Source organism: Melanotaenia boesemani, chromosome 5 (assembly GCF_017639745.1).
Source record: "Melanotaenia boesemani isolate fMelBoe1 chromosome 5, fMelBoe1.pri, whole genome shotgun sequence".
Taxonomy (NCBI): Eukaryota; Metazoa; Chordata; class Actinopteri; order Atheriniformes; family Melanotaeniidae; genus Melanotaenia; species Melanotaenia boesemani.
In genome coordinates, this window is record NC_055686.1 from 5,465,072 (window position 1) to 5,537,160 (window position 72,089).

Genomic DNA, 72,089 nt, shown 5'->3' on the forward strand with positions numbered 1-72,089 from the left:
GACCTGAAAGATGAAAGCGTCTTTCTTTAGGTACCATCTAACACCAAGGCTTCACTGAAGTGGTGTTGCATCAGAATCCAAATTTACTTAGTTGAGACCCTTGGCAAGGTCATCTGGAGGAAATGCACCAAGAATCTCAGAGCTGTTGGATGCGACCTTGTGCAGGTTAAGGTTGGACATGACAAGAATTTTCTGTGCTATAGTTACAGCAGAACAATGGCCTCATTTGCTGTAGGTTTTTATAGCAGTCCATCATCAACATAATTTCTTGATTAAGTATTGTATGTCTGATCCATATTCCTCATGAGTTGCAGCACGCTGCAGACCATATATGGCGCCTGATGGAGAGGGGCTATTGCCGAATACATTAACTTTCATACGATAGGACAGAAACAGCAGTATCATTGTCCTTATGCCAGAGGAAGCGCAGGAAGTCTCAATGGTTCTCTCTCACAACAAAACTGTGAAACATTTGTTCTGTTTCTGCAATGACTTCAACAACTTCTCGTCTGAACCTCAGCAGAACTCCTAACAAGCTGTTATTGAGGTCAGGTTCTGAGAGGAGGGTGTCATTGAGAAAGACACCTTGGTAATTAGTACTTAAGTTGAAAACCACTCCAATCTGACCTGGTCCTTGGTTGTACTAAAGATTGTGCTAACGAGAGTGCACACATTGGTTGAAAGCATTTCAGTGGTGGGGAAGACTGTGCTCAGACCTGGAGCTATAATTTTCGTTCATGCAAACAAGGTTTGGACATGGAATGAAACAAGAAGGATATTTATTTTTAAACACACATGCCCTAAGCATTAACAGCCGGAAGCCTGTGGACATCACCCAAACACACCACACCTATGATGACCATTCCAAATCCAGGTTTATCGCATACGGTGCATCATGATGACCATTTCACTGCTCCTGAACTTTGTGTACCCGGAGTATGTCACGACCCAATAAAAGGAGGATTTTGGCTTCAGGGTCCAGTGGTGGTATGGCATGGGTGATATATTTGAGATGCGGTAATGTAATGCCACATCAGGTGTTGATACCTCAGCTCGGTCACTTGAAATGTTGTTCACTCAACTAGTGTAGGCAGTGCAACTGCTGCAGTGACATCCATGTTGTCCATTTCATGTTGTAAAGTGTTCAAATTGGCTTCTATGCAGACTTTTTTGATCATTATTGAAACTCAGTTTTTGCATAATCACCCCGTGCATGTGCAGCTTCTACTTTTCCATGAGCTGCAGCTCTGCTGGCTGACAAACTACTAGACTTTGATAAAGTGACTCACCTAGACTCCAGAGCGAGTAGCCATGTTGTTGCTTCAGTTTCTTGCTTTTCCTCCGTCTTATAATGCTGCAGAGAGCCAGGCATGGACAGTGATGAAGGTGATGTGTGACTGAAGAGCCCTTTCCTTTAATATTTCTGTGCTTTTACTGTTTTGTTCTTATTGTGTTCAGCTTGACAGCTAACAGCTTCAATGAACATCAGACGTAAAGAGAGAGATTTCAAAGGTTTTACTCAGTCCAATGTACATTTTCTTGTAAAACTAAAAACAAACAAATGCAAGTTAAAAGTTTTTTTTTTTTTTTTTTTGCCATTTTACTAAATATCAGTATATGAACAAACTTGCTGTCATCAATATTAGATATGGTAAATGGTAATGGTATTTATATTGCACCTTTACCCAAAGTACTTTACAATATACATCGCAGTTACATCTTTGCACACTCATTCACACCCTGACGGTTGGAGCTGCCATGCAAGGTGCTCACCATGACCCATTGGGAGCAATTAGGGGTTCAGTGTCTTGCTCATGGACACCTCAATATAAGCTCGACAGGCGAGGATTGAACCGGCAACCCTTGGGCCACAAGACGACCACTCTACCCAGCTGCTGGGAATTATAATAGACAATAAACTATCCCGGGATAACCACATTCAAAGAGTGGTCTCTAAAATGGGTAGCAGTTTGTCTGTTATCAAAAGATGCTCAGAATATCTAACTAAGCAAACAATCCCATATGTCATTCAAACTCTAGTTTTGTCTCATCTGGATTATTGTTCTGTGGTTTGGGCAAATACATCCTTAAACAATATCAGAAAATTACAGTTGGTACAAAACAAAGCAGCCCGTGTTGCTCTGAAATGTGGTTTTATGACAAATGTTGCTAAAATCGACTCTCCTGGTTATGGGTGAAGAATAGATGGTTATATTCACTGATTAATTTTCTAAATAATTATATTATGACAAAAACACCATCTATGTTTTACCAGAAACTTCCATTTAGCAAAAACACACATAATTACTCGACAAGGCACGCAGTAGGACTGTGTTTCACTCTACCAAAATGTAAAACCAGTTTAAGCCAACGTACAGGGATGTTTAGAGCCATGCATGAGTGGAACTCACTACCACAAAATATTACACAACAATGCAATGCTTATTTTTTAAAAAGCAACTGAAAATATACTATAAAAATAATCAGATTTAAATTGAATACTGTGTGAGTGTATTTTAGTATGATAGTATATAAGATAAGTATGACTACATTGTAAATTAATGTATAAATTATGACAATGTCTGGGAATTAATATTGTATTAGTCGGAAAAGTAAGCTGATCAAAATGTTATTTTAAAATTTAATTTGTAATCTGTGATAAGTGTGAATTGTGTACTTTTTCTACTGTAAACTGACCCCAGGAAGAATAGCTGATGCAGATTGCTGCTGACGCTAATGCTCAATAAACATAAACATAAACATAAACCCACTGAGCCATGCCGCCCCATTTCATAAATCCTCGATCTACAATAATTGCAGCAATTACACTTTAGCTTCAGAAATGATGTAAACCACATTAACAAGAAAAACACACAACAGACAAAATAAACGTGTTTGCAACTTAAGCATAAGAGACTTATAAGATCAATCTACTCAATACTCACAAGCAATGTTTCTTCAAGGCAAAAACGTTTTAAGAAGGCATGTACACAGCTGAACAGCATGCTCTGTGGATCAGCATGAAGTACTTCCTGTTCCAAAATCGTACTTCCTGTTCCAAAATCGTACTTCCTGTTCCAAAATCCCTGAACTTCCTTTCAAAATAAGAACTCAGAGGTGTCTACTAGTAGCGACCACTAGATCAGGGGTAGCCAACGTCGGTCCTCGAGGGCACCAATCCGGCAGGTTTTCCAGATTTCCGTGCTCCAACACACCTGACTTAAACTAACAAGTCATTGTGGAGATCCTTATAGGCTGTTGGATCCATTTAATTTGAGTCAGGTGTGCTGGAGCAGGGAAATCTGGAAAACCAGCTGGATTGGTGCCCTCGAGGACCAACGTTGGCTACCCCTGCACTAGATAGTGTTTCAAAACAAACATGTCATGACACTTTACTAAAATAAAGATAGTATAATATATGTATAAAATATAAGGAAATGAGGGCATTGCTTAAGACATCATCATAGTCCTGTATTGTGTACATCACACAATTTAAGTTTGATAAAAAAAAAAACTACCAACTTCTCGCTGCAATTATCTAGCATGATTTGGTTCATGAACTAATTTTTTGTTGATTGCCAAGGAGCTTCTGTCACTGCTCCTCTAGCAGAGGGTTTACAATGAAGTTCAACATGACCAAACATTTGCTGAGTTATGGCTTCATAAAAAATACATTTCTTCAGTTAGTGCATTCACTTGCACTAGTCTGAGAGATTAAATCATCTATTTCAGTGTCTATTTTCTTTCTTTTCTTTTTTTTTCTTTCTTTCTTTCTTTTTTTTTTTTACAATCATATTTATATTTAAAGCAATAAATCAAATCATTTATGTCTGTCTGAATGGTTAAAGCAGGTCTCTGTTTTGTGATAGAGACATTAATTCTTTTGGACACATTTGATGATTTTATTAATTTTTAATCATATTATATAACTAATCTGACCTGTTATGTAATTTTTATCAATTCCAAAAAATATTAAATGACAAACGGGCATCTGCGGTTTAATATCTTGACATTGTGACACGTGAACACTCAGATAAAATCATGGACCTTCCAGCTGGAAGACGACCTCTCTACCAGCTAAGCAACAGCTTTAATACTAATTCAGAGCCTCTGTTTTATGTTGATTTGATAGTTTTCTTGAGAAAAGTATTTTAAATGAGGCTTTTATTGTCAGAACAATACTTGTTTTTATTGACAAAGTGTACTACACCCATTGTTGCTCTCTGGCCTCTCCTCTATGTGACAAAGAACATTTGCCTGTTCTGATTTATTGCACAAGTCCTCGTGCAAGCATGCAAATCACCTTCACAGTATGCCACCCTGACACACATACATCATTTATCACCCTGAACATACATTATGTGTCATTATATACATGGAACAAACACCACTGAACAGCCCTCTGCCAGATTTAGGACGCTGGAGCCGGACGATACAAACACTGCTGTCCATGTGGGTGTTTTCCGGTAAGTTAACCATTTACAGTTCAAATTTAATATTCTGTGATGTAAAATTTTCATCCTCAGAGGATGAATCAATCGCAGGTCTTATTATTTTTAATAAAATATTCAATAATTGGATAAATCAATTACACATATGAATCAATCACATATTGTATTATTACTTTTCAATTAAATATTTCATCACCATTATATATTGAAAAAATGTGACATTGTAGTACACTGGACATTCTTGCTTTCCATGAATGGGATTTCAAACATTGTTAATCCATCATCCATGTCATTCAACAGTGAGTAACTGTAATTTGGTACAAATATAAACATGTGTCACAGACTAGGTGGGTGTGAGGCAATTTTCTATACCAGCATTTTTTTCCACATATGAAGAAAAATGGACCCACTGCTCAGCGATATTAATTTCTGTTCACCTGGTTTCTGTTGGCTAACTACACCACCTGCCCCTGATATCAGTAGTCCCTTGGTTTCTTTTCATCTTTGCCAAATCTTTATTTTTGTTTGTTTTGTTTTCACTAGTGCTGGGCAACGATTACAATTTTTAATCGCGATTAATCACATTGTTATGCTCAAAATGTGTCTTTCCTTTAAAAAAAAGGCCTACAGCTATAAAAAGAAAATACAGTAAGTTTTGGTTTACAAACACAACATCAGGGGTCTCCAACCTGCAACTCTGGAGCCACAAGTGTCTCTCTGGACCTTCCACAATGTCTCTAAATACGTGGCTAATATATATATATTTAATCTAACTTTCTTGTCATTAGTTTGGAAACCAGGGACTTTTTTTCACTTTACACAATTTTCTACAAATATCTACATCCTTTAAAAGAAAGTCTGTCTATCCTCTTTTTATAAAGGTTTATGTTCTTCTTTATTTTAAAACCTAAAAACTGAAATAAAACGTGGTTCTTCAAAAATAAACATCCTATGGTGGCTCTTCATTAAAAATATATATTAACTTGCCGTTTTATTTAGCTGGCTGAACGAAAATGGCTCTTTGGATTGGAAAGGCTGCAGACCCCTGCACTAAACACATAAACAGGTTTAGCAGCAGTTTTCTCTTTAAACACCAACAGGTAAAATATTTCTCCATATATATTTATAAAATGAAATATTTATGACAAAGAAGGATGAAATGTTCAGGATTTACTAAATAAAAGGTAACAAGTCAGCAGGATGAATTTAAAGCTGTGAAGCTGCTTCCTTCTAAACACAGAAGGAACAATATGTGATGAATATCAGCATCAGGTGAACAGACAGAAAGCAGGATTAGAATCTCACAGCTTCTAGATGGTGAGGAGAGAGAAATATTCACAATATGCACAATAACTTCCATCCATGTACCATCACTGCTTCATTATCCAGATTTCTGGCCTATAAATTCTCTAACCTTTCATTCTTAGCTTGAGTGTTTAGCTTCACCTCTGAAGAATATGCAAAATATGTAAACACAGATGATGTCTCACCGACGGCATGAACACGAACAAACAGCTCCTCTACTGAAAGCTCACATCTCACAGACTCCACAGCTGGAAGTTTCATTTCGCTATGACCACCGAACCAGAGACAGAAGAAGACCCGATTTATGCTTTACCAGAATCAGAATCAGAAAGCCTTTATTGTCATTGTAAACCACAGCATACAACGAGATTAAGGGGTGCTACTCTTTACGGTGTTTGCATCATAATAAAAAGATATGACCAAGATTCACCGAACCAGAGGCAGAAGAAGACCTGATTTATGCTTCACGTTCGTAAAAGTCAGAAATCAAAATAAATAAATAAAAATAAAGTTTTTTATTGTCCTTTGGGAGAAGTTTCCCATCCAAAAGTCACAGTGTTCTGCCCATCTGCATGGGTTTTGACAGAAAAAGTTCTTCTTTACTAAGTTCCAGACAAAAAAACGTCTCTTCATTTTAATAAACCCGCTCTCTCCTGATTACATCAGACGCACCGCTGCAGCAGAGAAGGGAGACAGCGACGCCATGTTTCTGTGGTCAAAGCCGGTGGCCAGCAAAAAAAAACTAAAAAAAACTTAACATTAAAAAAATGACAGGCGTTAATGAATTGTTGCATCAACGCGTAATTAACGTGTTAACATGCCCTGCCCTAGTTTTCACCGGTGTCATCTTTGTGTTTCTAGTTCATTTTAGTCGGCTTCTAAGTTTTCGTTTCTCGCCTTTACTAGTATTGTTTTATTTATGTAGTTAACCTGCTCACGCAGCACCTTTTGTGGTTTTCTGCAATGAACCATCAATTCTTACACCTACTTGTCTCCTGGTTAAATAACTAAAAAGAAGAATAAAAGTTTAATGCACTAAAAGTTAGAAATAAAAGACTATTCTAAACTGTTTATTGCTGTTGGGAATGTCTCAAAAACGTTCAATGTTCTGTTACTTGAAAGGAAAGGAGGGGGTTTCAGTAATGTCCCAGGCTTTCTGCTGATGACTCCCATACAACTAGTCCCGATCGTGACCTGACCACTGTTGCTCCAGGAAAGAACAGAAAGACTCTAAGACACACCCCATGTAGAGTCACTGGCCCACTCACGTAATCACAAAGGTAAATCAACATTCCTTTCTACTCATCTATTCATGCATTGCTCCTTTCCCTTCTGGGTTTGATTTGCGGTACACTCTGAGGTCAGCTGGCCCTCCAGCATCCCCGGCTGTTGTTTCCTGAACCCAGGTCCTTCTTCATCCACCTGCCACAACCAATGCCCTCAACTCTGCAGTCTGTTCACCTGGCAGTCCAGTCATCTGTCCATCCATCCCTTCCTTCTTTGCCAGCGCTTTTTGTCCATGGCATCACCAGAGGAGTTACTATTGCTATCTATTTCCACTCGTCTGTCTTCTTTCCCCTAATGCCATATCTGTCTTTCATGTGTCCTGATCACCTGCCAGCCAAGACTTTAGAAGAGAAGGGACGAGCGTTACCTGCTCAGACTTGCCCCTGTTTATATGCACAACTGGAAACAATTAAAACCTACAGATAACTTTATATAAATGAATAAAGTTTTAATATAAACAACGGGACAAATTTGAATAAGCAATTCTGGTATAGCCATGTTTCCACACCTGGACTTCCTGACAACTGAGAGAGAGAAAGAGATTAAAGCTTCTAATTGATTTAGTCCCCAGTCCGGACCAAGCAGGAGGCAACAGCGGAAAGGAAAAATTCCATTTTACTAGATTAAACTGTAGTGTAATATTTTGGTAAAAGGAAAGGGTGACATTCTTCATAATACTACTGTGTGTGAGTGTAGTGAAACACAACCACAGAACCTTTAATCAGGACAGTAATTGACTTTTTTCAAGATCATAAATTCATATCAGAGCCGAAAAATCTCCTTACAGTGCAACAGCAGGTTTGTTATGAACACAAACCGGGCCCTAAGATACCTGGTCCTTTGTGGAAACAAAGAGAGGTGAAGTGGTTGTGTTGTACATCCACCAGGACCTGATCATACAGAACTGGAAATGAGACAAAGAAAGGTCCTGATAACATGAGCATGCTGGAAGTTGGAGACTGGGCACAACAATCACAGGTAATGAGCACTTGGGCTGGACACTACAAATTTTAAATTTGATCTGATACCAAGTATTGTTGATATCGATACTTGTTGCTTGAAATTCGATTTTACCTTTAATTATTGGTCATTATAATTAACATAATCAAACACAGTATAACAATTATTGTAAAATAAAAATAAAAATTAAAGTAAATGGCAGAACTGAACATCTTAAATTTAAGCTTTATTTTTAACTTGTAAACAACATAAAATAACATCAACAATGTAACAAAATAATGAAATAACACAACTGTTTGAGAAAAATAAAGTCAACAGTGCAAATTAGCTAAACAAAAGCAAAACCTAATTGGTTGTCTCTCATTATTTTCTTTGGCTTATTTCCCCCAAATCACTGTAAGGAAAAATATCAATTTCATCACGCTGGTATCAATCCATAACAATACATGCCTTGGTATAGATAATTTCGATATTTGGACTGATCCATCCAGCCCTAATGAACACAGACAAGTTTAGAGAATAGGCATGTACGAAGTTGTAATATAATCACACACAAAGTGAGGGGATGACCATATGCTCAGCCCCATGCTGATCACTTCGCTAAAATAAGATGTTAGCTAGCGAGAGACTTAAACCCTGCCAGATTGAATTGGATGTCTGTCAGATGTGATAACAAAGTAGGACTCCCCAAAGAATGTAATGAGTTGCAGCTGGTAAATGAGGGGCATTAAATGAGCACCTATGTAAACGATCATATAGTTTAATGTGCCTGACCAAAAGTGCCTGTGTACTAGGGATTATGAAACCCAACTGCACCTCACTCTATGGCCACTGAAGAATACATTGTGTAGCAAATAACCAAATCTTTGCCTTTTGGCTCAACTCCTTCTTCTCCATGACAGACTGCTGTCACTATAGAGAGTTTGTTGTTTGAGGTCATAAGGAGATCTTTGATATAGTTCCCCAGTGCTGTTTCTGTACTACGATGTGCTCTGTTTCCTGAATGAAAGTAAAGTAGATTAGGGCATAGTTGAAGTGCACTAAGTGCTTCTGTTACCACGGAAACTTTGTGAAAAATAAAGGGATTAAAACTTAATCAAAATGCAACTGTGACTTAAGTGTTACTTCTGTTAAATATTAGTTTATAATGACCTTTATGTTGAACCTGCTTCACAGCAAAGGTTGTAGATCTTCACCTGACATCTTCTCTTCTCCTCAGGTCTTCATCTACCCACCATACCATCACAATGTCAGTTAACTACTCCTCTCCCTTTAACTTCTCCCTGGATTCGGTTCACTCTCTCTGTTTCAAATCCACAATTGGTGATTCAATCATCTACGCCCTTTCTGCCACCAGACTCATCCTCCTGATTCCCATTTCCATCTTTGTCCTCCACCTGGGCATCCAACAGTGGCGGCAGCATCATTCCTTTAAAACAGGAAACCACTCAGACATCTTGACCTACAACCTGGCTGTCAATGAACTGATATGGAGTTTGGGGACAATTTTATCCTTTTTGGGGGTCTTCTCTGATGTTGAAAATAAAATTGCAATGGTGTTTATTTTTTACACCATCATCTTTTATGCAGAGACCAGCTCTCACATCCTAACCTGTGTGGATCGCTACCTAGCTGTCGTTCATCCAGTAAAGTATCGTAAATTACGAAACACCCGTGGAGTCACCATCAGAAACACCAGCATACTTTGTGTTTTGCTGATCTCTTTATTATTGACCTGTATTTCACATTTCTATGTCCCTAATTTATCCTTAATCATGTTGTTCAGTTTTTCTGTTGCCTCATTGGTCATTGTGTCTTTCTGCAGCCTTTCTGTTCTGTATGTGCTCTTTCGTCCAGGCCCGGGGGCAGGAGGCGGGAGTAGGGGCCATATTGACCAATCAAAACAGAGGGCATTCTTTACTGTTATGGCCATAATGGGGGTCCTGTGCTTGTTTTTCTTGGGATTTCTTGTTTCTGCTGCACTGATGGCGTCAGAAGTAGTGTGCCCAGGTGTCTCCTATGTGGTGCAGACTTCTATGATGTGGTTAAGTCTGCCCAGTAGTTTGGTTTTACCACTGCTTTATCTGCACAAGACAGGAGAATTGCCATGTGGACACCAGAATGATAGGTAAAGAGATCAATTTTTAAATGATCCATTTGACTGGCTGGTGCCATGTGAAGTAACAAGACTTCTAAGATTATCTGGGTCAAGTTTGCTGTCTATCCCAAGTTCAAACTAAACAAAGAGAATCTGTTTTTAGCTTTTCTGTTTCTCATATCTGCAACAAACTACCAGAAAACCTGAATTCTGTCCGAAACCTTTGTTCTTTAAATTCAGGTATAAGAACTCTTTCATTTGCTGCCGCTATTAAATAAGGTAGATAGTTTTTCTTTTCATTTCTTATTGAATATATTTTCCGACATGTAAATTGATGATGATGGACAATTCTGTTTTTAGTTTAGTGAACTATGTTCATTGTTGTTCCCTGACCACTCCTACATGTAGATAGAACATTTGCCTGTTCTGGTTTCTTGCACTTGCAGTATTCATGCAAGCATGCAAATCACTTTCACCACCTGTCAACCTGGGACACGTTCATCATTTATCATTCTGAAACACACATTAAACCTCATTATACGTGGACCAGAAACCACTGAACAGAAGTCTGCCAGTTTCAGGACACTGGACCCTAACGAAACAAACACTGCTGCCCAGGTGAGTGTTTGCTAGTAACTTAACAATTTACTGTTCAAACTGTATGTCCTGGGATGAAAAATTTTGATCCTCAGAGGATGAATCACTCACATATATTATCATTATTTGAAATTAAATATTTGAACAATATTGGATAAAAAAGATAGCTATTATATATATGTTAAAGATTGATATTTTCCTCCAGTAAATAAATATAACGAGTAGAAATTATACAGGAAGACCATGGATGACTAAAGGCCTACAAAATGCCTGCAAAAAAAAAACCTTTTATATAGAGAGAATTCATTAAAAATGGAACTTTTAAAACAATGTAAATATGAAAGGTTAAAAAAACAAGCTAACCAATATAATTAGAACTTGTCAAAAAAGAATATTACAATATTACAAGAAATTAGAACACAATAAAAACAACAGAAAGATATATGGACCATATTAAAGAGGATAATTAAAAAAATAAAATTGAAATGAAACAAGGAACACTTATCCAAAATATTTTAAAGATAAACAAATTAGTATAAACGATATGAATGAAGTAGCCAACAGATTTAATGAGTATCTTGTAAATGCTGGACCAGACCTAGAAAAGGCCATAAAGACTGGTGGGGCAATAGTAGAAGCTGTAGATCATGTTGAATAAAATGATAGCTCCATGTACCTAAAAGCAGTGGATAAAAATTAAAGTTATGAAATTCTCAATAGGTTTAAGAATAAAACTAGTGCAGACTGCGATGGTGTTGACATGGTAACAGTGAAGAGTGTGATTGATGGTATAATAAAACCAGTACTGCATGTCTTCAATTTGTCTTTTCAGAGCCAAGTTTTTCCCTTTTAAAAAAAATCAGGCGATTAACACCACGACACCAATTACCTACCCATTTCAGTACTTTCCCAGTTCTTTAAAATATTGGAAAAACTATTCCTACAGTGATTCGACAGTTTGAAGAGAAACATAAACTGCTGAGCGACAGTCAGAATGGCTTTAGAAATAATACATCAGCATCACTGATTGAGATGGTGGAAGAAAAAACTAAATATATTGATACAGACAGATAAAATTAATATTTAATTAATATAAATTAATATTAAAAAATCATAGATTAAATTAAATTTCTATATGTGATCTTAGACCACACAATCTGCTGGAAACCACATTAATTATGTTCGGGGTAAGTTGGCACGGAGCATTGCTGTTGGGAAAAACAGGGCACATACTAAACCTGAAAGCTCTGTATACCTTGTAATTTTACGATGCATGAGTTACTGTGAACTCATGGTGTGGAGGTGTGCAGAAATACATACAAAACTAATATACAAACAATAAATACAAGCAGAAAAAGGTCACCAGACTGATAAAACTCTTTTTGAAAATACAAGCTCTAAAATTTACAGATTTGATTCAGTTTAAAACAGCACAAATAATATTCAGAGCCAGAAATAATTTACTTCCAAATAATATTGACAATTTGTTTTCAGCAAGAGAAGGAGATTAGGATTTAGGAGGGAAGCTGAATTTAAAAACTTAACAGAACAGCTTAAAGTGTGTGTTTCAGTGTCAGGTGTGAAATTATGGAACAGATTTACAGATCAATTAAAGGAAAATACAAACATATACCAGTTTAAGAGAAGGTACAAAATGCAAATATTAAATAAATATAAGCTTGAAGCTTGAAGAACACTACTTTAACAAAGGACGGTGATGGTGGTGTGACAGTGTTTGAAGACAGAAATATTGTGGAGTTGTGTTTCATTTATTTATGTTTTCTTGGGAGGAGGGAGGGGAGCGTGTACATTTTTTTTTTATTGTAAAGTAGGAAATTTGAGTTGAGCTGGGGTGTGGGGCTGGCCTCTGGCGGTGGCCGTCTGGGCGGGCCGGGTCCCCCCGGGTGGCGTGCTGGCCCTTGGCCTGTGGGGGTGGGGGGTGTCCCTGCGCTCCTGGGCCCGGGCCCTCTGCCCCGGCTGTCCCGGGCGGCTGGTGCCCGGGGGGGTCGGGGACTGCTGGCCTCGGCCTGCCGGGGCCGGTGCCCTGTGTCCGCGGGGCGGCTCCTGCTGGGGTCTCCTGCTGCTGCCTTCCTGGGCGGGCGAGTGGTCGTCTCTGTGGACCGGTCGGGATCTGTTGCCTGCGGGGGGGCTGGTGGCCTGGGTCTCGGGACCGCTGGCCTGACTCTGGCCTCTGTTCAAGTGAGGTGGCATCTGCATGATCACTCTGCATGGTCACTCCTTCCTGAACGTCTCCACACAGTCTTTGCGTCGCCATGTGGCCGAGTTCTCCAGCACATCCACACAGGTTTCTCTGCGCGTGTTTTTGAATACAGCAGTTTCACTTATATCTATTATCATATTTTTTTTTGTCTTTTTTTTTATTATTTCTGTTCTTCTTATTATTATTATTACTCTTACTCTTATTATTATTACTACTACTATTATTATTATTACTATTATTGTGATTATTATTATTGTTACTATTATCAACTAGTTGTGTAATGACCTACTGGCCAGGATGATCTTAGCTATATATGTTGTAAGTAGTATGGATTACATGGTCTTCTGTATGATGTTTCAAGTCCCCACCCGCACTCCCCACACCCTTTCTGTCCCTCTCTCTCCCCTCCCTCTTCTCTCTACTTTCTTTTCTATCTCTCTCTCTCTCTGTCCCCTCCGGTCGAGTCCAGCATTAAGAGTCTGATTTATTAAAGTTTTTCATGTCATCAAGAGGGACTTTATACATGTAGTATAAATCCCTGCTTGATAGAGTAAAATTGCCCAGCACCAGACAGCAGCCAGACAATCATTCTGTTTGCAACGATGCTGGACAAGACAGGTTAAAAAAAAAAAAAAAAAAAAAAAAAAAAAAAAGAAAAAAAGGAAATTTGAGTTGTGCAATAGAGATGGAGTGTTACAGTGTATTGTAGATTGGGGTAGGGCTATATTGTACTTCTGTATCTCATTTTCAGACATGAAATGTTAAGATGTAAATATTGTACATGAAAGAACATGTTTGAAATAAACTTCAAAATTAAATGAAAGATCCCTAAATTGTTGTACACTAGGCATTCTTGTTTTCTTTACTTGGGATTTTCAGAACAGTGAGTAACCATAATTTGTTACAAAGATAAAAATGTTTTAAGAGAGCCAAACATTTCCTGACAACTGAGAGAGAAATAGATTGAATCTTCTCTTTGATTCAGTCCCCAGTCCTGAAGAAGCAAGAGGCACAGTCAAGAGGAAAACTTCCATTTAACCTGATAAAACTTCCACTAGATTCAAGGTCCAAAGTCTACAACCTCCATTTTATCTGTATTAAGAAGCAATATATTTGGTTATCCAGGACTTCATGGGTTTTTTAAGACATGTTTGCAATCTCGCCAAATGATGGTTTCATCAGTCTTCATGGTTATCTATAGCCGATTATCATCTGCATAGCAGTGGAAGCCTCTTCAAAGTGAAAAGTGTTGGCCCAAGCACAGAACCCTGAGGAACTCCATGACTTACTGTACTTTGTGAGGAAAACGTATCGTCTGTATCAGTGGTGTCCAAAGTTGGTCCTTGAAGACATCTGTCTCACAGGTTTTGGATGTTTCCTAGTGCAGCACACTTGAATTAGATAAATGACAAGTTTATGAGGTGAGCCATTTAATTTGAATCATGTATATTGGATCAGGGAGATGTCTAAGATCTGCAGGATTGCAGCCCTCAGGGACCAGGGACCTTATTTATAAAACTGTGTATAGCAAAGCAAACAGTCATTTGGTGGCAAAGGTGGCGTACGTAGGGCAAAAAGGAAATGCGGCACACAAAAACTTTCAGATTTATAAAAGTGTGCACACATATGTCCCACGCCTGTTTCCATTTATATATCAGAATCAACTCTAAAGCTGGCGTACGTGAATGAGCGCCTTGCCCCGCCCACATGGTGGTTATAAAAGGTCAGGTGAACGCCTATAATAAATATTCATCATATCATTTTCTATGATGGCTCGGGAGGGAAAAAGAGGGACGAAGCGGATTTTTTCGGAATGTTAGACTGCGATCCTGATGGACCATGCTGAAAAACGTAAAAAGGTTTTATTTGGTTGGGATGGCATGGGCATTACTTGTGTCTGAAAGGCAGTGGCGGGCAGCAGGTGGCAGATCACTGTATGCTGGTAATTTTGTCCTTTGTTTGAATTTATAAAATAAATATGTACAGATACATCTGAGATTGGTAGCAGTTTATTTAATGTTAAAAAATATTTCTTCTTGTTCCTGAGTGTTCCAACTGGGTCGACGATGCTGCAGCTGCGGTTGGAGATGATGAAGCTAGAGACTCCACCCAGCACCGCAGCAGCTGTTTCCCCAGGGGAAGTCCTGCAGGTGCAGGGGGACACAATCAACACTATTTATAATGAGGCCAAGGGGTTGGAAAAAAAAGACCATCTGGACATAAATTGGGACAAAACTAAAAGCATTATTTGAAAAAATAAAAGAGTTAAAAAGAACTCCATCTCTTGCATGTGTCACAAGCATTGCATCACTTCTAGACCTCCAGCCTCCAGTCTGTGTCCCACTCTGCTGAGTCTTAGAATGAATGACCAAAGCTACTGTTCACATGTTCTTTTACTGACTGGTACATGTTGGGATGACATCTTCAGAGAGATGTTGGCGAGACATCATAATGTAGTGCGATTCCGTTATTTCATTAGCCGCCTGAAGCCCTTGTTTAACAACGGAATACGGGCACATTTCCTTGCAGATGAAACAATCGCCTCAGTTCTTTTGGACCCAGGCCAATGTGCCACATTACTGGTGAGCAACCTGTTGAATTACAGATGATTTGGACGTTTAGAGAATGAAAGTGCTTTGGTCAATGAAAGCAGATTTAATTTGCAATTTCCCTCTGGGATGATTTTTTATTTTATTTTATTTTTATTTTTCATTTCATTCTCACTTGGTAATCTTATTTTAACTTTAGTGCAGTGAACAGCGCCGATTACATCAAAGAAACCTTGCATTGCTGCAAACTGTATTGTTTTGTTCGCCTGTTCTGTCAGATTTGGTGCAGAAGCCTGGGTCAGAGTTGCAGAGGAGGTAGGAACATTCTCTCGCTAAGTTTGGATTTTATAAATCCCAAAAGTTTACTATAGTCAGCGTAGGCCAGTTCTTGTACCTACGCCAGCTTTATAAATGATGCCCCAGAACTGAACACCCCTGGTCTATATGAACAAACTAGAATCTGACTTAAACCAGCCTTTAATCTAAACAACATGTTCAAGTTTCTGTAAGAAGAAATTGTGATCAACAGTGCAGAATCCAACAATGATATATAAGAGACAAGTACGGATAGTTTGTTTGAGGTCATGAAGAGATCTTTGGTAACGTTCCCCAGTGCTGTTTCTGTACTACGATGTGCTCTGCTTCCTGAATTAAAGTGAAGTAGATTAGGACATAGTTGAGGTGCACTAAGTGCTGCTGTTACCATGGAAACTATGTTAAAAATAAAGGGATTAAAACTTAATCAAAATGCAACTGTGACTTAAGTGTTGCTTCTGTTCAATATTAGTATATAATGAGCTTTATATGTTGAACCTGCTTCACAGCAAAGGTTGTAGATCTTCGCCTAACTTAATAAAGCTGTAACATTTCAGATTTCTTCTCTTCTCCTCAGGTCTTCTTCTACCCACCATACCATCACAATGTCAATTAACTACTCCTCTCCCTTCAACTCTTCTCTGGATTCGGTACACGCTCTCTGTTTCAACTCCACAATTAGTGATTCAATCCTCAGCAGCCTTTCTGTCACCAGACTCATCCTCCTGATCCCCATTTCCATCTTTGTCCTCCACCTGGGCATCCAACAGTGGCGGCAGCATCATTCCTTTAAAATAGCGAGCCACTCTGACATCTTCACCTACAACCTGGCTGTCATGGAGCTGATATGGAGTTTGGGGACAATTTTATCCTTTTCAGGGCTCTTCTCTGATTTTGTTAATCTAATTACCATGCAGTATTTTCTTTACGCTATCATGTTTTTCGCAGAGTCTGGCTTTCACGTCCTAACCTGTGTAGATCGCTACCTAGCCGTTGTTCATCCAGTAAAGTATCGAGAATTCAGAACTACCCATCACCATCTGCTGATGTTCATCATCAGAAACATCAGCATATTTTGTGTTTGGCTGACGTCGTTATTATTGACCTGTATTTCATATATGTATTTCTCTACTTTATCCATTATCATGTTGTTCAGTTTTTTGGTTGCCTCCATGGTTGTTGTCTCTTTCTGCAGTCTTTCTGTTCTCTTTGCACTCTTTCGTCCAGGCCCGGGGGCAGAAGGTGGGAACAGGGGCCATGTTGACCAATCAAAACAAAGGGCGTTCTTTACTGTTATAGCCATTATGGGGGCCCTGTGCTTGTTCTTCTTGGCCTTCCTTGTTTCCGCTACACTGATGGTGTCACAAGTGTTGTGCTCAAGCGTAAATTATGTGGTGTATTCTTCTCTGATGTGGTTTAGTCTGCCCAGCAGTTTGGTTTTACCACTGCTTTATCTGCACAAGACAGGAAAACTACCATGTGGACACCAGGGTGGTAGTTGAAGAGAACAAGTGGAGATTTGAATTTAGAAATTTTCAAATTATCTGTCACTGGCTAAAGAAGAAGTAGCATGACTTCTAAGACCATCTGGGTCAAGTTTGCTGTCCATCCCGAGAATTCACACTAAACATTTAGCTTCTCTGCTCCTAATATCTGGAACATCTATCCATCCACTGACTTTCTGTATCACTAGGGTCACCGGTAAGCTGGAGCCTATCCCAGCAATGGACCATTTTTGTACTTTATGCATATGTCACACACATGCCTGTGCACAACTAGATCCAAAAGAGGCTTTTTACATGATGTTCTTTATCCTATCAGTGCGAATCATTTGTGAAACTTGGATAAAATGTCCTATAAAGAGGCGAATCTGGAAAAGACAAAGACAAGCAAATTATTAGAGATTGCCAACAGTTAGGACAACTCTATTCAGTGGAGAAAACCAAGATGACATTAGACATCTCATACCTGCAGGATAGTGGGCCCTGAGGCCCAGGGTTGGGGACCACTGCTGTAATGGACTGGAAAGCAGATATAGAGTCCAGTACAAATGTGGTGCTTTATTTCCTGTTTAAACTTGGGCTGCTGCATTTTGAACAGCCTGCAGGTGATGAAGAGATGTTTGATCAACACCAACATACAAGGAATTTTAATAATCTTGTCAAAAGCTAATAAAGTGTGATGTAGGAGGTTTTTGTTTTAACATGTTTATCAGGGTTCCTCTTGACTGTTGTTAGTACACTGATTCTCTTTAAGAAGGTTTTTGCTTGGGTGGGCTTTGAAGTTGGTACACTTTTTTTTTCTTGAGGTTACCTTCTTTGACTAATTGGTATCAGGTTTTTGTCTAGTGTGGCATTTTAGAACTGGACGATTTTCATTTAATTGATTCATTTAAAATGAATAAAAATTGCATTTCTGTAATCAAGCACCAGTTTTTGGGTCTAAAAGCTTCGTGTTTGGTCTTGATAACATTTAGGTCTGTACACTGTATTTGTTGTGGGAAGTTGTTCCACCTTGTTTATTGTGTCCTAATTTGTTATCATTTGTTCAAACCTTCCAGTTACTAAGGTTTTAGCATTGTTATTGATTTATTCCTGTTATTTAATTACTTTTGCAGTTATGTGTACACTGATTATGCAGCTTAATTTAGCAAAGTCTTTTCTTTAGTTTATTTCAGTTAGTGGTATTCCTGCCCTTCACCTGGCTTCTGTTCCTAATTTCTTCTCACCTGCTGCTCATTTTTCATTAGTCTGTCAGTTTATTCTGCCCAGTTTTCATTGTGGCATTCCCTTCAAAAGGTTCATGTTTCATTCATGTCTTTTTGTGATGTTGCAGACTTTATTAGCTATACTGTTTGCTGTGATTTCAGTTCAGTAATTAGTTAGTTGAATAAATTACATTTTTGTCTAATTGCCTCCTGTCTATCATTCCTTTATTTTCAAAAGGGATGGTTCTTCTTTTTCTTCTTTTTTATTTTACTTTTCATTCCATCATGTATTTTTGCCTTAAGACCAAAAGAATCAGGTTGATCTAATACTTAATCCAAGTGTAATGTAGCTTTCTGTTAATTTAACCCTTTAATGTGATATGCATTATATTTTATACATGCCGTTTCTGAGACCTTTTTCATAACTTTATGGTAAAAACTTTGTTCAGATCCCTGTTGTACACAATCTAATACCCCCCTGTAGATACAATAATAATACAATAATGCATTGGAATAAATTTGACATATAACACGATAATAACTGGTAAATATACAAAAAAAGATTTTTTTTTAAACATTTTTTAAAGAGCCCAAAAAATGTGCTTTCTTTAACGTCATTATGGTGCTACAAGGATACATTAGGTGGATGCTAAAGTTCTTTTGCTGGCATATGTAAAACACCATTTGCATCTTTAAATTATTAAAAGCAAACAAAACATTCCCTGATAGTATGTTTTGCAGAATGCAAAAGACCCCACAGTGTTGTTTTTACATGTTCCTTCTCATATTCAAACGCCAACTGAAACACACCCATGTTTTAAAACAAACATGTTTAACACTTGTTTAGATGAGATATAGGTGGCTAGCACAGCTGAGGTCCAGTCTGTGGTGAGTATTGCTAAAACTTTTTTTAAAGTTAAAATTCAGTATCTATATGTACACTATCATTTTATATGATTTTTTTATGCTAGTTGTGTACAACTGGATGGATATAGAATAACAGCTACTGCTCTTCCAAACTGATAGAGTCAAGTTGAACTTATGAAAACATCTATTAACCAAGAAAAGTGAATCATTTGAAGGTCAACACCTATATATATGGTTAACTGAATAATATACACACACACACACACTGTTATTATATATATATATATATATATATATATATATATGTGTGTGTGTGTGTGTGTGTGTGTGTAGAGAGAGAGAGAGAGAGAGAGAGAGAGAAATTAAATTGGAATGTGTGTCCAAACTCAGTATATGCTTATATATTAAGATTTCACCTGAAAGTTGAATGTACCTAACTTTTTGTGAGTTGTGTATATAATTACAACGTCACCAGGAGAGTATAAATTGTAAGATTTGTATATAAGATATCACATGTTGATCAAGGTATGTAATTAAGAAATGAAAGAAAGGAGGCAAAATATTGTAACAAAGACTCTGAACTGAACATAAACATAGTTGACCATCGTTTTGAAAGTTTGGAAAGATGACACGAGTCTACAAATATAATGAATAATTTCCTGTTTCATAAAGGATGGCTTGGTGTCTCCTTTCCTTAAAGACTTAATAAAGGAAGCTCCTTATTTGGCCATCTCTTTCCTATGATCTTTCACTGAGTTTGGGAAAAAGGAAGGATTTAATCTTTTAGTTTAACAAAGGAAAGAATGAGGTTAGCTCATCCTTATCCCAGAGCCAGAAGTCAACCATTTTCTGACCAAGAACATGGACTTGAAGGTGCTAATTCTCACCCAGCTTCACTTAACTTTAAGTAGAATATAGTAATGAAAGTGTTTCCCACGGATTCTTTTACTTGTTACTCTTTTGTTCTCCTGTTTGTTGTCCTGTGCATCTTCAGATGTTCATTCATAACAAGATGTTGGAGAACTCTTCTTCTGTTATGCCTGACTACTTCTTCAACTCTTCTAATCCGCCCCTGGAATGCCTCCAGCTTCCAGAAAGCGACTCCGTCCTTAAAGCCTTCACAATCACCAACATCCTCCTCCTCTGCCCTCTGTTCACCTTTATCCTCTTTCTGGGCTTCCAGCAGTGGAGGAACCAGCGTTCAACCTCCACAACAACAACAACAATGAGCCATGCTGACGTCTTCACCTACCACATGGTTACCATGGAGATGATGGCAACGCTGACATGTGCCTGCTACTGTATCGGTGTACATATTGATCACCTAGAAATGATGAAATTTAGCATTCGGCTGTTTTCTACCACATGGTGTGTTAAAATACAGTTCCACATGTTGTCCTGTATGGAGCTGTACCTGGCTGTTGTCCACCCGGTCACCTACCTGCATCTGAAGAACTCAAATGGGGTCAGGATCAGAAACATCAGTGTGGGTTGTGTTTGGCTGCTCTGTGCTGCATTTGGAATTGTATCTTGTCTAAACCTTGAATTAGTCTTCATGATTCTGTACTTCTGCCTCGCTGCTTTGGTCTTGATTGTCGTGACTTGTTGTTGCATTTCTGTTCTCTGGACTCTGAAACGTCCTGGACCAGGTGACAGAACCAAGGAAGGGGTTGACCAGTCAAAACAGAGGGCTTTCAAGACTATCCTGACCATAATGGCAGTGCTGTGGTAGTGCTTGAGTGGAATGGTGATTTGTAATGCTTTGGAGACCTCGGTGCTGAATGAGACTAATGGTTGTATTTCAACAGCATGTGCCGTCTGGTTCACGCTGCCCAGCAGTTTGGTGTTGCCTCTGCTGTTTCTGCAGCGGGCTGGTAAACTGCCATGCTGGAAACACTGAATTAGGGTGAAGGATGGACCAGGTTAGATAGGAAGTGAGGAACTGCCATCATTAATAGGAACTAAGCCTACCCCAGTGATCTCACATCAGGATAATCTGTTAAACTCTGAAAGATTGGGGACTTGGTTGAGTTGTGGGTTGCAACATTGTTCTGGTCCAAGTTTGCTTTCACACTGCAAACAAACCGGACCTTTTAAATAACATATTCCCCATCTTGCCAGAGGCAGTGCTGCATTAAAAATTACTGAAGAAGACGAGACAAACAACATAGAAGAAAACTGGTTCATCTACTAGTTAGCACAGGACAACTTCTGTTTCCATCAGAGTAAAACATGGAGCTGCATCAAATCCTAGCGGCCTTGGGTCGATTATATTTCTATCAGAACTTTTACCAAGTTTTTCCACATCTGACTGCCAAGCATTTCTACCAGACATGTTCTTTGTACTCTTCCAATATGGATTGTGTTTACCCACAATGCCCTTTGCTTTGTAGTCCACTTCCTGTATTTGATTCACTTGAAACAGAACAAGACCTACAGAGTTCAGTTCTTTGATCTGAATCAGAGTTTCGTTGTGCACTTACATGCCCCCAAATGAAGCGGACCAGAAACATTCTTTAATGAGATACAGCTGTGGAGAGGCTGTCTGGCAGTCTCAATTAGATCCAAGTCAAAATTATCCATATCCTTCACTTTTCCATATTTTCTGCTTTCAACACGTCAATTCGTTGGATGGACGTTGTTGTTCTCTTCTCCTGTTGTCATATTGATATGGATGATTGATTTATATAAGACTAGTGTTTGAGATTCAATTAGGATGGACTGGATTTGACTGACTAATGATAATTTATAACCTTTTGTACCATAATCAGTTTGAATAAATGACCTGTTATATTTTCTCAATAAACATTTGTAACGGAATTACAGTAAAAAGCCAATTTAGTTACTGATTGTTTGCATCTTTCTTCAAAACCATTAGTAGTCGGCCACTTTATATGGTTACTTTGGATAAACCGTGTTCTACAGATGCCATTTGCCTATTACTTAATGCTAATAGTCATTAATGTTCTCTATATTGTGGCATTTATTTCTGTTCATCTTTGGTTTAGTTCAGGGGTGTCCAAAGTCTGTCCTAGAGGACTGCTGTCCTGCAGGTTTTGGATTTTTTCCAGTGCAACACACTTAAATCAGATTAATGGGTCAACATAACTGGGTGGAACTTAACAAGCTGGAGATCAGTCATTTGATTTATATCAGGTGTGTTGGAGCAGGAAACCATCTAAAACCTGCAAGACTATAGCCCTTAAGGACCAGAGCTGTTCACGCATTCATCATTCGTCATTCAGAAGTCAAACTTTAAATATATTAAATAGTAATTTATAGAAGACAGTTGGACACTAAATGTTTAGGACTTCATACTGTAGCTCTAAACTAGTTAAACTGGTAAAAATGGTAACATAAAAGATCTTCTTACGACTGTCACATGTACAACTAATTAACCCATTTTGTATGCAAATCACCATGTGTCATTGCCCGGCTGGGATTGGCTGCACTCCGTCACACCTTCCTCACCTGCTCTCTGGTTCGCTGCCCTCCAGACCAATCGCTGCTGCAAAGGCTTCCCTCCAAGGATAAAAGGACGTGGCAGCCCTTTAGTCAGGAGCTGCTGTGTTCTTGGTCTGACAGCTTGCTGACTGTTGTAGAGACTCTGGGTGTTTGTCATTTGTGTCCGACCACTTAGGACTAGTGTTGAGCCTTTAAGACTATGTACTTTAGTTTTTGTGTAATCATCGTTACTGTTAATTGTTTAAATATTTGGGCCAGTTAGATTTGTCTGCTTTGAAGGTAGTTTTATTTTATCAGTCCTGCTTCTGGTGTGTTTTGTTTGTTTTGGATTTAGTGCAGTCCGTTAGCTATTTGTTTTTTTATTTGAACCTTAATCAGTTAAACTGGCTCTTGGTTTCCACTTATGTAATCTGTTCTATTGTATTTGTTTCAGCACCACCCATCTATCCCTACTGTTTGCACATCGGACAATGAATTCTCAAATGACCACATCTTACATCTGGGCATCTTTATTTTATGTTGCGTCCCCTTTCCTTAGCTCAGCCAGGGTCATAACAGATCTTGTCTACAAAGTGTTCTAGAAATAGCAAAACAAATTGTTTATGTGACAGTTATATGCATCGATGAGGTCAGAGGCACAAACATATGCAAAACAGAATGTAATGATGTGTTTCTTAATGGCTGAAAAGTATATGCAAATGACAGAATAAATCATATACTTTTTTTTAACTCTGCATGAAGGCAGATGTTTTTCAGGGTCATTTATTTGTTATTCAGTCCAAAAAACTGGACATTTTCTGTTTAATTCAATTTGTATTCTACACAAGCTTTAAAAGATGCTTTAATTAAAAAAAAGAAAAAAAGCAGAAATTTGAATAAATTTCAGCTCTTTTAAAGACTTAAACTTGAAGTTAAATCTCTCTTGACAACAGTTTTATAGAATGTTTTTTTTTAGCAAGTTGACCAAAACATTTATTTATTTTCATTTGTAGTAGTGTGTAAATTGTGTCGTGTTGTATTTTATTATTTTAAGTCTTGTTGTAATTATTCTATTGCATTATTGTCAAATATTTATTTTATTTTGTAAAGCACTTTGGGTAGCATGAATTGTATATAAATAAAATAGAGTAAAATAAAGAACAGCATCACTCATGTCTGCATAATAAAATATTGTATGTGGGGAAATAAAAGACAAATATAAAAGAAATGTGGCACTGTTTTTTAATAATTTATAAATCAGATGGCCAATTTCATTTCATCAGATCTTAATCTTAATTCACCCTGGACCATTTTACAAAATCCCAAATAATATTGATTCCAATCCCAAACAGCAAATATGGTGCATGAATAGGAAAAATGCCGAAGAGGAAAATGCCGAAGAGGGGTGGACACCACAGCAATGGGCTACATGGAAACTTTGGTGTTGAAAGGGTTAAAAAGAAGAAAATACCCTGATATCCCAGTAACATTTTCTCTTTATTAAACATTCTTTCAACTGACAATGCAAAGCATTTCCACATGTCAGGATTTATATCAGAATCTGTATAAAGCCAAACTAAACAAATAAAAACTAAATACACCCAATGAACAAAAATGAAGATACAGGAGAATTAAAGTTCCTTAAAATTTTCTGTGAAATTGCCACAGGCTAAATGTTTTAAATATGAACAGAATAGCTGTTACACCTCTAATAAAACTGTATGTCGTCGTAACCAAAATATAACTTTCCATACACTACATAAAATGTAAAATATTAGCATAACAATAAAAATATAGAAAAAAGAAATTAACATTAGAGACCACCTGTCCTTTACTAAATTTTTATTTTATGAACAGTTACTATCTCATATCAGTGATATGAAAAACAATTTAAACAGATCAATGGGTCCAAGTGTATAGTGTACATTGCAAAGAAATGGGGTCCTAGTAATGAGCACTGCAGCACTCCAAAACTATGCAAGGCCATGACTCATAAAAAAAAAAGCCTGGTTAGATTCAAACCAGGAGCGTGGCCTGCCTGAGATCCTCATCCCTCATGAAACTGCGCCTAGTTGGTCTTTTACCATAAACAATGTTTTAAACTACAGCTGGAGGTGCACATAATGAAGAATTCACCTGCATTTCACACTGAAGCTACTTCAAGACCCACATACTCATAAAAGTACATATAGATTTAAGACTTTTTCTGTCACTACAAATGTGAGTCCAGTCTGGAAAGATTTTGGAGCAAATGTGACAAGATTCTAAAAACAAAAGCTTTCATTATAACCTGATTCTGGCTGGTTCACATAAAGATTCTTATCTACATTTAATGGTTTGCCTACAGCATGACAGTTTTCCAGCTCTGTGCAGATACAGCACAGGAAGAGTCAGACTGCTGGGCACCATCAGCCAGATACCAGAATCCACCAACACACAGAGATTTTGACCAAGATATCCTATATTTTCAAAACCAAACCAGAACAGAACCCCAACGCACCGCAACAGCAGAGTCCCTGTTATGGCTGCCATCATTTGGAAAGCCCTCTGCTTGGACTGATCAGCTCGCTCTTTCCTGCCAACCACCTCCCCCGGCCCCGGACGAATAAGAAGATAAAGAACTGACACACTGCAGTAAAACATAACCAATACACAGAAGGCCAAGATTGAGAAAGATGGAGTGATGGGAAATTGGTTTGAGTACCATGCCGATGCACCCACCCATCCAAAGCATAGCAGCCAAACACAGAGGGTACTGACGTTTCTAATTCTGACCCCAATGCTTTCTCGAAGGTGCATGTAGGTTATGGGATGAACAACAGCCACGTAGCGCTCCACACAGGTCAGGAGGTGAAACAGAGTCTGACCAGGTAGAATAATGGAGGATAGCCCCACCCCCCACATCATCACTACCTCATTATTAGTGTAGATGCCTATAGTATAGCTGGCTGACCCCAAAACTCCTGAAATCTCAACAATCATCATCTGGTAGGTGAAGAAGTCAGAGTGGCTCATTGATGTTCCTGTGGGTGTAGAGCGCTGACGATTCCACTGTTGTAAGCCCATGTAGAGGATGAGGATGAAGAGCGGTAGGAGGAGAAAGATGTTGATGCAGGAGTACAATGTGTAGATGACATTGCTGGCTTCTGATAGCTGGCAGAATAAGTATATGGAGATGAAAGGTGAGTTGTAGAAAGAGGTGGAGTTTGGAAGGACATTGGAGGTGGTAGAGTCGATGGACATGTCCTGTGTATAAAAACAAAAGTTATAGCCAGATCTGTAAGCTACATTATCATTTATGTTCTTCAGATGCTGCAAATTTTTAAGTCATGCCATATGTTGATGATGTTCATTTTTACATTTCCTCTCACAGAATCAAAGGACGCATTCACACTAACGCTGTTTGGTCTACTTTAAACGAACTCTGGTCCACTTCCACAGATAGTCCGGTCCATTTGGAGTCATGAGAACAACAGAGTTCAGTTCTTTGATCCGAACAGACACTGTTGTAGACCAAAGAGGGGAATGCGTGTCTGTTTGAAAACTGAGGGGCTCGATCTGCTTGCAATTGAACTCTGGTTTGGTGCACTGACAGCCGTTTTCGGCCCTGGCCAATCAGCGAACCAGATTTTCTTCTTATTTCATATTAGTCAGGAAGCGTATCACCCCCTAGCAAGCAGCACTTTTGGAATTCCCTAGTTCCCTGGACCATCCTGGTATGAATGCACCCTTAACGGTGGAATTATACCAGGTGCGTGTGTGTCATGTTACGGCTGCACCACGGTTTTGTTCCGACCTGCATGGAGCGGCATTCTATACAGGGAGCATGTCAGGTGCGAAGCGCCCACGAGTACAGTCCAACTAACAGGATCCCCAAGAAATCTTGTGATTCTCCACTTCTAGGACAAAAATCTCATCTATGATGACAATAAAAAAACCAAAAAAAAAAAAAAACCACTGAGATCTGTGTTAAACACGTAATGTTTTCATGGTTCAGCAGCGCAAATCAGCATGGGGGCTTTTATTTTGAAAAATACCGGAAGCTTTTACACTGCTCCCGTGTCTGATTTCCTATCTGCCCCTATCTGAACTGCAGAATTGATGCATTCTGGGTGCGTGAAGCATCAAAAATAGACCCAGCGTGTAAATTTAGCGGAGCGTTGCGACAACGAGCTTCTGGGACACTTCTGATGTGTGCTGCCCAGTATGAAACAAACCATTGACTAAAATGGCCGCGAATAGCAGCGGAGGCCACTGCACAGCAATAACATGCTGCACACGCACTCGGTATAATTCCACCTTAAGAGTCATTGGAAGGAGATCCAGCAGATCTGAGCAACCCTCCACTGAAGACCCAAATATTTTAATCAAGTCATGATCAAAATAAACCAAGCATTTGTTAAATGTTTAGTAATTATGGTGCTCGTATTTCATCCTGCTGCTCTGTAAGCACTGTACATATGTATTCAAATGTGCATATTTATGTACATAATAGTATATACTGATAATAACAATGAAATATCTATATATATAAAGAAAAACAATAAGCACCCCCGAAAATGCAGACATAGTGCGCACTGTATTGAAAGAGCAAGTGCTTCCAAATATTGAATGTTGACTGACCTTCACTTGGGATTTTCTACACTTTGTTACATTCAGTAATTACTTTAGTTCTAAAAATTAGTTCAATACTTCACTTTTTAGGCTTTTTATCTAGACAATCAGTTTTATCAGAGTTTCTTCATTAATATTAACTGTTTAAATTCAGTCGTCACATCTGAAGATGGTTAGTGAGATGATGCTGTATGAATTCTGCATCATGATCTAGAACATGATAATGCAGAACAACATATAAGCTGTGTCCCAAAACAGGGTAACGTACGTCTCAAATGAAGGCTGCTGGTGATGCATCCTTGGCGGCCTCTTTTCTCCCAGAATTCATTGTGCACAAGACAGTGGTGAATTAGCAACCAAGCTCAGAAGAGGAGGGGCTTTTTTGTGTGTGTATTTGTTTTTGTTAACTACACTTTAGTAGAAACGTGACAAAACCAAGTACATTAAAAACATGTTTGGTCAGCGGTGGCATTAAAATTAGATCATATTTGATATTCGTGGATTTTTAAGGGGTTAATGAAGTGTGTAACAACAGAGCCTCAGACAGTTTTTTTTTTTTTTTTTTTACGTTATTACTTGGTATTACCATTCACTAAAGTGTCCTATGATGGTAAAAACAGTAATTTCAGAGGTTTAGGTGATTCAACATTGTACGTCGCTGCTATGGAAAATTCTCATTGGCTAGGTGGGTTGTTCCATTTCACGAACAGTAAGCAGACTTCGAATTGTGCACTGTGTAGGACTCTGTAGTCTACGTAGTCTGCACACTCCAAAGTGCGAAGGTAACTTAATATTAAAAAATTTTAAGCGTTGGCTCGTTCTGTTGATACAATACAGTGAAAATGGGCAGATTTCAGTCACAGTCATAAGTGATTAATCATGATTAATTAATTTGTAAGCTGTGATTAATCTGATAAAAAATGTGATATGTATTCATTGGCCATTTTTTTTGACTAATGTCATGATCAACTTCAGCCAAAAATGTCTGTCCTGCTTATTTCAAACATGTTCCCCCATCATGCAAAGTGATAAGACAAAGATGCAAAACACAAAGTAAACAGCTGAACATCTGCTGCTCATCATACAGTGAGCTTTTTGATGACAATACTGCATTTATTTAAGAAAACACTAATAAAACCTCCTATTTTTTCATACAAGCCTGTTTAATGAAAATCCATCTGTTATGTAACCAAAATGTTCAATTTTCTCAACCATAAAACAAACTTACAAGAGCCAGAGGGTTTGATGAAGAGAGCAGCAGGATCCAAAGATGCTGGTCAAAAATCTGACTGATTAAAAAATAAACAACATTTAGATGCTTGAAAATATTTAATAAAAGAAATAAACCCTAACAGTTCACATGCATGTTGATTCTAAACAGATTCTTTACAATATAGTGCATTTAATTCTGTGTAATTATATAATTATAACATGTTTTTTTTTCCTTTCTTGTTAGTTTTTATCAAACTTTTTTAACACTTGCAGCTGAAACTGAGGAATCGAACTCTCTCCTATTGCTTCACATCAAGCTTTAACCAAAACCCAAAACAAATCAAATCTTCATCATATCAAAACAAATCAGACGGCCTCCACTGCTTGTTTTAAATAAATAAATAATTTTCTAAAAAAACCCGTTCGTATATGGTGAGGGTAGTGAGGTCTGCACACACAGAAATTACGATGATCATAAGTTTAAAAAGAAGTAGAAAAATGTATCACTAATGCTTAATAATCATGTATATGTGTAGCGAATAAATCTACCTGGGGAGATCAGAAGGATCTTCTTTGTGTTATCTCGTCTTCGTCTTTCCTCTCAAGTGACAATCATCAGTTTTGTGTCAGAATATGTAAAATAATACAGAAGGTGTGTCTGAATCAAGTGGAAAATAAACAGAACTGGGAGTTCTTTGCATGGAACAAAACCACCAACAATTATTTGAATCTGTGAAGTCGCAGCTTAGAGCAGGCCTTGTTCTAGTTAATAGGACAATATCTCCTCATTATGTCATTTAATTACAATAAAGAAGGTGCTTCCTGCACCACTGTTTACATTTAGGTTTCATTCATGAATTTATTTCTACTCCATGTGCTTTGTTCACAGGGGCAAATCCTCAGAAAATGTGCAACACATACATGTACATATAAACACATAAAAAAGATATACAGTCATGACTGTGACTTTGCCATGGGATTCAATAGGGAAGTGACCCCAAACTTTTGAACGGTAGTGTAATTTAAACAGTTCTGATTGGCTCCGTCCTTGTGATCATGTGATTGGCTGTCCCAGCTGTCACTCTGGTCAAAGAGCTAGCGCTAGCTAGTTCACAGAGCGGTGCTAATGGTGGTTGTGTCTTTTGCCAGAAGTCCCCATAGACCTTTTACCCTGACAGGGCACTGGCATGCTGCTGGCTCCTGAACCAATGTTGGAACCAGCCGGTGTGTTCAGACTGGAAAAAGTGGGTTTGAATCCTGGAAAATTGGTTCCCAGAGGGCACCAAAGAGTTATGTTTCTCAAACATGAACATTATTGGTCAAAGACTGATTCATTCACACACCAGACTGCTGTTTTACTTGGGCTTTACTAAAATACCAGTAAAAAAAAAAAAAAAAAAAGCCAGAGCAACACTGGCTGTCAGGGTTTAGAAAGGCTGTACTATTTGTCATGTTTTTTTTAAAAAAAAAGTAAAAATACTCACACAAACACCAGACCAAATGTTTAATGAGCTTCAGACTGTGAAGAAGGCACACTGCAACAGTTAAATAAAAATAAATAAATAAAAAGACTGGGCACGGTGTTGTATGTCTAGCCCAGACATGGGCGAACTACGGGCCCTGGTTCGTATATGGCCCGTTAGGCTTTTTAGTACGGCCCGCCAAACTTATCCAATTTTTAAAAATTCAAAATCATTCATCAATCATACATTTCATCTTGTCCCTGCAATGCCCACATTTCCCCACCAGATGGCGCACTGACCGTTGGTGGACCTTTGTTGAAGTGTAGGGTATTACTCTTTATTTCACTTTCATGTTCCCGTTGCCATTTGAGGACTTCTGTAAAAATGAGCGGACCAAAGAAAAGGAAAGTGGACAGTGAGTGCCGAGTGTTTAATAAAGAGTGGACAACAAAATATTTTTTCACTGAAGTCCGATCAACGGCTGTATGTCTGATATGCCAAGAAACTGCTGCAGTTTTCAAAGAGTACAATATCAGCCATCACTTTGCTACGAAGCATGCAAACTATGCTAGCAAGCAGTCAACACAAGAACGGGTGGCTACTGCACATAGGTTGGCGGCTAATTTACACACTTCTTCATCGACAAACTGCAATTCAAGAGTCAAGTGCCAAAGCAAGCGTTTTGCTGTCATTTAAATTGTCAAAGGCTAGCAAGCCTTTCTCTGAAGGAGAGTTTTTGAAAGAATGCATGGTAGAGACAGCAGGTCTCTTGTTTCCAGAGAGCAAAGGCAAGTTTGAAAAAATCAGTTTATCACGCAGGACAGTGACTCGCTGTGTGGAACTGATTGATGAAGATATAGTAAACGAGTTAAATAAAAAGGCGGGGACCTTTAAGTTACATTCATGAGCACTGCATTAAAGTAACAACATAAAAGACACTGCTCAGCTCCTAATTTTTATTAGAGGGATAAACGACAGTTTTGAGATAACTGAGGAGCTTTTGAGCATGGAGTCGCTGAAGGGGAAACGCGAGGATAGGACTTGTATGAACAGGTGTCCGCTGTCATCGAGAGAATGAAGCTACCTTGGAGTAAACTTGCCAATGTCACCACGGACGGATCGCCAAATTTACCTGGAAAAAAACGTCGGACTGCTGAAAAGAATCCAGGATAAAGTGAAAGAACAAAACCCTGAGCAGGATGTTATTTTCCTTCACTGCATCATTCATCAGGAGTCTCTGTGTAAGTCTGTACTGCAGCTTAATCATGTTGTGGATCCCGTTGTAAAACTTGTTAACTTCATACGAGCAAGGGGACTTAATCATTGTCAGTTCATTACGTTCTTGGAGGAAACCGATGCCGATCACCAGGACCTACTTTACCACTCTCGTGTCCACTGGTTAAGCTTGGGGAAAGTGTTTCAACGAGTGTGGGAGCTCAAAGAGGAGCTCATACAGGATTTAATCCTCAGAGTGCTGTATGAAGTTTGTTTCATATATTAAACATGCCAAGATGGATGAAAACACCTATTAGAGTTATAGCCAAAAACCATCAGGAAGTCAGCCATTTTGTTTTAAATTTGCCAATTACGGCTCTTTGCAGATTTACATTTAAGACTTTATAGCATTGCAATCAAAGCTGGTCAGTAGAGGCTTCAGACCTGTGATAATGAAAGTTATTAAATGGTTAAATTTTTGGTAATACACCAGTCTTTGGCAGCCCCTCCTGCTTTAAAGATGCTGTACAGAACTTTTGCCATTTTCCCAGCAAAGTGCCCTCTATCGTCGTCTAATTCAGCATCCGTCTTACATCCTACCTGCACTGGGAGCTCTTTAGCCAGTGAAAGAACGTCTTATCTTGTTCTGTCTCTTTTTAGCTTTTCTCTTCTTCCTCTAATAATAATGTCTTCTTGCAAAATGGTGGGTGTGTTTTTAGCTGTTTGCTGGCGTGTGAAGCGAAACTCTGCTGCAACATCATGTAGTAACGCTACATGAAAGCTAATGACTTTCATGTCATTTGAGGGCACCGGTTAACTAAAGCAAGGAAGGAATCAAAAACTACTTTCAAAGTAGATGCATAAATTCAACGTGCATGGTTATAGTCCAGCACTCCATTTCTTATCCACATCTTATCCATCCTCTGGTGGTGTCAGAAAAGAAACATTAAAATGATGTACATGTTAACCAAAGCTCAGGTCTTAGGAAGTTCATTTCGTATGTTTTATTAAAACCTCCAAGATTTGGCAAAATATTGTTGATTTACTCCTGTTCACCGTTCAGTTACTTTTGCCTTGTTTTCCGATCATGTGTTTACCTATTATGTAACTTTGTTATTGTTATAGCTTCTTCCTCTGTTAAATTCAGTTTGCTGTACTCCTTCGCTTGTTACACCAAGTTCTGCTAAAATAAATTAACTGGAAAATACTTTATTTAAAGGAAAACTTTCATGTTGTAGTCGTTGTTTCTCTTCTCTAAATAAATTAGAAATAATTCATTCATTTACAGCCTTCTTGGTCAGTTTGTTTTGCTCTTTCACACCAGACTGTCAGAAGATCTGCAGCATCTCAGTACAGACATCCAAGAACCTCTGCGTCCTCAAGAAGTAGACGACAGTGGTTTAGTTCGACCAACATGATAGATGGCCTAGTATAATCATATAATCACTACTTTATTATTATTATTATTATTATTATTGGTTTTATTATTGCAATCACTGTTAATATTGTTAATGTCGACATTAATATTAATGTCATTACTATTTAATAAATATATATTTATGATTACTGTTCAGACATATTTAACACAGTAATACGGCTTTGCATGTCAGCACTTTTATTCCTTGCTTTCTCTCTCCTCTACCCCCTTGAAACAGCCACTAGGAGGCGTTGTAGCTCCATGATAAAAATCCATTTAATTGTAACTTTATAACAGAAGCTCCTAGAGATGTCGTTTAAATCACCATTTGTTTTTCTTAACATGGGAGCTCATTTTAAACCAGTCACTATAACAAAAATCTCAAATTTAATACAGTTTAAGCATATAGTTGAAAACCGTCCTGCAAGAGAAAAGCTTTTTATTTCTTGAGATGCTTAACAGAGTCCAGCCGTTGAAAGAATGTTATCCCTGGGCTCAAATTAGGGGTGCGTCCAGGCTTATGTGATTTACATGTGTGAAACGTCCTGTAGAAAAACCTTTGAAACGGGGGGAGATGGGCTGAGTATCCATTGATCAACAAGGTTGTTAGATATCCCCCTGTGCGCAGACACCAATTTAATTGTGAGATTGTTACTCAAGGTTTCTCCTTGAAGATAGTGAAGTCTGAGATTTTCGGTCTGGTGTTCTTATCCACTTTATTGCCCACAAACCATGTATTCCTCATTACTTGGATAGCGAGTGTATGTTGAGAACCTAGCTTAAATAAACATTTTGGCCATCGGTTGGAGAAAAAGAGTTTTTCCTTTGGGTCGTAAAACTTGCAGATAAGGATGGGTGAGCGAAAACAAAGAGAAGAAAAAGGACTTCCTCTGTTGGTAACCCGAGTCTTGGGCCTTAATGCTACAATATGATCATGCACACCACTAATCTATGCACTCCCTAAAATGTGAAAATCAGCTCCTTAAAGCAACAAAAAACCATACAGTCAGTTAGTAGGAATCACTGAGAGTAGATATGGTAAAAACTTCCAAAAAGTGTCATTGTTAATTAAATAAAAATCTATAGTCCTGGACATTGCTAGATGTTAGAGCAGCTTCTTCCTACTTTCAATAGTAAATCATAACCTTATATAGAAACTTTTTGACCAACTTGAACAAAAATGCTTAGCAACAGCAATAGCATTGCCGGTTACAATATTTCCATGAGAACACACACTAATAAACATGTTGAGGGGCAGTGTGGGGTTTAGTATTTTACGTTTTGACACGTGAACACACTCCGATCAACTCATGGACATTCCACCTGGAAGACGACCACTCTACCAGCTAAGTCACGGCTGCAATAACAATTCAGCCTGTTTTCTGTTGATTTGCCAGTTTGCTCGAGAAAAGTAGTTTAAATGATGCTTTTATTGTCAGAACAATAATTGCATTGTTTTTTTTTATTGATAAAGTGGAGCATACTCATTGTTGCTCCCTGACCTCTCCTACATATGTAAAGAACATTTGCCTGTTTTGATTTATTTCATAAATCACCATCAGCCCTTATGCAAGCATGCAAATCACCTTCACTGTTTGTCATCCTGACACAGGTACATAATTTATCACCCTGAAACACACATTAAGCACCATTGTATACGTTGATCAGACACCACTGAATGATGATTAAATGTTTGAATCTGCAGTCTGCCTGATTCAGGACGCTGGAGCCGGACGATACAAACACTGCTGTCCAGGTGAGTGTTTGCTGGTAACTTAACAAGTTAAAGTTCAAATTTTAAGATAGTTATTAAGTGAAAAATTGACCCTCAGAAGGTCTTATATTATTTTTATTATTTTTAATTTAATATTAAAACAATGTTGGATATTAAAGACCCTTGAAGCTGTTGTACATTGGGTATTCCTGCTTACTTTCTATGGGATTTTCAAAACTGTCAATCCATCACTTATATCACTCAGCAGTGAGTAACCATAACTTGGTACAAATTTAAACATGCTTCAAGAGGACCAGACATTTTCTGGCAACTGAGAGAGACAAAGAGATTTAATCATCAGTTTGATTTAGTCCCCAGTCCTTAACCAAATATGTGGCAATGGAAAACTTCCATTTAACCAGATGAAACATCCATTACATCAATGGTTCAAAGACAACATCTGCACTTTTATCTGTATTTCAAAGCAAAATATCCAGTCATCTCGGGCTTTATGGTTCTTTTAAGACATATTTGCAATCTGGCCAAGTGATTGGCTTTATCTGTCTTCATGCTTAAGTAAAGCTGATTATTACCTGCGTATCAATGGAAGTCTCTTCAAAGTAAAACGTGTTGGTAGAAAGCACAGAACCCTGAGAAACTCCATGACTTAACCTACTTTGTGAGGAAAACATCATCTAAATCAGGGGTGTCCAAAGTTGGTCCTAGAAGTTCGCTATCCTGCAGGTTTTGGATGTTTCCTAGTGGAGCGTACCTGAATCAGTTTATTGACAACAAGCTTATGATGAGAGCTGTTTAATTTGAATCATTTGTGTTGGATCAGGTAGACATCTAAGGCCTGCAGGATTGCAAACCTTGAAGACAGGAGTAGAACACCCTGGATCTAAATGAACAAACTAGAATCCAATCCAACATTAATATACAAGAGACAAGTATAGACTGTTGTTTGAGGTCATGAGGACATCAATTATCACAAGTTGTAACTGTGACTTAAGTGTTTCTTCTAGTTAGTATTACTTTATAATTATCTTTATAAGATGAACCTGCTTCACAGGCTGTAGGTCTTCACCTGACTTCGAAAGCTGTAACTTTTCAGATTTCTTCTCTTCTCCTCAGGTCCTCATCTGCCCACCATCACATTACAATGTCAGTTAACTACTCCTCTCCCGTCAACTCCTCTCTGGATTCGGTACACTCTCTCTGTTTCAACTCCACACTTACTGAATCACTCCTCAGCAGCTTTTCTGCCACCAGACTCGTCCTCCTGGTCCCCATTTCTATCTTTGTCCTCCACCTGGGCATCCAACAGTGGCGGCAGCATCATTCCTTTAAAACAACGAGCCACTCCGACCTCTTCACCTACAACCTGGCTGTCATAGAGCTGATATGGAGTTTGGGAACAATGTTATCCTTTTTGGGTGTCTTCACTGATGCTGAAAATACAATTTCAGTGCTGTACTTCCTTTACATCATCATTTTTTATGTAGAGACCAGCTTTCACATGCTAACCTGTGTGGATCGCTACCTAGCTGTTGTTCATCCGATAACATATCGTAAACTACGAAATACCCGTGGAGTCACCATCAGAAACATTAGCATATTTTGTGTTTGGCTTATGTTGTTGCCATTGACCTGTATTGCACGTTTGTATGTCCAAACTTTATCCACGATTATGTTCTTTACTTTTTTGGTTGTCTCCTTGCTTGTTGTCTCTTTCTGCAGCCTTTCTGTTCTCTATGTGCTCTTTCATCCAGGTCCGGGGGCAGGAGGCAGGAACAGGGGCAATATTGACCAATCAAAACAAAGGGCGTTCTTTACTGTCGTGGCCATAATGGGGGTCCTGTGCTTTTTTTTCTTAGGGTTTCTTGTTGCCGCTATATTGAAGGTGTCACATGTTTTGTGTTCAAGTGTTTCCTTTGTGGTGTATTCTTCTATAATGTGGTTTAGTCTACCCAGCAGTTTGGTTTTACCACTGCTTTATCTGCACAAGACAGGAAAACTACCATGTGGACACCACCTTGATAGTTAAAGAGAACAAGTGCAGATTTGAATTTTGAAAATTTTCAAATAATATATCTGTCCGGCTGACACCATATGATGTAACAAGACCCCTAAGATCATCAGGGTCAAGTTTGCTGTCTGTCCCGAGTTCAAACCAGAAAAACTAAACAAAGTGTTTAGTTTTCTGGTACTAATATCTGGAAAAAAAACTACTAGAAAACCTGAATTCTGTTCCAAACCTTTGTTCTTTTAAATCAGGTCTCTTATGTGCCTCCGCTTGATGATGATGGAGATATGATGATGATGTATTTCCTGTTGACATCTGTTTGTATTAACTCACTGTATGAATTCTGTTGTCTCGTACTACACATTGGGTTTCCTTATTTCTGAAATGTGCTATATAAATACATTTAACTTATCATGCAGACCTTTTCTGATGAGGGTTTGACCGACAGTGGATAGATCCATTGAAGGTCCAGATGCATCTCTCAGATCCTTTAAGTCTTTGCATCTATTATAATATATAAAAATTATAGATAATAATTATAAGGATTACTATAATAAATATAATATACATATGAAACAAAAATAAATGAGGGCTTGCCTCAAGGCTTTTAAATAGTCGTGTATTGTGTGTCTCACAGTTTACCTTTGGATAAAATACTCGCATCTCGCTGTGATCATTTAATTTGTTTGAGTTCATGAACTATCACTTTTGTTGATTGCCAAGGAGCTTCTTTCTGTCACTGTTCTTCTAAGAGAGGGTTTATAGCAAAGTTCAACATGTCCAAGCTTTTGTTGAACAATATCCTCATTGATCTGTAGGAAACACTGCTCTGTTTTTTCCTTTTGTATTCCTGAAACATTATTTTTATAATAATGGCAATAAATAAAATCATTTATGTCTGGCTGAATGGTTAACACATTTTTTGTCATGTGATCATTTTTTTTTATTTCTGAATTTGAACAATAAAACACACAAACAAAGCAACACACACAACACCACCCTAATCAAAGACAGCTCTTCAGTTAAAGGCACAAGCAGTTAGTTGTGGCAGTGATATGTACTTAACTCAAAGCATGACATCAAATACGGAAACAATAGGGCAAATCAAAGCACGAAGGGCCAGTCCATAGCCCCCCTTCACTCATGAGGCTTTCATTAAAGGAGATCTTCCTATGGGAAAGTTTTGTCCCTACAAAAGCACACCTCTGAGGTCAGCAGGAAGATGGTTCAAGAAAAAAGTCCAGGTCTTAAAAAAGTTGTCCTCCTTCCCCTCCGTAACCGCATTCAACTTTCGTGGGGAGCGTACTGAACACCTCCCTCGAGCATCGGTCATTAGTCATTACAGCGACCACAGGTGAATGGTAAATATCTATATCCATCTAAGAAAATTCCCTCTAAGTCCAATTCTGCAAAACATGTCAAAAAAGTAGTCCCACTCGACCCGATCAAAGGCCTTCTCAGCATCAAGAGAAATGGCCAAAGCTTCCTGGTTCTTCTCAGAAGAGAACTGTAACACATTCAGGAGCCTTCTCATGTTGCTGGATGAGAAATGGCCTGGTATGAAGCCTGTCTGGTCAGAGCTGATAAGGGTTGGGAGTAAGTCCTCTGTGATGCCCACTAATGTGTGCCCACAAAGTGTTTATTTTTGTTGGAGTGATTTGAGTTTTGTATGAAATAATTCCTGTGAAATATGCTTCATTTATAGCTGGCATTCATTCATTAAGATAGATGCAGTAACACAGGTTTTCCAGTTAGCGGTGCAGGGAGACGGTGAGTCACCGGTGCTTCACAGCTGTCCTCATATGCTGAGAGATTCTGGAGGAACACCAGCCACGTCTCCTGTGCAATCATTTATACTCTTTTTCCAGGTAAGAAACCCCTCCAAACTACTGGAAGTTACTGCATCTTGCTTATAAATGCCTGGGAAGGATTTATGGAAACATATGAGTCTAGAGGTGGCTGTTAAAAGGTTTGTTTACTTGCTCCGGCACTGGTCAGCTAACTAGCAGTAGCTAGCGGCTAATGCTAGCTTCATCTATTAAACTGTTAAGCTATTGGCAACAGTAAGTTGTTGATGAACATGGGCCACACATCCAGAATTTTGGGCTTGATGTAGGTAGGTGATAATAAGGCTCCATGATTTAGTTTACCTTTGTTTCTGAACATTATTAAAGGTTAAATCTGTAATTATATGTATTGATTAAAAACTGTTAAACTGTTAGCTAATTACATGGTTATGGTTAAAAGATGAATCAGACATATAATTTAGAAAAGCTGTAAAATGCATGTCCAAAACAGTACATTACAAAGTGTGAATATAAGTGCATTTTGAGTGCAGCAGTATTAGCTTGTTTAGTCTGTTGATGCAATTGTGACAGAGGGAAATTCAACTGATTTATTGTGGAGGTTTCTAGAACCAATGTTGATGTTTTCTTTAGATTTTGCAAAACTGAATATTTCTACAGAGACAGGTACGATGTGCAGTGAAATGCTGTAATTACAAATTGGACAATTTCAACAGCAAAATAAGTTTATGTGTTTAATAAATAAGCTGAGAGATTCTAGAGGAACACTAGCCACATCTCCCGTGTGATCATTTATACTCTGTTCAGCTTATCTGCTGTCAACGGGTCTTGGGTTCCAGTACCCATTACAGTTTCGGGGGGCTCGTCCGGGATCTTTTTCCTGTGCCAGGCTGGAAGCAGGTCCAATGATACAGACACCGTGCACCTCACGGATCCCATCACTCATGCTAACTGATGATAACCCTAGCCCACCCTGTCCACATGTGGAATAAAGTGTCCAAGTCCACTAACCAATGCATCTGATAAAGAGTGAAGACTTTGCTGTGCAGAAATAAATAACCATTAAGTACAAAGAGGGGAAAATGGCTCCTGGACTGTGGAACCAATTGTAAGGAAAGGGAAACAGCCATGGCAGACGGTGAGAGGAAAACCTTAATGTGGTCCGTCAAGAAAGACCTGCTCAAACTTTCTGCAGACAAACTGTTCCAGATGCCAAGTCAGTGGGTCCAATGCCTAACTGGAGCAATTTCAACTCAAGTCAGTGGATGAAGAGGATTGTTTTGAATACATAACCAGTTTTATGTGCAGTAAGCCTTTACTAGAGCTTGCAGATGCAGGTATGGCTCATTTGCTAGAGTTGAGGGACCTTCTAGATGTTGTCATCCAAGGTCATTCATCTAAGACACAAGTGCATGCTACTGATGGCAGTGCTTCACGTTTCTTTGTCAAACCCACCAGGTTTTGATGTTGATCCTAATGAAAGTCAAGTTAAGGTTAATGTCAACCCCATAGTGACCTTTTATAATGACGTTTTTGAAGTTAGTGATGTAAATACAAACAAATGTGGAGCAACTTGAGCTAGTACTTTATGTGACACAGAAATACAGAAAATACTTCCCAGTTGTGAAGAACTTAGCAAGCAGGTTAGCCAGTACATGCCCACAATCTCCTACAGTCTGTACCCCATTCACCTGCAAAATCACAGACCTTGTCGCAGAGTAGGGAGAGAAGGGACATGCTGAAGGCATCTCTGATGCATGACAGAATGGTGTCCTTAAGAGAGCTGTCTTACTGCCATTGTAGAGAGTTTAAGACCCAGGGAGGTCAGATTGGAGATCAGGGGTCAGATATTAACTACAACAACATTTGTCACCAGATTGATGAAGGATTGAAGGAGGAATTCAGTGGTGCAGAGATTGTGAGAGCTGTACTCAAAGTTATCAAATCTGAAAATTTTAAGGACATGCTGATGAATAAGGATGGGCCTACAGTTGTGGAGCTTAAAGCCTTTCTTCACTCCCACATGGCAAACAAAGCAACATGGAGCTTTTCCAGGAGCTCATGTGCACTAAGCAAAGAGATAATGAAACATCCCAACAATTATTGTTCAGAGTTATTGGGCATAAACAAAATATCTTAATGGCCTCAAAACATGCTTACACAGACGTTACTTACAGTGCAAGCACAGTCCAAGACATTTTTCTTCATTCTGTGAATCAAGGCCTTGGCCACAAACATGATGATGTGTGCAGAAAACCTACCCACTGCTTGCAGACACTAATGTAACTGATGAAGCAATCCTAAGGCAGATAAAAAAAAAATATGTGATGAAAATGAGAGACAGAAACACTTGGGGCCAGCCACTCACCAGAGGCCCATGAATGTGCACAGTCCTCAGGTTGAGGCTAATGCTGCTCGGTATCCCACTGCAAATGAGAGCACACATCATGGAGATCCAAATCAATAAGATATTTTTTATTTTTCAGATTTTTTCAAACAAGTTGAGTGTGGAGAAGACATCAATGTGTGGGTTGAAACGCAGTTGAAGTCACCTCCTATATATACATATATATATATATATGTATATATAGGCATTATACATCCAAAAACAACTTGTTGCCTACACAGATTGCCAGAAAGAAGTACATAACGGCTTTCGTTGTCTTTTACAATGGGTGAAAGGCAGGGTGCAATACAGGAGAATAATGCTCCCCCCTGCCTTTTGAGTTGTATGATGAATGAAAAACCTGTCCCACCCTTCCTCAATTTTACATGTTATAGATCTGAATGGTGAGTTTCCTGGAGCATGGCCATCTGACATTTTTCTTTCTTGAGATAAGACAGTATTTTCTGTCATTTGATGACATGATCAATGTCCTTCACAATGAGTGAAATATTTTTAAGATGACCCATTTATTGCTGTTTGGAGTGGGAGTTAACAGTGTGAGCCTTTATAAAATAACATTTAGAACTGAGAAAACTTGTAGTGCCTTTGGTGAAACTATGTGCCTGCACATAACATACTACATGCAAGAAAGAAGAATTCACATTGAGAAATAAGAAAGTGGCTGTCACCTGAAATTCTTCCCCAGTTGACAGATTATCCCCCAAAACAGAACACCCCACAAAAAACAATACCCCACCAATCAGAGCCAACTCCCTAGGATGAGTGAAGCTGAGAGACATCTCTCCACCCTTAAGAAATCATGCCACAACAAATGCAGTTCTATCTGTCCAACCGCTGAAGGTATGTCTCCACACCCCACCCCGGCCCCACCACTTGGTAATATTTAACCCCCCTATGTTATATCTTGCAAACATATCTGTGATTTTGAAAAAGGACAAACCAGCCGATGTATGTGGCTCTTACAGGCCTATCAGCCTGTAGCATGCTGGGTTTATCTATTTTGGTATAAAGAATCAAGTCAATTTAAAAAGAGCATACTGTACCGCACAAGATGCTGCTGGTTCAATTAGGAGTACTGATTTTTTTTTTTCCAAAAATAATTTACGTGCATTTATAAACCTGCAAAACGCTTTCAGTTAAAGTTATATTTTCTATCTGCCATTGTCTGGGAGGTTTACTAGGAGTCATTTGAATCCATTGTTGCTCAGAACTTTTGCTTCTCTCCATTAAAGGTAAAGCAGAACATCACCAGCGTGAAGCAGATTCCTCCCTGGATGAGCCGCTGGCAGGTCCCATTAAAGAGTTGCCGAGCCTCCCATACTTGGGATTAGAAAACCTGGCTGCCCTTGTAAGTGATGGCTCTCTTCTCCCTGGCCACTGCAAGGATCTGCTGTTTGTCGCTGAATTTATGTACTTTAATAATAATGGGTCTAACGTGATCCTCCATTGGTGGACTAAGTTCTCGGTGCGCCCTGTCGATTTTAATAGTCGATTTTAATTGTCGAGTCCCATGCCTGGTTTCCATTCTTAGGTTATCTGGGAGCCATGACACAAAGAACTTGATAGTGTGCTGACCTTCACAGCCCTCTTTGAGACTGGTTATTCTAATGTTCTCATCTTCACATCGATCCGTTAAAGGTTTGACTTTTTTCTGGAGTTTGGTGACTTGGTTCTCCAGGGGTTCAATACGATCCTCATTTTTGGAACTTTCTTTTTGAAATAACCTTTTGGTATTGTCCTCAACATGATTATTCACCCTTTCTGAGGTGGATTCTAAATCAAGAAATTTCTCCTCCATAAGTACGCTTACTTTCTCTGTCGCTCTCTGGGCTGTGGAGGCTTTTGTATCATCTTTCATGCTAGCCCGGCTGCTAGCTGTGTTTGGCAGTGATTGTTTAGGTTCAGGATGAGCTTTTCTCAACACATTTGAGCAATTCCTGTTTAGGTTCCAAATACAGTTAGAATAAAAAAAGGTAAAGGTATCTGGGTTTAATCACTAAAAAGGTAAGAAAAACTGACGTACACGCAAGAGGCTGGCAAAGTAGGTCCTGTGCATCACGTGACCCCCAGACAAGTAATTTTTAAGAAAATTTATACAGTTAATGATTTTATTCTTTTTTGATCATTTTAATGTGACATGTTACATTTTTTTCTCAAGTATACAGATTTAATCAAATAATAAATAATGTACCTATATAGAAACCTTTTCACCAACCATCACAAACACTTAAACATTACTGGTTAAAACATTTCCATCTAATCACACACTAATGATCATATTGAGGGTCAGTCTGCATGGGCGGAGCTAGAGGGGAGGCCGGGGTAGCACTGCACCCCCCTGAAATCTTATTGGACCCCCCAAGTGCCACCCCAGATGATTGACATATCACGGCACCGCACGTCTCCGCTCCGCCGAACGGAGCCGGTTGAAATCAGCGACGCCTATTGAGTTAAGTCCCTCCTGGACAGTAGTTGACGCTATGTATCACAAAGAGTTGTAATCCACCTTTATTAGGAGAAGAAGAAGAATCGCCGCCGGAAAAAAGAGGAAGATTTGAACTAGAGTCGAGGACCGTTATCGTTCCTGTGCCTTGAGCTATATTTGAAAGGAAGACGCAAAAGAAGGCGAGAAGAAGGATAATAACCTTCTTGGACAGTGAAATCCTCATTCTAAAGTAAGTTTCACGGTGGTGTCCTAATGTTTAACTCTTTTGTGTTCAGATAGGGGATAGTTTTGCTATAAAGCTAACGCTAACGTTACATCTCATAGAGTGACGTCTACAGATGACCAGTGTAAGCTTCCACCAGACGCTCCACATTAACATCTACATTTAATTCGGGTTGCTGTTTATATTTACGTGTTTCTCCAATATTTTAAAGGAATGAGAGTAGCAGGCAATCAGCCAGCTAGTGTTTCATGCTCTGTTGGCTTAAATGAAATGTAACGTGAAGATGGTAGCTAGCCTGTCAACTATCTACAGTGGTATATTTGCCCTGACATGTTTTAGGCTTGAAGTGGATTTAATAACATTGTGTGATTCTAAGTGATGCCAGGAGTAACAAGACTGGCTCATTTTTTTCATAGGGTCAGTTAAGAATGAAAAGACAGGGGGACAGGATATATGACTTCTTTTTAAAGAGAAGCAAGTCATGCAAAGATAAGGCAGACAGACAGACAGAACTCAGCTCTAGCATCAGCAGTCCTGGCAGCTCCCGTCCTGGGACTAGTCAGGAGAAAGGATGTGGAGCACAACACAGCCCATCATCAGCAGGTCAGAACATCGACAAAAGCGGTCACATGCTCAGTTCAGTAATTAAGTTTAGTTTGAGCTATTTTGTAATGTTGGTTATTGATATGTGTGATTTTTTTAATGGTGGTTGCATTTTTATTTTGATTACACTAATATTTTATGCAATGCAGTTCTATCGAAGGAGGACACGGAGACGTCTGATTCTGACGAGGATGTTGGTGAGCCAGAAGAGCCACACCCAGAGCCAGCTGTCTTCAGCACTGCTTTTGCTCATCCAAGAGGACCCAGTGGTAGGTCTACTTACCTGAAACTTGCGCGTTAGCTGCAGTTATTGTCTAATAATCTTCTGGATCCCTTAACTGTGTTTCCATGACATTCTATTTGTATTCCAGATATTTCAAGATGCAAAGAGGAGGGTCCAGTTCAGCCGTGTCTGACACAGTTCCCCAGAACTCAGCATGGATCAAGGAAGAGAGCATTCTGCAGTGCCTGGTACAGAGCCAATTCATGGCTTGAATACTCCATCCTTAAAGACTCTTCCTACTGCTTTGCCTGTAGACATTTTTCCCTGCCTAATGCACCAGACTCTGTCTTTGCCTCAGAGTCAGGCTTCTCCAATTGGAAAAAGGCATTGTCAAAGGAGGCTGGGTTTAAACTACACTCGAAATCAGAGATGCATATCAATGCAATGTATGCATGGAATCAGTATAAAAAAAACACTGAGATGAACACATCCATGTTAAACACTTTAAGCAGAAACCGACAAAAAAAAGTGGAAGAAAATCGCCATTACGTGAAAACAATAGCAGATGTGCTTCTTTTGACTGCAACACAAAACATAGCACAAAGGGGCCATCGAGAGTCCTCAGACTCTCAGAATAAGGGGAACTTTTTGGCCATACTAGACGAAATAGCTAAGCATGACCAGTTTATTCAGAAAAGATTGGATGCATGTGGGAATGCTAAGTATACTAGTCACCAAATCCAAAACGAAATTCTTCAGGGCTTAGCTGAGATGGTACAGAGTGAAATAATAAAAGAAGTGAAAGAAAATGAAGTGTTCAGTGTAATTGCAGATGAAACAAAAGACTTGAAAAAAAAAGAACAAATGTCTTTGGTTGTGCGGTATTATTACAATGGTGCCATCCATGAAAGCTTCCTATGCTTCCAGGCAGCTGAAAGCCTTGATGCAGCAGGTCTCAGTAAAATGATTGTTGACTGTCTAGAGAAACATGGTCTGGACTACAGAAATAACCTTGTGGGACAAGGGTACGACGGTGCATCTGTCATGAGCGGGAAACATTCTGGAGTCTGTGCAAGAATTCAAAGCAATGCCAGATTTGCATTTTACGTTCACTGTAATGCACATTGCTTGAATTTAGTTCTTGTTGATGCTACAAAAGCAGTGCCTGAGGCTGTTGACTTTTTTGCACTTCTGCAGCAGCTGTATAACTTTGTATCTGGCTCCTATGTGCATCTGAAGTGGCTTGAAGTTCAAAAAGAGCTGCATCCACTGCAGCAGCCCAGGGAGCTACAGGCACTTACAGACACAAGGTGGGCATGCAGATACACAGCATGCCGTAATCTGAGAGACAGACTTCCAGCAGTTCTGAGACTGTTGCAGGATCTTGCACTTGAAAGACATGGAGAAAGGTCAGTGGAGGCAAGAGGTCTTCTTTCTCAGATAGATTTACAGTTCATAGGGCTTTTGGTTACCTTTTGTAAAGTGCTTGGTGATGCCAAATGTCTTTCTGACATGCTCCAGTCCAGCACTCTTGATCTAGCAAGGGCTGTGGATCTAGTAGGTGCCCTTACAGACACTCTTCAGGACTACAGAACTGAGAGTTACTTTGGTGAACTATGGAAAGAGGTTGAGGAGCTTGCTGAGCAGTGCAAAATTGGTGTACAAACACATTCTAAAAGACATCCTAGAGTCAGCTCAAGATTTCTTGACTCACTGGTGTTGAGCACTGTAGGACAGAGAAGCTGTGATGATGAGGGCTTCCCCAGATCACTCTTTTATCAGGTGATTGACTGTCTCACAACTGAGCTGAAGAGGCGTTTTTCAAAGAAAAGTTGCGAGATCATGCAAGGTGTGCAGTCTCTAAACCCAAAGAGTGCAACTTTTTTAAATGAGGAGCCTCTTTTTGCCTTTGCACAGACTTTTGAGTCAGATTTAGGTGACCTCAAACATGAGGTTCACCAAACCAAGCGACTTCTTGACAGGAAAGTGAAAAGTGGATTAGACAGACCATCTACTTTGCTTGATTTTATTGTGTTTCTTGAACCTTACAAAGAAGTTTTCCATGAGATATTCAGGCTTTGCAAGATTGCTGCTGTTACTCCAGTCAGCACTGCTTCCTGTGAGAGAAGCTTCTCTGCTTTGAAACTGATTAAAACTCACCTCAGGACAACAATGGCTGATGACAGGTTAAGTCACCTTGGAACTCTCAGTATCGAGTCAAGGAGGGCACGTGCCCTCAACATGGATGATTTTGTGGAACATTTTGCGGCTTCTCACCACAACCGTAGGATTATGCTTTTCTGAACCTGCATAAGGTAGTTTGGCACTTAGTGTCTCTGGTCATGACTAAACTAAACATGACTAAATGGTGTCAAATTATTTTATTATTGATGTGTGTGTGTTACACACTGTTTGTGTGTGTTTGTGTGAATTTTTTCTTGGAAAAATTGTTGCTAAGTTGTTTTACATTTGTACATTGTTAATAAACTGCAAATTATATTCACAAATCTCATCTCCTGTGTGCTTAGTATGTACATTTTAACATTTATTTACATCCAATTGAGATTGATTGGTCGAGAAACAAATTCATTGGAATAATCTGTGGACCCCCTGAAATAGCATTGGCCACCCTCTGGCCACCCCAAGGATAAAAGTCTAGCTCCGCCACTGTCAGTCTGGTGTTTAATATCTTTACATTTCAACATGTGAACAGACTCACAGTTCGATCAACATATGAACCTTCACCAGCTAAGCCACTGCTGCAGTAGTAATTCAGAGCCCCTGTTTTCTGCTGATTTGACAATTTTCTTAGTTTTCTTAAGAAAAGCACAGTATTTTAAATGAGGCTCTGATTTCCAGAACAGTAATTGTGTATGTGACAAATTGGACTACACTCATTATTGCTCCCTGACATATCTGAAATATAGAAAGAACATTTGCCTGTTCTGATTTATTGCATAAATCACCATAAGTCATCATGCAAGCTTGCAAATCACCTTTAACATCTGTCACCCTGACACACGTACATCATTTATCACCCTGAAGCACACATTAAGCATCATTATATCCGTGGATCAGACACCACTGAACAGCAGTCTGCCAGTTTCAGGACGCTGGAGCCGGACGATACAAACACTGCTGACCAGGTGAGTGTTTGCTGGTAACTTAACAATTTACAGTTCAAATTTTATGATCTGTGGTGTGAAATTTTGATACTCAGAAGATGAATCAAAACACATTACATGGGATTTCCAAAACTGTCAATCCATCACTCATATTACTCACCAGTGAGCAATAATGAGCCATAATTTGTTACAAAGATAAACCTGCTTTAAGAAGGCCAGACATTTTGTGACAGCTGAGAGAGAAAGAGATTGAATCATCTCTTTGATTTAGTCCCCAGTCCTGAAGAAGAAAGAGGCAACAGTGAAGAGGAAATTTCCATTTAAGCAGATAAAACCTCCTCTAGATCTATGGATCAAAGACAACAACCTGAGTTTTAACTGTATTTAGAAGCAAATCATTCAGTCATCCAGGTCTTTATGGTTTGTTTTTAGGAAATGTTTGCAATCTGACCAAATGATTGATTTCATCCGTCTTCATGGTTAAGTAAAGCCAGTTATTATCAGCTTATACCATGGTCTTGGTGAATACTCGATTCTGATTGACTGTAGGGTGTCCATTAAAAAGTGAGAATGGACACCTATACAAGAAGTTCCGGTCAAATAGCCTTATTGTTGTAAATTATTGCGCTGACTAAATGCATTGCTGTGAAAGCAGCTTGCAGGCTTATTGGGCTCCGTCAGTCCAGGAGAGACGAGAATGGAGCAACATTTTGTCGTCCTGCAACGTCCCAACCAGCAGTGGTCAGGGTCCACAAACATAAACTCCATCCTTCAAACGCCACAATGGACATGCCAGTATCTTTATTAGATGTCATGATCAACGGCAATGTTGCATTTAATTTTAAATAATTTGTTATCTGTCTTTCTCTCTTGATTACCTTACTTACTTGATACAAAGTAAATGGTGGATAATATTATAAAAACGATTTAGGATAGACTTACTTGCTTGATACACATTTAATGATCACAGTGAATGGTGGATAATATTCCTTGCAATAGAAACGATTTAGGAAACTATCTGTGGACTTTGAAACAAAATGTCACATCATCCTCTGGATACACACCAGCTGTAAGAGCTTCACCCGCCCTCTGAAATGATACTTTGTCATGTAACATAACGTTAAGCAATCATCTCCCTTCCCTCTACTGATCAGGTCTAACAGAATAGCTATGGCCAAACGAGCTGCAGGTTCTGTGTCAGCGCTGGTTACCTTGACAACGCGTCACAACGGAAGTCCACTGAGCCGCTTCTTGTAAATAACCTTTTTAAATGGTGAAAAACAATGTTAACGTAATAATAATTGATTTAATATTTATTTCTTTCGTAAGTAACCATGGTATAAGCGAGATAATGCCCTTCGAGGTGTCCATTATCATAAATTAATGGACTTCGTGGTAGCAAACCGTCCTCCGCTTCGTGTCAGATGGTTCACACATCTGCTTCGTCCATTAATTTATGATAATGAACAACCTTGTCGGGCACTATCCCTTACATATCAATGGAAGCTTCTACAAAGTGAAAAGTGTCTGTTCAAGCACAGAATCCTGAGGAACTCCAAGACTTGCTCTACTTTGTGAGGAAAACTGATCATCTATATCAGCGGTGTCCAGAGTTGGTCCTCAAAGACTGCTGTCCCGCAGGTTTTGGATGTTTCCTAATGCAGCACACCTGAATCGGATTATTAACAACAAGTTTATGAGGTGAGCCATTTAATTTGAATCATGAGTGTTAGATCAGAGAGTCATCTAAGACCTGCAGGACTGCAGCCCTTAAGGACCAGAGCAGGACAACCCTGCTCTATATGAACAAACTAGAATGTGACTTAATCCAGCCTTTAATCTGAATAACATGTTCAAGCTTCTGTTAAAAAAGTTTTGACCATAATCAAATCAAATTGTGAGACCAGTGACGATGCACAGCCCTAGTGTCCACCAAGGAGTTTAAGGATTTCTGCTATGACAGGCACCGACGACCTTACGGCCACAGCTCTAGTTTGCCGCCTCAACAATAGAGGCAACAACACAGCCCACTCAGACTCAATGTCCCCCGCCTCACCCAGGACATGGTTGAAGCTCTGCTGCAGATGGGAGTTCAAACTCTTTCTGACAGGGGACTCCGCCAGACGTTCCCAGCAGACCCTCACAACACGTCTGGGTCTGCCAAGCCTTACCAGCATCCTCCCCCACCATCTGAGCCAACGCACCACCAGATGGTGATCAGTTGACAGCTTGACCTCTCTCTTCACCTGAGTGTCCAAGATATGCGGACGCAAGTCTGATGATACGACTACAAAGTTGATCATAGAACTGTGGCCTAGAGTGTCCTGTTGCCAAGTGCATATGTGGACACTCTTATGCCTAAACATGGTGTTCGTTATGGACAATCCATGAGGAGCACAGAAGCCCAATAACAAAACACCATTTGGATTCAGATCAGGGGGGCGGTTCCTCCCAGTCACCTCCCTCCAGGTCTCGCTATCTTAGGCCAGCATTGAACTACTCTAGCAGAACGAGGGAGTCTGATTTTTCCTTGAGTGATGATTGATGTCAGTTCAAATGAGAACTAGCTGACCTAGATAAGTTAGCATGTTGAGACTGATTTATTTAGTGATACAAAGTGTCATTTTCCCCCATTAAATTAGTGGTAAATGTTATTAATTATGAAATATACACTATACACTTCAGTACCAAATCCAGCATTGATATACAAGAAACAAGCATAGACAGTTTGTAGTTTCAGATCATGAGAAGATCTTTGGTAACTTTCCTCAGTGTTGTTTCTGTTCTATGATGTGATGTGGATCCTAACTTAAACAGATGAGGACATAGTTGAGGTGCACTAAGTCCAGATGTTACCATGAAAATTGTGTTGAAAATAAAGGGATGAAAATTTTATTAAAATCCAACTGTGACTTAAGTTTTACTTCTGTTCAGCATTAGTTTATAATGACCTTTATATGTTGAACCTGCTTCACAACACAGGCTGTAAGTTTTCAGCTGACTTTGAAAGCTGTAACATTTCAGATATCTTCCCTCCTCAGGTCTTCATCTTTCCACCATACTATCGCAATGTCAGTTAACTACTCCTCTCCCTTCAACTCCTCTCTGGATTTGGTACACTCTATCTGTTTCAAGTCTACACTTAGTGATTCAATTGTCAGCAGCCTTTCTGCCACCAGACTCGTCCTCCTGATCCCCATTTCCATCTTTGTCCTCCACCTGGGCATCCAACAGTGGCTGCAGCATCATTCCTTTAAAACAAAGAGCCACTCCGACCTCTTCACCTACAACTTGGCTGTCATGGAACTGATATGGAGTTTGGGGACAGTTTTATCCTTTGCAGGGGTTTTCTTTGATTTTGAAAATATTGCTTTAACGGTGTATCTTCTTTATACCACCATTTTATTTGCAGAGATCGACTTTCACATGCTAACCTGTGTGGATCGCTACCTAGCTGTTGTTCATCCAGTAATGTATCATACACTACGAAATACCCGTGGAGTCACCATCAGAAATATCAGCATAGTTTGTGTCTGGCTGTTTTTGCCATTCAACTGTATTTCACATTTCTATTTCTCTACTTTATTCATTATCGTGTTCTTTGCTTTTTTGGTCACCTCCTTGGTTGTTGTCTCTTTCTGCAGCCTTTCTGTTCTCTATGTGCTCTTTCGTCCAGGCCCAGGGGCAGGAGGCGGAAACAGGGGCCATATTGACCAATCAAAACACAGGGCGTTCTTTACTGTTATGGCCATAATGGGGGTCCTGTGCTTTTTTTTCTTGGGGTTTCTTGTTTCTTCTATACTGATGGTGTCACGTGTGTTGTGCCCTTGTGCCTCCTATGTGGTGTATTCTTCTACGACGTGGTTTAGTCTGCCGGGCAGTTTGGTTTTACCACTGCTTTATTTGCACAAGACAGGAAATTTACCATGTGGACACCAGGGTGGTAGTTAAAGAGAACAATTGGAGATTTTAGGTTACAAAGTGTTACAAAATAAATATCCTGGTCAAGTTTGCTTTCCATCCCAAGAGTTCAAACAAAACATTAGAAAAACCAGAAAACCTAAAGTCTAATCGAAACCTTAGGTATTTAAATTAGGTTTTAAATGTCTTATTTTCCACTACTTTAAGTGAAGGTCTGTAGTTTTTTCTTTTCTTTTCTTTTCTTTTCTTTTCTTTTCTTATTGAATATTTTCTTTGCATATGTGCATTAGTGGCGATGTTGAGGATAGTAATAACATTATTAACACCTGTTTGTATCATATTTAACTCATTGTATGTTTTCACTTATCTGTTTTTCTCTATTATGTACAACTCATTGGGTTTTCTAGTGTATAAAATGTGCTATATAAATAACATTTTCATGTCATGGAGACCTTTTCTGATGAGGATTCGGCCAATAATTGATGGATCAACTGAAAGTCCACATGCATCTCTCAAGTCCTGTGTCAGGTCTAAGCATGTATTGTACCTTATTAAAATGATAGATAATAATTGTAAGGACCCTTGTGACTGCGCTGTAGTTGGGGGTCAGCACCCAATCCTCACAGCAAGGTCACTCGTTCGAGCCTCAGTTGAGGAGGGATTTGAACAGTAGCTTTTCTATTTGGAATTTGCATGTTTTCTGTGTGTATGAGTGGATTCTCTCCGGGTACTCTGGCTTTTTCCCACCATCCAAAGACATACAAGCTGGATTAATTTGTCACTCTGATTTCTCTCTTGGAGTGAGTGTGAGTAGGTTTCACCAACGTATTCATACTGGGGTTTAATATCTTGACATTTTGACACTGAGTGAACACACTCAGATCAACTCATGGACCTTCCAGCTGAAAGATGACCTCTCTACCAGCTGAGCCACTGCTGCAATAGTAACTCAGAGCCTCTGTTTTAAGTTTATTTGCCAGTTTTCTGCAGGAAAGTATTTTAAATTAGGCTTTTATTGTCAAAGGAATAATTGGTTTTATGGATAAAATGGACTACAGTCATTGTTGCTCCCTGGCCTCTCCTCTATGTAAAAAGAACATTTGCCTGTTCTGATTTATTGCACAAGTCCTCATGCAAGCATGCAAATCATCATCACTGTCTGTCATCCTGACACACGTACATCATTAATCATGCTGAAACACACATTAAGCATCATTATATATGTGGATCAGACACCACTGAACAGCAGTCTGTCAGTTTCAAGACGCTGGAGCCGGACGATACAAACACTGCTGTCCAGGTGGGTGTTTGCTGGTAACTTAACAATTTACTGTTCAGGTTTAACGATCTGTGATGTGAAATTTTTATCCTCAGAGGATGAATCAATCGCATAATTATTACTTTCAATAACATATTCCATCATTGTTGTAAATTGGGCATTCTTGCTCTCCTTTTTATGGTATTTCTGAACTTGGTAATTCATCATCCATGCCATTCAACAGTGAGTAATAAGAATTTGATACAAACATAAACATGTGACACAGAGCAGGTGGGTGAGGTAGTTTTCTATACCAGCATTTTCTTTCCAATTATGACAGAATATGGACCACAGAGTTTAAAAGCAGGGTTTATTGAGAACACTAAGTTAGATGAAATAAAAGTCCTTTTTCCTCAAGAAAAAAAAGTGTGTCATGATTTTAGGCATTTAGATTTGTTTTTGGTTTTAGTTTTTTGTGGATTTCTGTCTATAGTGGCTTAAGTTGGTTTTTGTGCCCTTGTTTTGTGAATTGATATATATTCCAGTTTTCTTCTTGTTTTATTTTGTTGCCTCAGTTTAGTTTAATTTCTGTTCACCTGATTTCTATTTCTTCTTTTATTTATTTATTTTTTTTTTAAAGTTGTCCTGTGTAGCACGGTAGCAGCAGAATGATGTTCTGGCTTCTGTGTTGTGCCGAACAAATTTGCTTTGCCAAGAGGAGCTTTATGGCTATAAGGCTCATCTTGATAATCTCATTTTTTTATTTATTTGTTTATTAAATATATTGTTTTATCTAATTTATTTTTTTGGAATTATGAAATTTATTTAATCTTGCTGGATCTAACTTGAGGGGACAGAAAAAAAGGAGAGTAATAAAGACAAGTAAAAAGGAAAGTAGAAAAAATTAGATAAAGACAGAGATACAGTAGGTAGAAGCAATGACCTTCAGTCCAACCTAAGACCAGACAACCAGCTGCTACACCTGTACAGAAACACAACAGAGAATTTCTTACAGCTTTTACAGGTAAACTAAGCTGACCGTCATCAAGACTTCTTAAAAAAAAAACCAAGACAACAACAACAACATGTATCACAACAACAACCAAAGTACCAGAAACACACACACATAAAAAAAGTGGAAAAAAGTAAACAAAAATATCTCTAAGTGTAACAACCCACTGGACAACTCAGTGACTGTGTCAGCATGCAGAGAATGAGGAATGAGGAGTGATGAGTGTGATTGTAGGAGCCATATGTTGGGTTATTTATTTCCCACTTGAAGTATGTGTGCACTTGCGCAGTGACACCACCGGTGATTGTGGGTGGCACTGTGGGTGTGTTGAGGTTATTAATGAGTGTGCTCACCTGTGTTGGTTTGGGGCCTGGAGCATGGAGACAGGGTGAGCTTGAGCTGAAACTTTCTATTGACAAAATATTGCGGCGCACCAACTTTAATCTTAACCTTACAACGCTGCGACAGGCTGATACTTGAGGTTTTATCCAAAACGCGTCATTGTTATTATCATTGTCACTGTCATTGTATAATATGAACATCAGTAAAATGCATTACTTTCATGCAACCTTATACATCCTGAAGCTCATTAAACAAAGTAGTGTATGCTTCTTGAGATTGAGATATGGATGTAAAACAATAAAGCATTATGACATGTGCACTTTTAGTGTGACGCGTTTCGGATAAAACCTCAAGTATCAGCCTGTCGCGGCGTTGTGAGGTCAAGATTAAAGTCGGTGTGCCGCAATAGTGATCTTGCAAATGTGACCAAGCCTCCACACATGCTAGAGGCAGACTAGAGCGGCCGAGAGACCCGGGCTATCAGCAGCAATCCCGGAGCATGGACCCAAGCCACCCCACTATTAAGACGAACCCGGACCCACCCAGAGAGTGGCAGAGGAGAGCCGCAATCCTGCGCGGTCACAGGATCCAAGATCAGCAGCCGCCAACCCCGCCAATCACCGTCCATCCAGGGCGGCCGGAGCGAAGGGTCCCGAGCTCCAAGAGCCCAGAGGCAGCGCCCCCCTTCCAAGGCAGAGGGCCTGCACCATGCCCAGGAGGACCAGGCCCCCCCAGACAACCACCCGGCGTGGGCCAGAATCCACCCTAATGTTCCAGTCACACACCCTGGGAGACAAGATTACCATCCACCACTCCCTCAACCCCTCTGATCTAGCCACCCCATAATCCCTCACTCACAGCCTTTACTATTATTGTATTACTTGTCTAGTTATCCAGCACCTTTTGTGGTTTTCTGGATTGAACCATCAATTCTTACATCCACTTGTCTCCTGGTAAAAATAACTAAAAAGAAGAATAAAAGTTAAACACACTAAAAGACTATTCTAAACTGTTTATGACTTGCTGTTTGACAGTCTCAAAAACTTTCAATGTTCGGTTACTGGACAGGTAAGGCAGATGAGAACATAGCTGAGGTGTACTAAGTGCTGGTGTTACCATGGAAACTGCTATAAAATAAAGGGACGAAACTTGAACAAATTGTAGCTGTGACTTAAGTTTTACTTCTGTTCAATATTAGTTTATGATGACCTTTATATGCCGAACCTGTTTCACAGCAATGGTTGTAGGTCTTCACCTGACTTAGAAACTGACATGTCAGATATCTTCTTTTCTCTTCAGGTCTTCATCTACCTATCATAACATCGCAATGTCAGTTAACTACTACTCTCCCATCAACTCCTCTCTGGATTTGGTACAGTCTCTCTGTTTCAACTTGAAAGTTAGAGATTCAATCGTCAGTGCCCTTTCTGTCACCAGACTCATCCTCCTCATCCCCATTTCCATCTTTGTCCTCCACCTGGGCATCCAACAGTGGCGGCAGCATCATTCCTTTAAAACAGCGAGCCACTCTGACCTCTTCACCTACAACCTGGCTGTCATGGAGCTGATATGGGGTGTGGGGAAGATTTTATACTTTTCAGGGGTTTTCTCAGGTTTTGCTAATGTAATTTTACTGGTGTATGTTCTTTACTCCATAATCTTTTATGCAGAGCTCAGCTTTCACATGCTAACCTGTGTGGATCGCTACCTAGCTGTTGTTCATCCAGTAACGTATCGTAAACTACGAAATACTCGTGGAGTCACGATCAGAAACATCAGCATAGTTTATGTTTGGCTGTTGTTGCCATTGTCCTGTATTTTACAATTGTATGTCTCTACTTTATACTTGATTATGTTCTTTACTTACTTGACCGCCTCAGTGGTTGTTGTCTCTTTCTGCAGCCTTTCTGTTCTCTATGTGCTCTTTCGTCCAGGCCCGGGGGAAGGAGGTGGGAACAGGGGCCATATTGACCAATCAAAACAAAGGGCGTTTTTTACTGTTATGGCCATAATGGGGGTCCTGTGCTTGTTTTTCTTGGCGTGTCTTGTTTCTTCTATACTGATGGTAACAGAAGTGTTGTGCCTAGGTGTTTCCTTTGTGGTGCATTCTTTTATGATGTGGCTCAGTCTACCCAGCAGTTTGGTTTTACCACTGCTTTATCTGCACAAGACAGGAAAACTACCATGTGGACCCCGGGTGGGTAGTTAAAGAGAACAAGTGGAGATTTAAATTTACTAAATTTTCAAATGATCTATGTGATTGGCTGCCAGCATATAAAGTAGCAAAACTTCTAAGATCAGTTTTACAAAATATATATCTGGGTTAAGATTGCTTTAAACTAAACATTTATTATTTATTATTATTATTTCTATGATTTTAAATGAAGGTCAGGAGTTTTTCCATTTTCCTTTTTCTTCTTTTCTTTTTGATTGTATTTTCTCACATATGTGCATTAATGATAATGGTGAAGATAGTGACAATGAGGATGACAGTGATGAGGATGTATTTCTTGTTGACAACTGTTTGGATCATATTTAACTCATTGTATGTGTTCACTTATCTGTTTTTCTTTATTATGTACAACACATTTGGTTTCCTTGTGTATGAAATGTGCTATTTAAATAAATTTTCCTTGGCATGGAGACCTTCTCTGATGAGGATTTTGCCAATAGCGGATGGAACAAATGAAGGTCCAGATGCATCTCTCAGGTCCTGTGTCAGGTCTATGCATCTAATGTACCTTTTTAAAATTATAGATAATAATTATGAGGACCTTTGGAACTGCACAGTGGTGTGGGGGTTAGCATCACAGCCTCGAAGGAAGGTCAATCTTTCGACTCTCAGTTGAGGAGGATTTGAACAGTAGCCATTCTATGTGGAGTTGGCATGTTTTCGTGGGTTCTCTCCAGGTACTTTGGCTTCCTCCCATCATCCAAAAACATACATACTCTATGAGTGAGCTGTTGTTTGTTTCTGTGATGGACTGGCAACCTGTCCAGGTGTACCTGCCTCTCACCTGCTAATTGACGGGATAGGCTCCAGCGTCCACACAACATTGATCTGAAATAAGCAGTATAGAAAATAAATTAATAAATGACTACAGTTTACTAAATTAAAGATAGGTTGTTTTCCTAAAACAAAATGAAAATCGCAGAAGTTATACCTTTTTTTAAAAATGCCAGTAAACATAGATTCACAAATTACAGACAGATATCTTTATTGCCTCAACTCCTAAAAATTCTAGAAAAACTTTTTGATTCTCGACTTGAATAGTTTCTCGAGAAACATCAATTATTACATGAAGGCCAAGATGGTTTTAGAACTCGAAGAACTACCTCAATGGCAATAACTAAAGCAACTGAAGAAATTACTACTGCCCTAGAAAATAAAAACAATATTGTGGGTATTTCTGTCGATCTTAAAAAGCTTTCGACACTGTTAATCATTCAATTCTACTAAATAAACAGGAAAAATGTGGATTTCGTGGGATAGCCAAAGACTGGTTGGAAAGAAACTTATAGGGACAAATTCATTATGTAAAAATGGGACAGTAAACATAAAAAAAACTTGTCATTATTTGTGGTGTCCCCCAGGGCTCTGTGTTAGGGCCTAAACTGTCAAATGCATATATAAATGATATTTTTAATGTATCCAAAGCACTTAAACTTATTCTATTTGCAAATGATACAAATATCTTCCTTAGTAGTGACAATTATAATGAGCTCATAAAACTGTAAATATCAAACTAAATAAAATAAAAAAGTGGATAGATATAAATAAACTATCTATTAATATAAATAAAACTAAAGCAATAATGTTCAATAATCAAAAATAACTTTAGAATTACCTATCAGCATTGATGGTATCCAAATTGAATATGTAAATGAGAATAAATTTTTGGGAATTATAATTGACAATAAATTATCATGCAAGGCCCACGTTAGACATATTCAAACAAAAATCTCTAAAAACCTCTCAATTTTAAATAACGTTAAGCCATACCTTGATGTGAATGCACTTTATGTTGCACCTTGGTTCTCCCATATCTCATATACTGCGTTGAAGTGTGGGGGAACACTTACCAGAAAACATTAAATCCACTGGTTGTTTTACAAAAACGTGCAGTGCAGATTATTGACAAGGTTGGTTTTTTAGACCACACTCATAATTTGTTTTTTCAATCTAAGTTGCTAAAGTTTTTTGATCTTGTAAGCATTCAATAAAATGCTGCCAACAAATCTGCAACAGTTCTTTACAGTGCGAGTGAGTGGTCATAATCTGAGAGGATTTGGAGATTTTACTTTACCTAAATTCTGAACTAGTGTGAAAAGTTTTTGTATGTCTATATGTGGGGTGAAACTCTGGAACAGCCTGGGTCCACAACAGAAACAATGTCAAAATATCCACAGATTTAAACTGTTATATAAACATCTGATCTGGTCTCAATATAAGGAGAAAATATCTTTATGTGCATAAGTTTGTTGTCCTGCCTGGGTTCTGCGTGATTATATATTTTTTTTCCTTTTCTTACCACTGTTGGTTAAATGATTGTTCAGTGTAATGTTAACTGTTGTCTATGTCTGGAGGACTGTTGCCTTTGGGTCCTCGGGCTCCCTCCATTCCCCGCTGATGCTTCGGGGTGCGGTGGGCTCACGGCCCCTTTCCAAGCACACATTTCTTCCTTGTTGCATGGCCACATACGCACGTTCACACGTGGATGCTCACAAACGTGCTCGTCTCTCCATCTTCTGACTAGATGTTGCTGATGTTTGTGTGTTGGTATGTTTCTCTGCAGGTATGACTGCTGTACTTTTTCATATCATCATTATCCTATTTTCTTTATGTATCATGTAGTACTGTGGTAGTTTATATTGTTTTTTTGTGGTGTGTTTTAGGCAGCCTAGACAACTGTTATTTACACATTTTAATCCTGTCCTTTTCTCCCTTTTTCCCCTCTTCCTCTATCTCCCTGTCAGGTTTGGCACTGACATATAAAAACTAAAGAAAATAAGATTTCAATAAAAATAATAAAAATATCAAGGGCAGCCATGAATGTAACATGTCTCCCTTGGTACAGCAAATCTGTCAAGCAAAATATGGCACACAGACCACCATTCTGTATGTTGGGATGCTGGACAGGACAGGGTTAAAAAAAATAATAGAAATAAGAGAGGGTAAAAGCTGTTTTTCTGACATCTGATTACCTGATTTGTCACATGCACTGACACAATGCTTTGTTTGACCATTCATAGGATTTTGAAATATATTCAATTTTTAAAACAAATATTTTGCTATTCTACAGCACTGTTACTTATTAGTGTGATGGGCCCTCCATCTGAACATGTAGGGTGAGCGAGTATTAAGCAGTTTCAGGAAGACCCACTGAGTCATTGTGATGTGTCATTTATTTACTATGTTATTAATATGTGATGAGATGTTGTCTATATACCTAAAAGAAACAGGAATAGTATTCACGATCTCGTTCTTTTGGTCGCTACTCACAGCTCGTGACCATAGGTGAGGGTAGCAACGTAGATCAACCAATACATTGAGAGCTTCGCCTTTTGCCTCAGCTCCTTCACTACAACATACTGATACAGAGTCCGAATCACTGCAGATGCTGCACAGATCTGCCTGTTGATTTCCCACTCCATCCTTCTGACTTGGAAACATGACTCCTAGATACTTAATGTCATTCCAGACGAAGAAAGGACAATCCACGCTTTGTTGGCAGAGGAGCATGGTCTAGGTTTTGGAGGTGCTGATTCTCATTCCAACTGCTGTACACTCGGCTACGAATCAGCTGAGTCTGGAGAACACTGATGATGGTAACAGAACCACATCATCTGCATAAAGCAGAGACCCAATTCTGAAGCCACCAAATCAGATCCACTCAGCACCAAAGCTGTACCTAGAAATTCTGTCCATTAAAATTATGAACAATTCAGGGCAGCCTTGGAGGAGTCCAACTGGAAATCACTGGAAACAAATCTGACTTACTGCTGGCAATGTGGACATATTTTATATTTGGCCTAAAGAATTTCTCACATCTCATGACCACATAAGAGGACATACGCGGTACATGTTATGGTTTATCTCCTGTCTTGTGTGGTTCCCTGTCTTGAGTTTTGGGAAATAAACCTTTCACCTGCATTGATTCTGCCTCCTTCCCTGACTGCCTGCAATCAGGTCCTCACCTCCACCGCAGACCGTAACAGTAGGATCTGACCTGAAATGGACCCAGCAGGCAGAAAAAACCGGCTCAGCACTGACCAAGCGGGCCCTCCCTACATTCCATCTGCAGTACTGGAGAGATGGCTATGGGGAAGTGATCCCTGTATGGGTGATTCCCCTGACATGGACTGGGCTTATTCAGATAAGGCAGATGAAATGGTGAGCTGGCTTGAGTGGCGGACTTCTCAGATGGAGGATTCACCTGATAGATCCCCATTCTGGGGGTCCAGACTGGCAATCTGGACACCGGCAGGCAGACCCACACCACATGGGTCTGCACGAACTGTGACGGGAGGTAGAAGGAGACGAGGCTGTAGAAGACCTCACTGCACACCGTCGCCACCAGCTCCCTGGCACACGTCCCCAGGGTCGTCTCAGGTTCCCCGGTCCTGTCTGGCTCTACAGCGTCCGACGCCACAGCAACAGTCAGTTCCGGCTCTACAGTGTCCGACGCCACAGCCACGGTCAGCTCCGGTCCTGCAGCCTCCTACGCCTGCCCCCCAGTCCTGTCCTACTTCGCAGCCTCCGACGCCTGCTCCCCGGTCTTCCCCGGCTTTACAGCGTCCAACACCGATGCAACGGTCTACTCGGGCTCGGTCTCCGCCGCCAAAGCAACGGTCTGTTCTGGCTCTGCAGCCTCCAACGCCTGCTACCCAGGCCTACCCGGCTCTCCCACGTCCGACGCCGATGCCACGGTCTGCTCCGGGTCGGCCTCCCTCAGTCTCTGAGGGTGTCCGAGCAGGACGCTCCTCTCCAGCCGCTGGTTCTTCCCTGTCTGTTGGTTCCTGTCTCCGAGGAGGTCAATGGTAACGACGCTCCTCTCCAGCCAGTGGCTCCAGTCTCCAAGGGGGTCTCCTCAGCCTCTTGTTTGCTGGATTCCGGCCCCGAGGGGGTCTCGGTGAGAGACGTTTCCCTACCGTGGTCCGTGATTCACCCTGCTGAGAAGATGGCTTCTCTTTGGCCTCTGGCATCTAGGCTCACTTTGAGGTGGACACTACTGAGCTTCCCAGAGCTCCCATCCGTAAAGCCGCCCGGTCGCACGCCAGAGACTTTGCTCCTGTCTGCGCGACCTCCCGGTCGCCTGCCAGAGACTTTGCTCCTGTTTGCGCGACCTCCCAGTCGCCCGCCAGAACTAATAAATTGTGCTTGTCTTCCAGTATTCCAGCTTCAGTCAGCGCGCCTCCCTGCGCTCCAGCTTCAGTCCGCGCACCTCCCAATGCTCCAGTCAGTGCACCTCCCAATGCTCCAGTCTGCGCACCTCCCAGTGGCTCTGGGCTTCATGCAGCGACCGTCTGGTTGCCTGCCAGACATCACATTAACATCTGTGTATCTTCCAGAGCTCCAGTCTGTGCTCCCATCGCACATCCCTGAGTTCCAGCTCCTGTCTGCACGCCTGCCAGAGATCCAGCTCCTGTCAGCGCACCTGCCAGAGGCCCAGCTCCTGTCAGTGTGCCTGCCAGGGGCCCAGCTCCCTTCTGCGCAGCCATCTGGCTGTCCGCCAGAGATTCAGCCTGCCTGTCCGCCTGAGATCCAGTCTTGCTCTGCCCGTCCTCCGGGACGGCCTCCAGAGATCCAGTTCTGGTCTGCTCATCCTCCGGGTCCTCCTTCCATGACCCGGCCCAAGTCTGCACGTCCTCCAGAGATCCAGTCCAGGTCTGCCCGTCCTCCGGGTCCTCCTTCCATGACCTGGCCCGAGTCAGCTCGTCCTCCAGAGACCCGGCCCTGGTCTGCTCGTCCTCCGGGTCGTCCTCCAGAGACCCGGCCCTGGTTGGCTCGGCCTCCACTGACCCGGCCCTGGTCTGCTCGTTGTCCGGGTCGTCCTCCCGAGATCCGGCCCTGGTCTGCTCGTTCTCCCGAGACCCAGTCCCCGGTCTGTTTGTCCACCGGGTTGTCTTTCCGAGACCCGGCTCAAGTCTGTTCAGTGTCCCAGTGGTTCAGCTGCAGTCCATCAATTATGAGTACATTTTCATATAATATTAACTCAAAATCTACTTTAAGCTTTTACATGATTGGTAACCTAAATCCCCTTGAACATGGTTCAAATTTGTGCACTAATGCACAACTGCATTCCCAGGTCTTCAGATTTAGGATGGAAAATCTTTTGTGCTTGTTTACTTTAAAAAACTATTTTATATTAGGTGAAAATGTGTTTTATATATCAAAATTTTTGACTAAGAATGACTTGGCCCAGAAGCAAAACATTCAAAAGCAAAGATTTTTGATTCTTTTACTTTTATTAATATCTGGAAATATACAGCCAAATCCAGGCCCTGAATTCCAGTTGCCATCAGAATTTAAATCAACTTCAGGGCTTAAAATTATTCATCTTAATGTACGCAGCTTACTACCCAAAATGGATTTTGTTAAAATTTGGGTTCGTTCAACAGCAGCTGACATTATTATTATCTCCGAAACATGGCTTAAGAAATCTGTAACTGACAAGGATATCTCTATCAGCGGCTTTAATGTATATCGTTGTGATCGAGCATCTGGGAGAGGAGATGGGGTAGCAGCTTATGTTATATCATCTTTACATGTGGAAGTATGCAATTCTACATCTCTTTCTAAACAACTAGATTTCTTAGCACTAAAAATCGAGATTTCCAATGATATTTGTTTAAATGTAGCAGGGTGCTATAGGCCACCATCTGCACCCACCAGTACATTAGAATCTTTAAAACAACTCTTGCTTAAGCTAAATAATAATGAACTGGTTGTGGCGGGTGACTTAAACTGGGATTGGCTTAGCCCAATATCTGATGAATTTAAAATTGTATGTGATTTTCTTAACTTGACTCAGCTTATAATTTCCCCTACTCGTCCAAATCCAAAATGCTATGATAAATCTACTTTGATTGATCTTATCTTGACCAATACTCCTCATAAATATACTGTAACAGGAGTGTTTTGCAATGACTTAAGTGATCACTGTATTGTGGGAACAGTTAGAAATACAAAATTCATTAAAAGAAAATCTCGCGTTATTATAAAGAGAGATTTCAAGCATTTCACGGAGCAAGGTTTCTTTTTCGATTTACGAAACTGCACTTGGGACCGTGTTCGTCTAATTCCAGATGTTGAATTAGCTTGGAACTACTTTTATGAAATGTTTAGCAATGTTGTAAACTTGCATGCTCCTTTCAAGAAATTCAGAATAAAAGGAAGAGATAATCCATGGTTCTCTTCTGAACATTCAAACATCATCAATCAACTCAACAAAGCCTGGGCAAAAGCAAGAAAGTCTAGTCTTGGTGATGACTGGCTTGCCTTCAGAAGGTTGAGAAACAAATGTTCTTACCTAATAAAGAGAGCCAAGGCAGAATTTTATTTATCAAATACTACTGATAGCCTAAATGATCCAAAACGTTTTTGGAAAACAATAAAATCTCTTTCTGCAAGCGATAAAAGCCAATCTTTGCCCACGTTTGTTGTAAACGAATCAACTATTGTTCGAGACAAGCAGGAAATGCTAAATGTTTTTAACGAATACTTTATCGCTTCTGGGACATCAAAAAATTTAATTGATAAAGTGATAAAAAGTGATAACTCTCTTTTAGCCCCCAGGCCTTTGTCTTTTAATTTTCAGCCTTTTACATCTGAGGAGGTATATAGAGAGCTCAGATGCCTTGATACGAAAAAGTCACACGGCCCAGATCTTCTGGATCCCCATTTCTTGAAAACGGCAGCTGATTTTATAGCAGAGCCGCTCACTCACATCTTTAATTTGACCTTGTCAACATCAGAAATTCCTAAAATTTTGAAATCAGCCTTTGTTTTTCCACTTTTCAAAGGAGGTGATCAAAGTGTCTTGAGTAATTATAGACCAATTTCAATACTGTCGACTCTTTCTAAGGTTTTAGAAAGGCTGATAAACAGACAATTAAAATCATATTTGGAGGATCATGAAATTCTCTCCAAATTTCAGTCAGGATACAGGCAAAAAGCATAGTACTATGACCGTCCCATTCTCTCTCGGGCCAACACGGAGATGCTGATGCATGCTTTTATCACCAGTCGTATTGACTACTGTAATGCCCTGCTCTCTGGTCTTCCCAAAAAGAGTACTGCACCTCTACAACTCCTACAGAACTCAGCTGCTCGTGTGCTGACGAAGACCAGAGGGCGGGCCCACATTACACCGGTTTTAGAATCACTGCATTGGCTCCCCGTGTGTTTCAGGATCAATTTTAAGGTTCTCTTATTGGTTTTTAAATGTCTTAATGGTCTTGGGCCTTCTTATCTTTTAGATTTGCTTTTACCTTATGAACCCTCGCGGCCCCTGAGGTCTTCCGGTACTGGCCTCTTGACTGTACCTAAAGTCAGGACACATACTCATGGAGAGGCAGCTTTCCAGTGGTATGGTCCTCGTCTCTGGAACAGCCTGCCGGAGGAGCTCAGGGCTGCAGAGAATGTTAATGTTTTTAAGAGCAGGCTCAAGACCCACCTTTTTAATTTAGCTTTTACTTAATATTTATTAATTTTATTTTTATTTATTTTATTCCCCTAGCCTATTTATTTTTCTATGTTAACACATTTTTATTTATTTTATGCTTTTATTCTGTTTATATTATTTTTAGGTTATTTCCCCAGTGTTTCCTCAGAGGGGGCTCTCTGCACCGGGGGCTTTCATCGGCTGCGGCTGCTATGGCTCTGTCCAGCAGGTTCTTCACGCTGGTTGGGTGGCTCCTCTGCCTCTCAATTGGCCGTGTGCCCTGGGTCGGTGTCATGGCGGTCGTGGTCGGTGGGCGGCTCCCGGTGCAGACGGCTCCCTGTGATAGTGTTTCCTCACCAGGCTCATCTGTGCTCAACCTCACATTAGTCTTTTAATATGTGCAAGTATGTGTGTGTGTATGTGTATGTGTATGCTTGCTTGTACACAAGCGGGGAGGGAGGGGGTTATCTGTGGGGGTGTGGGAGGGGGGTTGTTTTAACCATGGAAAGCACTTTGTGCTGCATTCTTGTATGAAAAGTGCTATATAAATAAAGATTGATTGATTGATTGATTGATGACAGCGGCACTGAAGGTCGTGAATGATATCTCCTTTTCGCTTGATAGAAAGCAAAATTGTGCTTCCATCTTCATCGATCTATCGAAGGCGTTTGACTCAGTAGATCATCAAATACTAAAGCAAAGACTTGTGAATATAGGTCTTTCAGAACAAGCAACCAATTGGATCTCAAATTATCTTAGCGACAGATCTCAAAAGGTTAAATGTGACAACCAGTGTTCAGATGATCTGCCTATCATTCGAGGTGTGCCACAGGGGTCTATATTAGGCCCACTTCTGTTCACTATTTATATAAATGATGTGGGACAGAATGTAATAGATGCAGACTGTCATTTTTATGCTGATGATATGATTATTTATTCTTTTGCATCTTCACTAACTGAAGCCACTGTCAATCTGCAAAAAGCATTTAATGTCGTTTGCAATAGTTTTTTTGAACTGAAGCTCTCTCTTAACGTAAACAAAACCAAATTGATGTTGTTCTGTAGAAGTAAGACTAAACAGAATGCCCCCCCAGTAGTTACACCAGATGGCTCAGTTATAGAAGTTGTAAATACTTTTAAATACTTGGGTGTTACAATTGACGATGGATTATGTTTCAAAGCCCATATTGATTCTCTTGTGAAAAAGTTGCGTCTGAAGTTAAGTTTTTATTTCAGAAATAAGTTGTCTTTCTCTTTCAATGCCAGGAAGAGACTTGTTGCCGCAACATTTCTCCCTGTGTTGGACTATGGGGACCTGTTGTATATGCAGGCTACAGCGCAAGCTTTACGCTCCTTGGATTCAGTGTTCCACGCCTCTTTGCGCTTCATAACAAATTGTAGCGCACGAACCCACCATTGTGAACTGTACTCTCGTGTTGGTTGGCCTGCTTTAGCGACTCGGCGCCTCACACACTGGTACAGGTTTATCTATAAAGGACTTATTGGTCTCCTTCCTTCTTATTTGAGCGTGTATCTTCACAGGACTGAAGGTCATTATCATCTGCGCTCTCAGGAGGTCTACACACTAACTGTTCCTAGTGTTAGAACAAAGACGGGAAAAATGTCTTTCCAATATTGTGCACCAACAGATTGGAATTTTTTACAGAGAGCTCTTAAAATTCAAACACTTGTGTCACTGCCTCATTTTAATTCTTTTCTTGATGACCTAGAAATGCAGTCAATGGTATGTCGCTGTTTTTAACCAGGTTTCTGCACTGTATGAAATGTATGAAATTGTATGAAATGTGTGTGTTGGAGCCTCTTGGCCAGGACTCCCTTGAAAAAGAGACCTTTCGAGTCTCAATGGGACTTTCCTGGTTAAATAAAGGTTAAATAAAAAAAATAAAAATAAAGTCTTGTTGGTCATCCCGGCCTTCCGTCCGTCCTCCCGGGCCGTCTGGAATCCGGCCTTCTGGAGGGGGCACGGGGGGGGGCACTCCCCTGATCCTCCACACCTGTCCCTGATCCCAGCTCTCCAATCAACCCAACCTGTCACACCTGTCCCCCATTGACTCACCAGTCCTTATATACATTAGCACCACAATCACTCCCTGTCGAACCTTAAACCTACGTTCTTCATGGACTCACCCCTTCTCCGTTCCTGGTTCCTGTCCCTCCTTCAGTCCTGTCCACGTAAGACCTTCACCTTATGTTCCTGATATTTAAATAAAGTATTGTTAACCTGCCCTTGTCTCTGTGAAATCCATATGTAACACCATGTACCGTTTTCAGCCATTTTTACACATAATCACACACCAATGAGCATGATTGGGGTACAGTTTGCGGTTCAGTATCTTAACATTTTGACAATGAACACAATCCTGCTGGAAGGCAACCTCTGCACCAGCTAATCCAAAGCTAAAAAATGTATCCAGAGCCTCTGTTGTCTGTTGATTTGCCAGTTTTGTTTTTAAAATTATTTTAAATGAGCTTCCCAATATCAGAACAATCGTTGTTTTTAGTTACAAAGTGGAGCGCACACAGTTGTTACTCTCTGACCTCTGAAATGTGGAAAGAACATTTGCCTGATTTATTGCACAAGTCCCCATGCAAGCATGCAAATCACCTTCACTGTTTGTCATCCTGACACATGTACATTATTTATCACCCTGAAACACACATTAAACATCATACACATGGATCAGATGCCACTGAACAGCAGTCTGCCAGTTTCAGGACGCTGGAGCCGGATGATACAAACACTGCTGTGGAGGTGGGTGATTGCTGGTAACTTAACAACTTACAGTTCAGATTTTATGACCTGTGATAAGAAATTTTGATCTCCCCTTTAGGATAAATCAATTTTACATTTCCTTCTTAATATTATCTTTTTTTTTATTAACTATCTGTAAATATTGGATTTTGACAACCTATCCAATTGTTGCACACTGGACATTCTTGCCTCCCTTAAATTGAATTTTTAAAACCATCTATCCATCACTCATCATGCAGTAGTAAGGAACCATAATTTGGTAAAAATATGAACAAACCAGACATTTCCACACAACTTAGAGACAATGATCAGACCAGCTGTAATAAATCTGTTGATCATCAGCTTGTTCCTCTATAAGTATATCCTGTTTAATTAAGAATGTTTAGCTTTTTTTTAGCAGAAACCTGTAAAACTTTCACTTTGACCATCAGACATTATACTATGATTTTTGTGCTCATTAAACCACGTTGGTTACCTGATATCATGTGGAAAACAAGCTGCTTTTATTCAGTTTGGTCTATCAAGTACAGGCTCTGGTAAAGGGTGAAGTTTATGTTGCAATGATTACTTTAATTTACAACAAAAATACTTGACTTCTCTGACGAAAAAAAAAAACTGTTTTTTTGGTTTATGAAATAATCTAAACCATCTGCCATAATTTAACTAAAGAAATATCAGCGTAAATATCTGCTGCTTCTCCCAAAAAATACAAGGAAAATAAAAATGAATGAAACTTCTCATGTAAGGAATGAGTAACTGAAAGTTTCCCGTGGAAACATTGGTTAAGTTAAGAAAAGACAAACTTTATTAAGAAAAAATGTTTTTATCTAAAAAAGATTAACTGAATGAAACTATAAGGAAAATTAAATAAAATTTAATAGAGTTCACTCAATTGAATTAAACTCATTTACTTGAAAAGCAATTTTTGATTAAAGTCATAATTCAATTAAATGATAATCCAATTCAGTCAAAATCAAAGTTTCCCAATAATAATTTCATTAAATCAATTAAAACACAGTCCACATTAGTCCAATTCATTCTGTGTTCGAATAATACTAATTATGCTTTAGGTGTCCTAGAACCACAAACTAAAAGCTCAGACTGAATCTTCTGTAATCAGTCCTCCATCCTGAGTAATAAGGTGACCGTGGAGAGAAAAACTCCAGTTTAACATGAGAAAATATGCAGTAGATCCATAGTCCAAACACAACAACCTCAGTTTAATCAAGGTACAGAAACCGGAAATTTATCTATGCTTTATTTTATTTTCTTTCAAACATCGCTGTCAGTTAAAATTCTTGGTTTAATCAGACTTCATGGATAAGTACAGCTGATCTGGTAGCAATGGAAGAATGTTCAAAGTGAAAAGTGTTGGTCCAAGCACAGAACCCCAGGAACTCCATGACTTTGTCTACTGTGTGAGGAGAGCACATTTACAACAACTGTGACCTTGGGGCCTGGGTCGGAGGCGTTGGTTCTGGTTTGGGTGACTGGGCTGTTGTGGGGTGGGTTGGGCGGGGTTCTGGGCTCCGGTGCCCAGGGCTGGTCCTCACTCAAAGGGGTTGGGGGGGGGGGGGGGGGGGGGGGGGGGGGTGTCAATCATTACTTGAGGGTCTGAGCCTGCTCGGGTAAGCCACAACAGGGGTGGGTTGGTGACCCAGGACCTAGGGTTCGGCCTGGGGGCAGGGGTAGGGGATTTGGCGTTTTCCGTCCTCTTGCCTTCCTTGGGTGTCCCACAGAAGGCATGGTGGGAGGGTTAAGTGTGGTGTGGGTGTGTGAGAGTGAGTGTTTGTGTCTGGAGGGGTGATGGTGGATGATGGTGCACTAGTTCACGGGGTGTGCAGCTGGAACATCGGGGCTGCTGGACCACCCTGAGTGGTTGACTGTGCGGGCCTTCTGCCTTGGGGAAGAGGGGGCAGCTTTCAGGCTCTTGGGGCCCTGTGCTCTGCCCGCCCTGGATGGCCGGTGCCTGGTGGGGTCGATGATTGCTGATTTTGCCTGGGGTCTTCCTCTGTTACCTACTGGGCGGTTCCAGTGTTGTCAGTGGCTAAGATTCATGCTTGGGTATTGCTGCTGATCACCCGGGTCTGCCTCTAGCCTTTATGGCAGTGTGGTGGCATTTGCACGATTTTACGTCTCATCTTTTTTTATTTATTTATTTTTTTTTAACTTGTCCTGTCCAGCATGGTGGCAGCAGAACGATGGTCCAGCTGCTGTGTTGTGCCTAACAAATTTGCTTTGCCAGGGGGAGCTTTATGGGTATAAGGTTCCTCTTGATACAAGAACTGTGAACCACTTAAGTATGACTTATACTGTTATACAATATTAGTTTATAATGACCTTTACATGTTGAACCTGCTTCACAGCACAGGCTGTAGATCTTCCCCTGACTTTGAAAGCTGTAATATTTTTGATTTCTTCTCTTCTCCTCAGGTCTTCATCTACCCACCATACCATCACAATGTCAGTTAACTACTCCTCTCCCTTCAACTCCTCTCTGGATTCGGTTCACTCTCTCTGTTTTAACATGAAGGTTAGAGATTCAATTGTCAGTGCCCTTGCTGCCACCAGACTCATCCTCCTGACCCCCATTTCCATCTTTGTCCTCCACCTGGGCATCCAACAGTGGCGGCAGCATCATTCCTTTAAAACAGCGAGCCACTCTGACATCTTCACCTACAACCTGGCTGTCATAGAGCTGATATGGAGTTTGGGGACAATTTTATCTTTTTCTGGAGTTTTCTCTGATTTCGCTGATTTAATTTCAATGCTGTATTTTTTTTACACCATCATTTTTGTTTCAGGAACCGGCTCTCACACGCTAACCTGTGTGGATCGCTACCTAGCCATTGTTCATCCAGTGACGTATCGTAAACTTCGAAGTACCCGTGGAGTCACCATCAGAAACATCAGCATAATTTGTGTTTGGCTGATGACGTTGCTTTTCATCTTTATTTTAAGTAGTTATGTCTCTACTTTATCCATGATCATGTTGTTCAGTTTTTTGGTTGCCTCCTTAGTCATTGTGTCTTTCTGCAGCCTTTCTGTTCTCTATGTGCTCTTTCGTCCAGGCCCGGGGGCAGGAAGCAGGAACAGCGGCCGTATTGACCAATCAAAACAAAGGGCGTTCTTTACTGTTATGGCCATAATGGGGGTCCTGTGCTTGTTTTTCTTGGGATTTCTTGTTTCTTGTACACTGATGGTAACAGAAGTGTTGTGCCCTGGTGTCTCCTATGTAGTACATTCTTCTATGATGTGGCTTATTGTGCCCAGCAGTCTGGTTTTACCACTGCTTTATCTGCACAAGGTGGGAAAACTACAATGTGGACTTAAGATTTAATTATTTGATATTGCAGAGTGATGTAAACATGCAAAGATGGATGAAAAATCCTCTTAGAGCTACAGTCTAAAACAAATTGTTGAAGGCTCAGGCCCTTTCCTTATTTGGTCATGTTTCCTGTTACTTCTCTACCCCCTCTCTGTTCACAGCAATCAGCCACTAATTATCTAAATTAGTTCCACCTGTCCCTCTCTCTTCATGAGCAGTGTCAACCCCAGCCCTTTGCCAGATTGTCTGTGAACATCCCCACAGCTAGGGACTTTCCAGCCTTCTAAACCCTGCACCTGAATGTCTGATATCTGACTTGTTCTGGACCTGACCCTGATCTTTGCCTCTGGCCCCACTGGTCATGTGAGTTTATTGATACCTTAAACCTGAATGTTAGTGATGACTAGATGAAGCTTCATAAAGCATCAAAGCTTTCCAGCAAATTGGTTCAGAAAATGAATCATTTCTTGAGGCTTCATGTGAACATTAAGCCACCTGCTGGCCAAAGTGTATAAAACAGGCAGCTTTGATGTAATCCACAACATCCTGCACTTTGTGTCTGTAAAGACTGTCTTGATTTAAAAAAACATAGAATTAGCTTCTATCAGTGTGTTGTGTTTTCTACAGTATATCAATATTATGTTGGATCGTTTACATGATATAAAAATAGGTCAATATTCTTTCTTGGTGGGTTATTCAACGCAGCAATCAATATTTGTGTGTTTGGCCAAACTTGTATTACCATGTGATGTAATAGGATATAATCATGAGGAGAAACTGTGTTCTGTGTCTGGATAACAGTTTTAGTTTAATCAGACAGGTGATGATGAAAGTGCTCGTTTCAACCAGCACAATGATCCACGGTTCAGAGATTTTATTCATTTTTAATAAAAAACAAAAACCAAAAAAGTTTTTTTTTCTAACTGTGCTGACGCAGTCAGTGATGTCAGTCCTCAGCAACAATACAAGCCCCGATAGATGCTCCGGGAAAACACTCTTTTAATGATTTTGCCTTAATTATTGATCACAAGTTTGCTCATAATAAAACATAGTAAAGATGTGGGTCAAATTAAACTTTTTTTTTAAATTAAACTGAAAAAATTTAAGCTTTTTTGTTTGTAAACAAAATGACTGTTATTCACTTTTATCACACAATTGTTTGTGAAAAATAAAGTCACCATTGTAAATTAACTAAATAAAGGCTAAACCTACTACTGACTGGCTTTTATTTGCATTCTTCAGCTTTTTGCCCCAAAGCCCTCTAAGAAAAAGCCCATTATGTTGGTATTGATCGATACAGAAAACCTTTTATTGATATCTGGGTTGATGCACCAGCCTGAGCTGCACAACTTAACAAGAACACAGAAGAAAGCCCAGCACCTCTGTCCTGGCTCCTTGTTCACATTGGAGTGCTTTTTAAAATTCTCCATTTTCTTTTTCTTTTAAGTTTTATTTGGTTTTGCTCCACTTTCCTTCTCAGCTTCTCCACCACTG

General features: G+C 39.8%; 1 long non-coding RNA gene across 1 annotated transcript; it reads left to right on the plus strand.

Annotated features, from left to right (window-relative positions):
- The first annotated feature begins 33,774 nt into the window (after positions 1 to 33,774).
- On the plus strand, positions 33,775 to 53,893 carry LOC121640605. Its single transcript, XR_006010540.1, has 3 exons — positions 33,775 to 33,785; positions 38,411 to 38,417; positions 53,709 to 53,893. It is a non-coding gene; the product is annotated as an uncharacterized LOC121640605 (long non-coding RNA).
- The last annotated feature ends 18,196 nt before the right edge of the window (positions 53,894 to 72,089 follow it).